This window comes from Scyliorhinus torazame, chromosome 1, assembly GCF_047496885.1.
Source record: "Scyliorhinus torazame isolate Kashiwa2021f chromosome 1, sScyTor2.1, whole genome shotgun sequence".
Lineage (NCBI taxonomy): Eukaryota > Metazoa > Chordata > Chondrichthyes > Carcharhiniformes > Scyliorhinidae > Scyliorhinus > Scyliorhinus torazame.
Genome location: NC_092707.1, coordinates 136,212,178 through 136,284,266, shown reverse-complemented (window position 1 = coordinate 136,284,266; position 72,089 = coordinate 136,212,178).

Genomic DNA, 72,089 nt, shown 5'->3' with positions numbered 1-72,089 from the left:
ATGACCAGACCTCACTATTTAAAATGATGAAAGGTGATCACCATTATCCATTTTTAATAATGCCATTTTTAACGTTGCTGGTTGTAGTGTTGTAAAGGCTCAGTTTTATTTTGGTGGAGACAGGTGACTTTATCACCAGAAATCCATAATGTCAAAGGTCGATTCATCGAGAATTTTTCAGCTTTAATGCCAAATAAAAACATTATACTTCACGGCGTCGAGGTCCCAGGTTCGATCCCGGCTCTGGGTCACTGTACGTGTGGAGTTTGCACATTCTCCCCATGTTTGCGTGGGTTTCACCCCCACACCCCAAAGATGTGCCAGATAGGTGGATTGGCCATGCTAAATTGCCCCTTAATTGGAAAAAATTAATTGGGTACTCTAAATTTATATTAAAAATAAATAAATAAATAAAAACGTTAAATTTCAAACTTTTAAAAATAAAACTTCTTTTTAAACAAGTCGCAATAAATCTTCTAACCCAGAAATGCAATCAGCAATTCCCACACCAGTTACTACCATGGTATTTGATGATTCCTTGTGGAAGCTGACATTAAACATCTTCTTTGATCTTAATTTCATGTCACAAACATGAGTTATGATGTAATTTATACCACTGGTGCTGTACGGAGTTAAATAATTTTTCTTAAAACATGCACCAAAAATCTTTTTACAGTTCTGAATAGAAATGTTCTGATTTATTCCAGCCAAAATAGTTGTGATGCTCTTGTCTAATGTACTGTTAGGGTAAGCAATCACTTGTATTTATTAATCAAGGAATTCTGACAATTTCAAGATGATGAATGAAAGAATACTTTTCTCAGTTGCAAGGACTTCCAGTGTTTGACAGTTTTGGTTGTAGTACCTACACTAATAGAGCACAATAACTGTTATAATGACCATCGCTTAGTGGACAAATTGCATTCATGTGAACACCCCCATTATAAATGGGGTGGAATGTACCAGGAATGCATTTCAGAAATGCAGTGGATGTTTACAGTGGACTTGTTGTTTTGCTCAATACCAAAAACAATTTGAGTGCAGTCAAACAAGGCATCTTCTGTGAAACTAAATTTAATGAGTACCTACATGCCGGGTTAGAGGTGGGCATCCTTAATGCCGCGTTTGGGGGTGTGTTCTCCTCCATGCCGGGTTAGAGGTGGGCATCCTTAATGCCGCGTTTGGGGGTGGGTTCTCCTCCATGCCGGGTTAGAGGTGGGCATCCTTAATGCCGCGTTTGGGGGTGGGTTCTCCTCCATGCCGGGTTAGAGGTGGGCATCCTTAATGCCGCGTTTGGGGATGGGTTATCCTCCATGCCGGGTTCGAGGTGGGCATCTTTAATTGTACATTTAGGGGTGGGTTCTCCTCCATGCCGGGTTAGTGGTGGGCATCCTTAATGCCGCGTTTGGGGGTGGGTTCTCCTCCATGCTGGGTTAGAGGTGGACATCTTTAATTCTGCATTTGGGGGTGGGTTCTCCTCCATGCCGGGTTAGAGGTGGGCATCCTTAATGCCGCGTTTGGGGGTGGGTTCTCCTACATGCTGGGTTAGTGGTGGGCATCCTTAATGCCGCGTTTGGGGATGGGTTCTCCTCCATGCCGGGTTCGAGGTGGGCATCTTTAATTGTACATTTAGGGGTGGGTTCTCCTCCATGCTGGGTTAGAGGTGGACATCTTTAATTCTGCATTTGGGGGTGGGTTCTCCTCCATGCCGGGTTAGAGGTGGGCATCCTTAATTCTGCATTTGGGGGTGGGTTCTCCTCCATGCCGGGTTAGAGGTGGGCATCCTTAATGCCGCGTTTGGGGTAAGTTATCCTCCATGACGCGTTTGGGGGTGGGATATCCTTAATGCTGGATTTGGGGGGGGGGGATGTGATGTCCTCCATACTGGGTTTGGGGGTGGCTGGTGGGGTATTTAATCGGGTGGGAGGGTGCTAGGTGGAACCCCCGCTGCAACAAATACCATCTTGGCAGGCAGAAAGCCCTGAGATTCCTTTCTGCTTGAAATAATTAAATCATCAAAACCATTCAGGAAGCCACAAGCCTGACCTCTGGAAGATTCTAAATTGTAAATCAGAGACTCAGATAATTGTTCTCTGTAAATGTGGACCATATTTATCGGTGTCCACCGGAGTGTGTGTGTGTGCATATCAGTGTACATGTTTGTGGTATGCATGTGTGTGTCAACAGGTCACAGTGCATGACATTGCGTTACTTTGGGGTACATATGTGAAAATAAATAACCCTTTTCATTTGAAACTCACAAAAACATGCTCCTGAATTATAGAGTTTGAATACACACTGCAGGGGAAAGAAAAGCCTCTTTCCATACAAAGCAAACTTTTTTAAATTTTAAATTAAATTTAGAGTGCCCAAATCTTTTTTGTTCCAATAAAGGAGCAATTTAGCACGGCCAATTCACTTACCAGGCACATCTTTGGGATGTGGGGGTGAGACCCATGCAGACACAGGGAGAATGTGCAAACTTCACACAGTCAGTGACCCGATCCGGGGTCAAACCCTGGTCCTCAGCATTGTGAGGCAGCAGTGCTAACCATTGTGCCACCATGCTGCCCCCATACAAAGCATGCTGATTATGAATACTATGAGAATACATATCCAACAACAGCTTGCATTTATACAGCACCTATAAATGGTCCCAATCCATCAGACATTGAGAAAGAACGAGCTTACATTTATAAGGTCCCCGGGGTGGGGGTTGGGGATGGTCCAAGGTTGGAGGAGGACGTCAAGGTGGGGAGGTCAGGTTGGCTCCACTCTGGGGGTTGGGTTGGTTCAGGTTAGGCTCATTTCTGGGAGTGCGGCGAGGCATGGGACAGGTCGGGATCAGTGTGAGGGGGTCAGGTCATGTCCGCTTTGGGGGATAGAGAGTGGTTGGGCGCTAAGTGGATGTGGAGTTGGATGAGGCAGGAATGGGGGTGGGAGGGGCATGTGCAATTGCGCAGGTGCCAGAGTTGTGTCTGCTCCCAACTTAAGGGGGGGGGGGGGTCCAGTTGCATTGCTGGTGGGGGGTGTTCTGGGTCTACTCAAGAAAGGGGGATAATTTAGAGTCAGGCTGGGGACATCAGTGCTGATGGGGGTCATGGATTGGAGGGATTCCCATGGGGGGACGCTTGGGAATATCCTGCTGGTTGGTTAGTCGGGTGGGTGGTTGGATCCGGAGTGTGGTTGGTGCCCCATGCCGGGCTCATTCTGGGTGTTTAGAAGCTGAAGTTAGAATTGGCTTGATTCCATCTCGCTCTATCAAAGTAACTATTGGTATGATACTGGCAGAACCATATAGAGTTAGTGATTTAAATCGCTTTGTCGGATGTTTTCCAGCCCTGCAAAATTGGCCAGGGGAAATGAGCCCTTCTGGATAACTGCCTTACCTGGGAACATCCAAGGGGGAATTTCCCAGTGCAACTTTGGTGCACATCCCAAATGTGACACTGGGGAGCCAGGGCCTTTCCAGCTGCAAAGTGAACACTAGAGGGCAGTGCTGCAGCGTAGCAATGCGCAGCACCTCACAGCACAACGAGCCACTGAACATCGGAATAACACACCTCGAGAGGGCCCTTTATTAAAAGCCTCCGAGTGGAGTAGAAAGAAAAGGTCCACCTTGGTTCCAACATATAATGAGATTTGCACGTGAACTCATTAAAAGACAAAAAACTGCAAAAGAATAATAAAGCTCATAAAGTTTACAACATCTTAACTCCTGAAATTCTCAGTGGGACAAAAGGAAGGGTCTGAAATGTAATTGTGGGATATTCATAACAGATTCAGTATAGAGGAAGCCAGATAAGTGATAGGGATGCAGAGAGGGAGGAGGCTCGTATGGAGGAGCATTAACACCGTAACAGATCAGTTGGTCCTCTGCTGTGGATTTTATGTAATTTCATCTAATCTGTTCTAATGAATTCCTTTACCCATTGATTTAACCTGTCTAAAGGGAATGGGTTAATCCCTTCATTAAGATGGCAGACATAGGAATGCCATGCTCCTGATTAAATTACTGTACAAAGGAGTATAAAATGAAACAGAAACTATTTTGCAGGTGATGAAAAAAAACTCAAAATAGAGAATTCGGTCACAAAGGTAAAAAGAACAACAACAACAACTTGCATTTATAGAGTGCCTTTATCAGAGCAAAGCATCCAAAAGTGCTTCACAGACATATTGCCAAGAATAATTGAGCACTGAGCCGCAGAGAGAGTTATCAGTCAGGTGGCCAAATGTTTGGTCAAAGATGTAAGTTTTAAGGAACATTTTAAAGTATTAGAGAGAGAGAGGTGTGAGGAGACTTTTGTAAGGAATTCCGAAGTTCAGAGCCAAGGCAGCTTGAAAAAACAGCCGGCAATGTTGGAGTGATTAATATCACGGATGTGTAAGAGTTTAGAATTGAAAGGATGCAGATATCTCAGAGGTTTGTAAGAGGTTACAGAGAAGGCAGGGCGGAGCAAGGGATTGGGGGAGGGAATGTGGGGTCGGTGCAGGGTGGTGGCAGGGGGGAGGTGAGGGAAGTACAGTGAGTGACCAACTCCATGAGGGATTTGAGGACATGGGTGAGTCTGTAACAATTGATATTTTGTCGAACTGGAAGCTAGTTTAGGTCAGTAAGCTCAAGGGGTTGGGTGGACTGGGCGTGAGATGAGGTAAGATACAAGCCCCAGAGTTTGGTTGAGCACATCTGTATGTAGAGAGGAAGATGGGAGGCTGCTCGGCTGCTCATTGGAATAGCCAAATCTAAAGGTAGCAGCAGCCTGGGAGAGCCTCAGAAGCAGATGGGCTGAGGCAGGGTTAGAATAAAAATTTATGGAGATGGAAATAAGTGATTTTGGTGATGGGGTAGATTCCTTTTCAGGAGTTAAAGTTGGACTAAAACACGGCACCAAGTTTGCAAATGGATTACCTCAGCTTCAGACAGATTCCAGGGAGCGGAATGGAAAAGTAAGCAGCGAACAACTTTATGAAGTGATCAAAAACAATAGTTTTTTCGTCATTCTGGATGAGGTGTCATTGACTTGGCCATTGCCCATCCCCAATTGCCCTTGAGAGAGTGGTGGTGAACTTCCTTCTTGATCCTCTGCAGTCCCTGTGATGTAGGTACATTCACTGTGCTATTAGAAAGGGAGTTCCATGAGTTTGACCCAATGATTGTGAAGGAATGGCGATATATTTCCAAATCAGGATGGCGTGTGGCTTGGAGGGGAAATTCCAGGCGTGGTGCTTCCATGTGCTTCTAGGTGGTTGTTGTCATGAGTTTGAAAGGTGCTGTCTATGGAGCCTTGGTGAGTTTGTGCAGTACATCGTGTAGATGGTACACATGGCTGATAATGTGTGTCAGTGGTGGAGGGAATGAATGTTTGTGGAAAGGATGCCAATCAAGTGGACTGCTTTTGGAGCGACACGGTCGCACAGTAGTTAGCACTGCTGCCTCACAGCAACAGGGACCCTGGTTCGATTCCGACCTCGGGTGACTGTCTGTGTGGAGTTGCACATGTTTCCCTTGTCTGCGTGGGTTTCCTCCAAGTGCCCCGGTTTCCTCCCACAGTCCAAAGGTGTGTAAGTTAAGTGGATTGGGCCTAGGTAGGGTCGGTGCAGACCAGATGGGCCGAATGGCCTCCTTCTGCACTGTAGGTATTCTCTGATTTGTACTGGATGGTGTCCCGCATCTTGAATATAGTTTCCCAATATTTAGCTGGAGGAAATTCCTGCTCATCCAAGGCTGGGTGTCAGAAAAGCAGTGTGACAATCAGAGATAGTGGGGGATTCAAGAGAAGTATGCTAAGATCGAGTTTTAAAGTCCTTCCTTTTGATTTCCCTTTGTTCCCATTTCTTTTGTTTATTTCATTATTTCTTTTTAAAAATAATTTAGAGTACCCAATTCATTTTTTCAATGAATGGCAATTTAGCGTGGCCAATCCACCTACCCTGCACATCTTTTGCGTTGTTGGGGTGAAAATGACGCAAACATAGGGCGAATGTGCAAACTCCACACGGACAGTGACCCAGAGCCGGGATCGAACCTGGGACCTTGGCGCCATGAGGCAGCAGTGCTAACCACTGCGTCACCGTGCTGCCCTTATTTCATTATTTTTGGTCCGTGGACTCAAAATCAGAATGCGTTTGAAGCAGTGGACTTAAGCTGAGGCAGCCTGCTAGTCAGTACAGTGTGTTGGAGAGGAGAATACAGACTCGTCTGCCCTGAGGGAATCTTAAGAACCAGCTTTGGAGAAATTAGGTTTGATTGGTTGGCCATAAACTTGTGGGTTCGCCAGGAACGGTGTTCTGGCTGACAACAGTCAGTGATTGGTCCCTGCTGGATGCTTCTGAGGGAGCTGGTCAGATGTGATTAGACCCTGACGGGGGTAAGAGCTCTCTCTCTCCCTCTCTCTCTCTCCCTCTCTCTCCCTCTTTGCTGCAGTAAAAGACTTCTTCATTGTTCTAAAACCATTGAGTACCTGGCACATCTTTACTATATAGTTGAAATGATCTTGAATCTACAAAGAAAGTAGACAGCCTGGCCAGAGAAAACCCTCGCAAGCTTAGAAGTATGACGCATCGAAGAAAAAGCTTGAACTCCTGAAAGACTTTAACTGAAACCACCATAGTGCGTCAGAGATCTTTTATCCTATTTACTCGATCATAATTTTTTATTCCCTCTCCACCACCCTTTCCGTCTATGTTCTCAGTGTGTGTGTGCAGAGTGGTAGGAGTTGGAAACGGGTGGGTTGGGAAAGGGGTATTAGGTAGTGAGTTACATTTTTGTCAGTTTAATTATATTAATGTTAAACAATAAAAGGTTCTTGTATTCAATTTAAAAACCTTTTTTTTGAATGTATTTTATTCCAAGCTTATATAAAAGGTAACAAAACATAAACAATTTGGGGCGCAAACTCCCCGATACACAAGTATGCAATTGGTACAAAGTTTTTTTCTTTTTCACCCACCTCCCCCCTCCCCTCTCCTGCAATGAACAGCTCCTCAAACATGGGCACAAACATTCCCCACCTTGCCTCGAAGCCCTCCGCTGTACCCCTTAATTCGTACTTGACCTTTTCCAGCCGAAGAAAGGCCAATAAGTCCCCAGCCAGGCGGCCACCCCGCTGGCGTTGTTGACCGCCACAGAATTTTTCGTTGGGCAGTCAGAGAGGCGAAGGCCACAACGTCGGCATTCCTCCCCTCCATCTGCTCCAGCTTCTCCAATATCCCAAATATCGCCACCAAAGGGTCCGGCTTAACCTCCTCCCCCACTATCCTTGCTAGCGCTGCGAACTCTCCCGCCCAAAATGTCTCCAACTTTGCGTAGCCCCAGAACAAAGTGCGAGATTCATTGGTCCCCGCCTACACTTCTCACACTTATTTGTCAATCCCTGGAAGAACCCATTCATTCTTATCCAAGTCATATGTACCCTGTGAATGTCCTTGAACTATATCAGGCTCATCCTTGGGCATGTGGAGGTCGCATTTACCCGTCACAGTATCTCACTCCATATTCCCCAGTTTATCTCCCCTCCTAGCTCCCATTCCCACTTATTCTTAATTTTCACCACCGACTCACTTCCCTGCTCTCCCAGCCACCCATATATAAAGAACAAAAGAACAAAGAAATGTACAGCACAGGAACAGGCCCTTCGGCCCTCCAAGCCCGTGCCGACCATACTGCCCGACTAAACTACAATCTTCTACACTTCCTGGGTCCGTATCCTTCTATTCCCATCCTATTCATATATTTGTCAAGATGCCCCTTAAATGTCCCTATCGTCCCTGCTTCCACTACCTCCTCCGGGAGCGAGTTCCAGGCACCCACTACCCTCTGCGTAAAAAACTTGCCTCGTACATCTACTCTAAACCTTGCCCCTCTCACCTTAAACCTATGCCCCCTAGTAATTGACCCCTCTACCCTGGGGAAAAGCCTCTGACTATCCACTCTGTCTATGCCCCTCATAATTTTGTATACCTCTATCAGGTCGCCCCTCAACCTCCTTCGTTCCAGTGAGAACAAACCGAGTTTATTCAATCGCTCCTCATAGCTTATGCCCTCCATACCAGGCAACATTCTGGTAAATCTCTTCTGCACCCTCTCTAAAGCCTCCACATCCTTCTGGTAGTGTGGCGACCAGAATTGAACACTATACTCCAAGTGTGGCCTAACTAAGGTTCTATACAGCTGCAACATGACTTGCCAATTCTTATACTCAATGCCCCGGCCAATGAAGGCAAGCATGCCGTATGCCTTCTTGACTACCTTCTCCACCTGTGTTGCCCCTTTCAATGACCTGTGGACCTGTACTCCTAGATCTCTTTGACTTTCAATACTCTTGAGGGTTCTACCATTCACTGTATATTCCCTACCTGCATTAGCCCTTCCAAAATGCATTACCTCACATTTGTCCGGATTAAACTCCATCTGCCATCTCTCCGCCCAAGTCTCCAGACAATCTAAATCCTGCTGTATCCTCAGAGAGTCCTCATCGCTATCCGCAATTCCACCAACCTTTGTGTCGTCTGCAAACTTACTAATCAGACCAGTTACATTTTCCTCCAAATCATTTATATATACTACAAACAGCAAAGGTCCCAACACTGATCCCTGTGGAACACCACTGGTCACAGCCCTCCAATTAGAAAAGCATCCCTCCATTGCTACCCTCTGCCTTCTATGGCCTAGCCAGTTCTGTATCCACCTTGCCAGTTCACCCCTGATCCCGTGTGACTTCACCTTTTGTACTAGTCTACCATGAGGGACCTTGTCAAAGGCCTTACTGAAGTCCATATAGACAACATCCACTGCCCTACCTGCATCAATCATCTTAGTGACCTCCTCGAAAAACTCTATCAAGTTAGTGAGACACGACCTCCCCTTCACAAAACCGTGCTGCCTCTCACTAATACGTCCATTTGCTTCCAAATGGGAGTAGATCCTGTCTCGAAGAATTCTCTCCAGTAATTTCTCTACCACTGAAGTAAGGCTCACCGGCCTGTAGTTCCCGGGATTATCCTTGCTACCCTTCTTAAACAGAGGAACAACATTGACTATTCTCCAGTCCTCCGAGACATCCCCTGAAGACAGCGAGGATCCAAAGATTTCTGTCAAGGCCTCAGCAATTTCCTCTCCAGCCTCCTTCAGTATTCTGGGGTAGATCCCATCAGGCCCTGGGGACTTATCTACCTTAATATTTTTTAAGACACCCAACACCTCGTCTTTTTGGATCACAATGTGACCCAGGCTATCTACACCCCCTTCTCCAGACTCAACATCTACCAATTCCTTCTCTTTGGTGAATACTGATGCAAAGTATTCATTTAGTACCTCGCCCATTTCCTCTGGCTCCGCACATAGATTCCCTTGCCTATCCTTCAGTGGGCCAACCCTTTCCCTGGCTACCCTCTTGCTTTTTATGTACGTCTCCGATATGTCTCCGATCCTGTCCTTCCCTTCCACATCCAGAAGCAGCAGTCATTCCAACAGGGTGTATCTCAGCAACCTGGGGTACTCTTTCCAAACCGTCCTCGTGAAGTCCCTTACCTGCATGTACTTAAACTCACTTCCTCTCGGGAGCTCTACCCTCTCTTTCAGTTCCTCCATACTGGCAAACCCCTCTTCCAGGTACAGATCCCTCACCGTAAACAGCCTCACTCTCTCCACTTCCTATACATGCCATCTGTTCCCCACAGTTCAAAACCGTGGTTTCCGCACAATGGCGCCAGCACCAACATCCCTTCGATCCTAAAATGCCTCCTCAGCTGGTTCCAGACCTTTACTTTGGACTGCATCACCGGGCTGTCCGCATATTTCCTTGGCGCCATTGGCATGCCACTGTCACCACAGCCCTCAAGTTGGACGCCCTAAAGAATTCTTGCTCCATCCTAACTCATTCTGCCCTCCCCTCCTTCCCACCACCGCTTCACCTTCTCCACATTCACTGCACAGTAATAGTGTAGCAGGTTCGGCAATGCCAACCCTCCCTTCTGTCTCTGCAAGAGGGTCCTCTTAATCTTTGGCACCTTCCCTGCCCATACAAAGTCTGAGATACCAGCTTTAAACAGAGTTTTCTCAGGCTCTACTTGCAGCTGTAGTTTGTTAATTAGTTAATTGGATTAGGCCAGTTTTCAGAGGCTAGAATCAGACAGCATCAAGATGAGCCATCTTACAGTGCTGATTTTGTTTGCACTGAGTGCTGAATTTGGGTGCATTTGAGTGTTATAGTGAGAGTTTGGTGACTGAGGGAGTTAGCTGAGGAGGGAGCAAGGTGCTCCTTTCATTCATTTCCTACATTTCCGCAAAGAGCGTGAAGGGAGCTGGGAGTTTACAGAGATTGCAGCTGACTGGGAGCAGAGTCGGAGGGCGGAGTTCCAGTTGGTGCACAGGGCAGCTACATTCTGTAAGGTAAGAGTCGGGTTTTTTTTGTATTTTGGGGGCAGCAAGCTATCTTTGTATCATGTAGCAGATTCACCAATTTCACTTGAGAGAGTAGCAGCTGTATAAATATATATATATATTTTAAGGACCTATTGGGTGTATAATCTTTTTTTTTTCTTTTAAATCTATTTGGGAATTTAGATCAGATGGGATGGCAGCTAGGGCAGTTGCATGCTCCTCCTGCAGGATGTGGGGGATGAGGGACACCGCTGGTGTCCCCACTGACTACTCCTGCGGGAAGTGCACCCAACTCCTCCGAGACCGCGTTCGGGAACTGTAGCTGGAGCTGGATGAACTTCGGATCATCCGGGAGGCAGAGGGGGTGATAGAGAGGAGTTACACCCAAGGTGCAGGACAAGAGTAGTTGGGTTACAGTCAGGGGATGGAAAAGAAATGGGCAGACAGTGCAGGGATCCCCGGTGGCCATTCCCCTTCAAAACAAGTATCCCGTTTTGGATGCTATTGGGGGGATGACCTACTGGGGGAATGCTCTAGCGACCAGGTCTCTGGCACTGAGCCTGGTGCACATAGGCACCAAACGACATGGCTATAAAGAGAGATGTGGGTCTAAAAGGTGATTTTAGGGAGTTAGGTTGGAAGCTAAAGAGCAACACAAGCTGAGTAGTAATCTCAGGATTGCTACTGGTGTCACGGGCAAGTGAGGCAAGGAACAGGGAGCGAGTGCAACTGAACACGTGGCTACAGGGCTGGTGCAGGAGGGAAGGCTTCAGATATGTGGATCATTGGGATACCTTCTGGGGAAGGTGTGACCTGTACATGAAAGATGTATTGCACCTAAACTGGAGGGGCACCAACATCCTGGGTGAGAGGTTTGCTAGAGCTCTTTGGGAGGATTTAAACAGGTTTGGCAAGGGGATGGGAACCAGAGCTATGGATCAGAGGCTAGGGCAGCGGTTGAACAAGCAGAAATAGTATGCAGTAGGTCTGTGATGAAGGATAGACAGTTGATAGGACAAAGTTGCACTCAGTGGAATGGGTTAAAGGGTGTCTGTTTCAATGCAAGGAGTGTCAGGAATAAGGGAGATGAACTGAAAGCTTGGATCAGAACTTGGTGCTATGATGTTGTGGCCATTACGGAGACATGGATTTCACAGGGGCAGGACTGGTTGTTAGATGTTCCGGGGTTTAGATGTTTTAAGAAGAATAGGGAGGGAGGTAAAAGAGGAGGGGGAGTGGCACTGTTAATTAGGGAGTGCATCACAGCTGCAGAAAAGGAGGTTATCGAGGGGATTTTTTCTCCTGAGTCAATGTGGGTGGAAGTCAGAAACAAGAAAGGAGCAGTCATTTTATCGGGTGTTTTCTATCGATCCCCCAATAGCAGCAGAGAGACAAAGGAACAGATTGGGCGGCAGATCTTGGAAAGGTGCAAAAGCAACTGAGTTGTTGTCATGAGTGACTTCAACTTCCCAAATATTGACTGGAACCTCCTTAGTGCAAATGGTTTGGATGGAGCAGATTTTGTCAGGTGTATACAGGAAGGATTCCTGACTCAATATGTAGATAGGCTGACCGGGGGGGGGGGGGGGGGGGGGGCGGGGGCATATTGGATTTGGTGCTTGGCAACGGATTTGGTGCTTGGCAATGAACCAGGCCAGGTGTCAGATGTCTCGGTGGGAAAACATTTTGGTGACAGTGATCACAACTCCTTGACCTTGACCATAGTAATGGAGAGGGATAGGAACAGACAGAATGGGAAAGTATTTAATTGGGGCAGGGCAAATTATACTGCTATTAGACAGGAGCTGAGGAGCATAAATTAGGAACAGTTGTTCTCGGGGAAATGCACAACAGTAATGTGGGGGTCGTTTAAGGAGCACTTGCTGCGAGTGCTTGATAGTTTTGTCCCACTGAGACGAGGTGGGAATGCTAAGGTGAAGGAGCCTTGGATGACAAGAGAAGTGGAGCTTCTAGTCAAGAGGAAGAAGGAAGCTGAAATAAGGTTGAGGAAGCAAGGATCTGGCACGGCTCTAGATGGTTACAAGGTAGCCAGGAAGGAACTCACAAATGGACTTAGCAGAGCATGAAGGGTGCATGAAAAAGCCCTGGGGGGAGAAGGATTAGGGAAAACCCCAAGGCGTTCTACACTTTGAGAGTAATAAGAGGATGATCAGAGTGAGAGAAGGGCCGACCAGGGATAGTGGAGGGAACTTGTGCCTAAATCTGAGGAGATAGGGGAGGTCCTGAATGAATATTTTACTTCAGTATTCACGAGAGAGAGGACTTTGTTGCTCATGAGAACAGCGTGAACCAGGTTAATAGACTCAAACAGGTTGTCTCGAACAGGTTGATATTAAGAAGGAGGATGTGCTGGAACATTTGAAAAGCATCAGGATAGATAAGTCCCCTGGGCCTGATGGGATATACCCAAGATTACTACCGGAAGCGAGGGAAGACATTGCTGCGCAGTTGGCGATGATCTTTGCGTCCTCACTCTCCACTGGGATAGTACCGGATGATTGGAGGGAGGCGAATGTTGTTCCCCTTTCAAGAATGGGAATAGGGAAATCCCTGGGATTACAGACCAGTCTGTGGTGAGCAAAATATCGGAAAGGTTCTGAGAGATAGGATTTATGATTATTTAGAAAAACATAGTTTGATTAAAGATATTCGGCATGGCCTTGTGAGGGGCAGGTCATGCCTCTCAAGCCTCATTGAATTCTTTGAGGATGTGGCAAGGCACATTGATGAAGGTCGAGCAATGAATGTGGTGTATATGGATTTCAGTGAGGCATTTGATAAGGTTCTCCATGGTAGGCTCATTCAGTTAAGGGGCATGGGATACAGGGAAATTTGGCTGTCTGGATACAGAATTGGCTGGCCAAAAGAAGACAGCGAGTGGTAGTGGATTGAAAGTATTCCGCCTGGATGTCGGTGACCAGCGGTGTCCCGCAGGGATCTGTTCGGGGACCTCTGCTCTTTGTGGTTTTTATAAATGACTGATTAATTTTGGAAGGTCGAATTTGAATGCTGAATACAGGATTAAAGGCAAGATTCTTGGTGGTGGAACAGAGGGATCTTGGGGTCCACGTACATAGATCCCTCAAAGTTGCCACCCAGGTTGATAGGGTTGTTAAGACAACGTATGTGTATTGGCTTTCATTAACAGGGGGATTGAGTTTAAGAGCTGCAAGGTTTTGCTGCAGTTTTATAAAACCCCGGTTTGACCACACTTGGAATATTGTGTCCAGTTCTGGTCGCCTCATTATAGAAAGTATGTGGGTGCTTTGGAGAGGGTGCAGAGGAGATTTACCAGAATGCTGCCTGGACTGGAGGGCATGTCTTATGAAGAAAGGTTGAGGGAGCTAGGGCTTTTCTCACTGGAGCGAAGAAGGAAGAGAGGTGACTTGATAGAGGTGTACAAGGTGATGACAGGCATGGCATAGAGTGGATAGCCAGAGATTTTTCCCCAGGGCAGAAATGGTTGTCACGAGGGGACATAGATTTTAAGGTGATTGGAGGAAGGTATAGGGGAGATGTCAGGGGTAGGTTCTTTACACAGAGAGTGGCGGGTGCGTGATGCACTGCCAGCGGAGGTGGTAGAGTCAGAGTCATTAGAGACATTTAAGCGACTCTTAGACAGGCATATGGACAGCAGTAAATTGAAGGTTGGTTAGGTTGATCTTAGATTAGGCTAAATGGTCGGCTGAACATCGTGGGCCAAAGGGCCTGTACTGTTCTATATTCTATGTTATATCCAGTTTTCGACAGAAGGCCTTTGAGACAAAGATCGGAAGTGTCTGGAATATGAACAGGAACCTCGGCAGAATGTTCATCTTATCCGCTTGGACCCTCCCTGCCAGAGCGTGTCCAACCTCTTGAGATCCTCCCTAACCTCCTCCATCAGCTTAGTTAGATTCCATTTATGTAGCATCGCCCATTCCCTCGCCACCTGAATCCACAGGTGTCTAAACATGTCTCTGGCCACTTTGAATGGCATCCCCCCTAGGTTGGCTCGCCGACCCAACTCGTTCACTGGGAACACTTCACTTTTCCCAACATTTAGTTGATATCCCGAGAATGCCCCAAATTTCCCCAACAGGCCCATGATCCTCTCCATGCTCTCCAGTGAGTCCTAAACATACAATAGTTGGTCATTGGCATAGAGCGACACCCGATGCTCCCTTCGTCCCCTCGTAATCCCTTGCCACTCTGCCGACCCCCTAAGAGCCATTGCCAGAGGCTCTATAGCCAGCGCAAACAACAGCGGCGACAGCGGGCACCCATGCCTCGTAACCCTGTGTAAATCGAAGCTTTGTGAGCCCATGTTGTTGGTCCGCATACTCTCCTTCAGTGCCACGTATAACAGGCGCACCCATGCTACAAACTTTGGCCCAAACAAACCTTCCCAGGACCTCTCACAGGTACCACCAGTCCACCTGGCCAAATGCTTTTGCCTCGCCCGTGAACACCACTACCTGTCTGGTCCTCCGCAACCACCCCCGGGACAAATCCTTCCATCCTTCCCGCCAATCAACTGAGTCAGCACTTTCACATCCGTATTTAACAACGATATGGGCCTATACGATCAACATTCCAACGGTTCCTCCCCATTCTTTGGTATTAATGTGATCGTTGCTGCGTTATTATCTCTGGCAGCTCCCCTTTTCTCCAACGCCTCATTAAACGCCCCCAAGAGGCATGGCGCCTCTTGGTGATGGAGTAGATTCGTGGTCAGGAGTTAACGTTGGACTCAAACACAGCACCATGTTTGAAAATGGTTTACCTCCGCTTCAGACAGATGCCAGGGAGCAGAATGGCAAGAGTGGGCAGCCTTTATGAATTGATCAAAAGCAAAAGGTTTTTTGATTCATTCTGGATGTAGGGATCTTTGACCTGGCCGCCCATCCCCAATTGCCTTGAGAATTTTATCATAGAATTATCATAGAATTTATCGGCGGAAGGAGACCATTCGGCCCATCGAGTCTGCACCGGCTCTTGGAAAGAACACCCTACTCAAGGCCCACACCTCCACCCTATCCCCATAACCGAGTAACCCCACCCAACACTAAGGGCAATTTTGGACACTAAGGGCAATTTAGCATGGCCAATCCACCCAACCTGCACATCCCTGGACCGTGCGAGGAAACTGGAGCACCCGGAGGAAACCCACGCACACACGGGGAGAACGTGCAGACTCCGCACAGACAGCGACCCAAGCCGGGAATCGAACCTGGGACCCTGGAGCTGCGAAGCAATTGTGCTATCCACAATGCTACCGTGCTGCCCAAGTAGTGGACTTCTTCATCCTCCCCAATTTTGCTTCCATGAGGCTACAGCTCTTTCTACCAGAAGATAGGAGGAATCCAGGAAACCTTCCCACCAGACATGCTGTTCGTGAGTAGATACACAAAATCTGGCTCCCTTGAGATCTCTTCCGCACACGACTTTAGCTTTAGAATTTCCCACTTCTCAATCCATCTACTGTGCACCACCAGAGTCCCCTTGGCAAAAATTCAGAAATAAAAGCCACTAACCAAAATAAACAAGTGCAACTTTATCAAATAACAATTCCAATAACACATACAAAACTTGAGTATTGATGAAGAAAGAGACATGGGCTGGGATTTTCTGGCCTTGTGGCAGGACCCCAATTGGAGTTTCAGTGGCCCAGCAAAAAGTCCATTAACTTTCAGTGGGACAAGATGATCTTGGTGCTAGGCGGAGCCACAAAATCCTGTCCATGCTGTTGAAACTTTTCATCTTGTACTCATCAGATTGGAATTCACAATTTATACTGCATAAGAGAGTCCTGATCGATTGCCAAGTAGGCTCTGAAATCTCTGACTGGTATAATCATTGCCATGGAGAATGCACCAGGGACAAATTAACTGCCAAGCTTTTGTTTAAATTCAAACTAGGCAGGTCAGATCTGATTGGTCAAGGCATTGCCATAAGGAATAAATCAGGAAATGGCTATCACCCAGGGTTTTGTTAAGTTGAAAAAAGCCTAATGTGTTGACATGCTCCTTCTGCCTGCAAAGGTCAGGGTCCTGTTTGTGAATATATGTAGCTTCCAGCACATGTAAGTGAGTCACACTGTGAGCCCAACTGATGATCTTAATTTGATTGTCAGTATAATTCTTAGCACAATAATAATAATCCTTATTAGTGTCACAAGTAGACTTACATTAACACTGCAATGAAATTACTGTGTAAATCCCCTCGTTGCCACACTCCGGCGCCCGTTCGGGTACACTGGAAAATCAGGATTGTTAACCACGGCTTCAAACAGGTAGATGGGTAACCGCCAGGAGAGGCAGGCAGGTAAGGCAGGAACCTCTTGTGGCTATTCCCCTCTTAAACAGGTATACCATTTTGGATACTGTTAGGGGGGAATTGCCTCTCAGGGCAAGATACCAGCAGCAGCCAGGCCTATGGCACCACAACTGGTTCTGCTGTAGAGCAGGGTCGGGCTAAGTCCAAGCGAGTGATAGTAGTAGGAGACTCGATAGACAGGGGCACAGACAGGCAATTCTGTGGCCGCAAACAGAACTCTAGGATGGTGTGTTGCCTCCCTGGTGCTAGGGTCCTGGATGTCTTCGAAGGGCTACCGGGCATCCTGAAACAGGAGTGTAAACAGACAGATATCATTGTCCACATTGGTACTCATGACATAGGCAGGAAAAGGGAAGAGGTCCTGCACGGATAATTCAGGGAGTTAGGTCTAGAGTTAAAAAGCAGGACCCCCAGGGTAATAATTTCAGGATTACTCCCTGTGCAACGTGCTAGTGAGGCTTGGAACAGAGAGATAGTACAGTTGAACATGTGGTTAAAGAGCTAGTTTAGGAGCGAGGCTTTAGATATGTGGATCACTGGGATGTCTTCTGGGGAAGGTGGGATCTGTACAAGAAGGACGGGTTGCACCTGAACTGGAGGGGCACCAATATCCTGGGCGGGAGGTTTGCTAGTGCTGTTCGGGAGGGTTTAAACTAGCGTGGCATGGGGGTGGGAACCGAAACAGCAGGCCAGTAAGTGTAGAGACTGGAAAAAAAGTGAGACTGAGATAAATATAACGCAGAGTAAGAGCAGGCAGAGGGAAGACGCAGGGCTCAGCGGGACTGTAGGTCTTGAGTGCGTTTGCTTCAATGCAAGAAGAATAATAAGTAAGACAGATGACCTGAGAGCCTGGATTACTGCATTGAACTATGGTGTGATTGCAATTACGGAGACATGGTTAAAGGAGGGACAGGACTGGCAGCTTAACATTCCGAGATATCATTGTTTTAGACTGGACAGAAGGGGAAACAAAAGAGGTGGTGGAGTTGCATTGCTGTTTCGGGAGCAGATCGCAGCAGTGTTGAGGGAGGACACATTGGAGGGATCTTGTAGTGAGGCATTATGGGTGGAGCACAGGAATAAGAAGGGTGAAATCACAATGTTGAGAGTGTACTATAGACCTCCCAACGGCCCGCAGGAGACAGCGGTGTAGTCAGTTACTGAGAAGGTGTGAAAAAGGCAGGGTAGTTGTGATGGGTGACTTTAACTTCCCCCATATTGACTGGGAATGCCTTACAGCCAGCGGATCGGATGAAGAGCAATTTCTTCGTTGTGTCCAAGATGGCTTTTTGATATAGTATGTTGACAATCCAACCAGGGAGGGGACCATACTAGACATGGTAGTGGGGAATGAGCCAGGCCAGGTGATAGATGTTTCAGTGGGGGAAGCATTTTGGGCTCAGCGACCATAATTCCATGAGATTTTGAGTAGTCATAAGAACAAAGGATAAGAACAAAAGTGGCCCGTGGGTGAGGGTGCTTAATTGGGCGAGGGCCAATTACATCCAAATTAGACAGGAACTGGGGAATGTGGATTGGGAGCGGCTATTTGTGGGCCAATCCACGTCTGACATGGAGAGGTTTTTAAAGACCAGTTGATTAAAGTGCAGGACAGGCATGTCCCCGCTAAAATGAAGGATAGAAATGGCAGGATTCAGGAACCATGGATGACAAAGGAAATTGTAAGCTTAGTCAAAAGGAAAAAGGAAGCATATAAAAGGTCTAGGCATCTAAAAACTGACGAAGCACTTGAGGAGTAAAAGCAGTGAAAGTAGGAAGGAGAACGTTGGTTGAGAACGTGAGACTTACATTAACACTGCAACAAAATTACTGTGTAAATCCCCTCGTTAGGTGAGAAGGGGGTGGTGAGTTGCCTTCTTGAACTGCTGCAGTCCCTGTGGTGTAGGTACACCCACTGTGCTGTTAGAAGGGGAGTTCCAAGAGTTTGACCCAATGACAGTGAAGGAACGGTGATATACTTCGAAGTCAGGATGGCTTGTGCTGTCTAAGGAGCCTTGATGAGTTCCTGCAGCACATCTTGTAGATGGTACACACGGCTGATAATGTGTGTCTGTGGTGGAGGAAATGAATATTTGTGGCAAGGATGCCAATCAAGAGTGCTGCTTTATACTGGATGGTGTCCAGTATAAAGCAGCAGGATTAAGCTGAGGCAGCCTGCTGGTCCGTACAGTGTGTTGGAGAGGAGAATACAGACTCGCCTGGTGGACAAGGTTATGAGGGGCATCGACTGGGTGGATAGGGAGCAGCTGTTCTCCTTAGTTGAAGGGTCAGTTATGAGGGGACACCAGGTGGTGTGAGGGGTGGGAGGTTTAGCGGGGATTTGAAGAAAATCTTTTTTACCCAGAGGGTGGTGACGGTCTGGAATGCACTGCCTGGGAGGGTGGAAGGGGCAGGATGCCCCAAATCCTTTAAAAAGTCCCTGGATGAGTACTTGGCCCATCACAACATTCAAGGCTATGGGCCAAGTGCTGGCAAGTGGGATTAGGTGGGCAGGTCAGGGCCTTTCATGCGTCAGTGCAGACTCGATGGGCTGAAGGGCCTCTTCTGCACTGTAGTATTCTGTGATTCTGAGCTGTAGAGAAGATGTTTTCACTTGTAGACAAAACCAGAACATGGCCCATAATTATCAGAAATTCAATAATATATCCAATCCTGAATTCTGGAGAAACCTCTTTACCCAGTGAGTGGTTAAAATGAGGGGTGGGATTCTCCGTCGGATTATGTCAGAATCAGAAAACGCGACTGGATGGCGAAATCGTGGCGGCCGCCGGCTTCACGCCAAATCGCAGTTCTCCAGTGCCTCGACGGCGGCATCAATGCGTTCCACTCCGCTCATATAGTAAATGCCATTGGAATATCATTAGCGGGCCTGACCCGGTATTCTCCAGGGCTTCCGCAGTTCTCCGCATCTACCTCAGCGAATTCCCAGCGGCAAGATTCACTTGTGCTTTTAAAAGTCGAGAAACAGTTGCCATGGCTGTTGAGGGAGAACGAGGAGGTAGGACACAGAGAGCCACGACCTTGGGCTTCTGGTCCTGACACTGGCCGGGCTGGCTGTGAGGGAGGAGGCCTTGCTGGGGGGGGGGGACAGATGGAAGGGCTGTGTGGCCGGGGTGACTACTCACGAACCACAGCCTGCAAGGCAGCCTTCTTGCTGTGAACCTCACTGACCACCCACCTTGGCGCTTGGTTCTGCAGAGTGACACCGGCCTAATGGGAGACCCCGCCCTGCACCCCACCACCCCGCACCCCACTTTCCACCATATCATCCTACCCCAACCAGCTGCCACCCACTGGCGGGGCATCATGTAACCCACCCAAGGGCATTGCCCGCCCATAGTAGCCCCTACAGGGGGTGCCGGATGGGGGCTGCGGAGCGCACCCCCAGCTGGGGGGGATTTTCATAGATTATCATAGAATTTCATAGAATTTACAGTGCAGAAGGAGGCCATTCGGCCCATCGGGTCTGCACCGGCTCTTGGAAAGAGCATCCAACACCTCCACCCTATCCCCATAACCCAGTAACCCCACCCAACACTAAGGGCAATTTTGGACACTAAGGGCAATTTATCAATCCACCTAACCTGCCCCTCTTTGGACTGTGGGAGGAAACCGGAGCACCCGGAGGAAACCCACGCACACACGGGGAGGATGTGCAGACTCCGCACAGACAGTGACCCAAGCCGGATGCTCCTGAGCCGCAGGCGTTTTCTGCGGAGGACGCGACTGATGACCCATATTCGGAGGCCACAGACCGACTCGGAGACCCGTTATAACGACACACATGCCGTGACCGGAGCAGTGAGCGCCGGCAGAACTGCGATCCCTGAACCAAGCCCATCCCCCAACGTCCACCCATTACACGTACCCCTATGTGGCCAGCCCAGACCAGCACACCCCCTCACACCTTTCTGCCTTCTAGGGAGGTCGGAACATTGCGCACAGGTGTTTAATGTGAAAACATATATACCTTAGCCCCTATCATTAAACTTTGCCCAGTACCCATGCCAACGTAACTGGTGTTTAGTTTTCTGGCCTTACGGGCCCTAACGCTATGTCTAGGTGGTTTCCCAGATGGTACAACAGGAGTGGAGATGGTCTGTTGTAATTCCCACCCTGCGATTTGGTCCCCTTTGGTGGATGTCTTCTGGGGCGACCGGACCTGGATGGGCCTGGCTGCTGCTCAGGTGTGCCAGGTGGCGTGGTGCTGCCCTGTTCTGCCTGCTGCCCACCACCTGCAGCAGGGACAGGAGGGAGGGTGTCCAAGTGCTGCGTTGTTCTCCTGCGGGAGTCACCATCACCTCCTCCTCCCTCAGGGTGCCCATGGTTTCTGCTGTTACGCGGTGCGTGGCCACCAGTCCGGCGGTTCCCCTCCAATCCTATCCCGCTCCCGGCAGTTAGGGGTGTGGGAACCGTAAACCAGTGTTGGACAGTCTGATGCATGCAACCCAGGCGTGGGTAGCTGGTGGCTTCAATGGTCAGGGCACCCGACCATGTTGGCCGGTATGGGTACTGACAAGTAGTGCAGGGTGAGGTTGGTTGCCCTCTGGGTGGGGGGATGTTTATGAGAGTGTGGGATGGGGGTGGTGCCAGGTGCATAGTGTTGCCTACTCACCCTGGCCTCCCTGAGGAGGTCATGCAGTTTCTTCTGGTACTGCTCTCCGGCCTGTAGAGTGTTGCTTGTGGGGCTGACGACCTCTGCCACCTGCGCCCAGGCACGGCGAGCGACAGCAGCTGGCAGCCTCCTTCCTGTGCTGGGATTACCCGCCTCTCCTCCGCGGCATCCATCCTGTTGCAGGACGCGTTGCATCGAAACTGGAGGGGCACCAATATCCAGGCTGGGAGGTTTGCTAGAGTCACTCGGGAGGATTTAAACTAGTATGGCAGGGGGGTGGGAACCAGAGCACTAGCTTAGAAGGTGTAGAAACTGAAGGGGAAATAGAACACAAAAATAAGAGAACAACATTAACCTGTCTGCTCAAATGCAGTGGTTTGAAGTGTATTTGTTTCAATGCCAGAAGTATAGCGGTTCAGGCAGGTGAACTTCGAACACTTATTAGTACTTGGAATTACGATGTTGTGGTTATCACAGAAACATGGTTAAAGGAAGAGCAGGATTGGCAGCTGAACATTGGAGGATATAGATGCTTCAGGACAGATGGAGCGGAATGTAAAAGGGGTGGGAGAGTAGCATTACTGGTTGAGGTGAATAATATCGTCGTTATGCGGGAGGACACCTTGGGAGGGCTCATACAATGAGGCAATCTGGGTAGAGCTCAGGAACAGGAAGGGGGAAGTTACAATGTTGGGCGCTTATTACAGACCCCTCCAAATGCCAGCAAGAGATAGAGGAGCAGATAGAGAGATTTTGGATAGGTGCAAAAGTAACAGGGTTGTTATGGTAGGGGATATTAATTTCCCCTATGTTGACTGGGACACACTTAGTGCTGGGGGTTTGGATGTTGCAGAGTTTGCAAGGTGTATCCAGGAAGCCTTCTTGATGCACTATGTAGATAGACCAACTAGAGAAGGGGAAGCACTGGATCTGGTATTGGGGAATGAGCCTGGACAGGTGGTTGAGATTTCGGTAGGGGAACATTTTGGGAGAAGTGACCACAATTCCGTAATTTTTAGGGTACTTTTGGACAGGGATGAGAGTAACCCTCGCATTAAGGTGCTAAACTGAAGAAAGACAAATTACGATAACGTTAGACAGGAATTGAAGAATTTGGATTATATGCGGCTGTTGGATAGTAAATCAACATTGGACATGTGGAGTCTTTCAAGCGACAGTTGATTAGGATTCAGGAAAGTCACCTTCCTGAGAGAACGAAAGATAAGTATGGGAGGTTTAGGGAGCCTTGGGTAACGAGGGATATTGTGAATCTTGTCAAAAAGAAAAAGGACACTTTTGTAGGGTCTAGAACAGGCATTGTCAAACTCGGGGGCGCGACCCGTGGGTGGGTCGCGGGCGGGTGTCGGGAGGGTCGTGGAACCGTCCGTCGCGGCGCTCCCGATCGCACAAATCTGCGCGCAACAGCCACAGCAGCCGGCTGTTAGGAACACCGCTGCAAGTGGCCTTCAAAATGGCCGTAAACATGTAAAAGAAATGTGGCCGCACTGCACACGCGTGCCAGATCATCGGCGCGCACGCGCAAAACTATGTGCATGCGCGCCGATGATCGGGCACGCATGCGCAGTGCGCCCGCTTTTCTTAAAACGCTTTCAGCTTTTTGTTTTACAAGTTCGGGGGGGTTTATTCAATTTATTCATTTATTTTATTCATTTAATTTTTATTTTTTTCATTTATTTTATTCATATTATTTTTATATTTTTTTACAAGTTCGGGGGGGTTTTATTTGATAAAAGTTTACAGGAAGAAAATGCAGAACTTTGGACATATGGAGACGCCATACTTTCCGACACCGGAAGGCTTCCCCTTCATCCAACAGGTTCCATTGAGGTGCGTGTACGAGGGCCAAAGGGACCCAAAACCATTTGCTCCATTTCTGTCAGCAGCAAACAACATAGAACATAGAACATAGAACAATACAGCGCAGTACAGGCCCTTCGGCCCACGATGTTGCACCGAAACAAAAGCCATCTAACCTACACTATGCCATTATCATCCATATGTTTATCCAATAAACTTTTAAATGCCCTCAATGTTGGCGAGTTCACTACTGTAGCAGGTAGGGCATTCCACGGCCTCACTATTCTTTGCGTAAAGAACCCACCTCTGACCTCTGTCCTATATCTATTACCCCTCAGTTTAAAGTTATGTCCCCTCGTGCCAGCCATATCCATCCGCGGGAGAAGGCTCTCACTGTCCACCCTGTCCAACCCCCTGATCATTTTGTATACCTCTATTAAGTCTCCTCTTAACCTTCTTCTCTCCAACGAAAACAACCTCAAGTCCATCAGCCTTTCCTCATAAGATTTTCCCTCCATACCAGGCAACATCCTGGTAAATCTCCTCTGCACCCGCTCCAAAGCCTCCACGTCCTTCCTATAATGCGGTGACCAGAACTGTACGCAATACTCCAAATGCGGCCGTACCAGAGTTCTGTACAGCTGCAACATGACCTCCCGACTCCGGAACTCAATCCCTCTACCAATAAAGGCCAACACTCCATAGGCCTTCTTCACAACCCTATCAACCTGGGTGGCAACTTTCAGGGATCTATGTACATGGACACCTAGATCCCTCTGCTCATCCACACTTTCAAGAACTTTACCATTAGCCAAATATTCCGCATTCCTGTTATTCCTTCCAAAGTGAATCACCTCACACTTCTCTACATTAAACTCCATTTGCCACCTCTCAGCCCAGCTCTACAGCTTATCTATATCCCTCTGTAACCTGCTACATCCTTCCACACTATCGACAACACCACCGACTTTAGTATCGTCTGCAAATTTACTCACCCACCCTTCTGCGCCTTCCTCTAGGTCATTGATAAAAATGACAAACAGCAACGGCCCCAGAACAGATCCTTGTGGTACTCCACTTGTGACTGTATTCCATTCTGAACATTTCCCATCAACCACCACCCTCTGTCTTCTTTCAGCTAGCCAATTTCTGATCCACATCTCTAAATCACCCTCAATCCCCAGCCTCCGTATTGTTTGCAATAGCCTACCGTGGGGAACCTTATCAAACGCTTTGCTGAAATCCATATACACCACATCAACTGCTCTACCCTCGTCTACCTGTTCAGTCACCTTCTCAAAGAACTCAATAAGGTTTGTGAGGCATGACCTACCCTTCACAAAGCCATGCTGACTATCCCTGATCATATTATTCCTATCTAGATGATTATAAATCTTGTCTCTTATAATCCCCTCCAAGACTTTACCCACTACAGACGTGGGGCTCACCGGTCTATAGTTGCCGGGGTTGTCTCTGCTCCCCTTTTTGAACAAAGGGACCACATTTGCTGTCCTCCAGTCCTCTGGCACTATTCCTGTAGCCAATGATGACATAAAAATCAAAGCCAAAGGTCCAGCAATCTCTTCCCTGGCCTCCCAGAGAATCCTAGGATAAATCCCATCAGGTCCCGGGGATTTATCTATTTTCAGCCTGTCCAGAATTGCCAACACCTCTTCCCTACGTACCTCAATGCCATCTATTCTATTAGCCTGGGGTTCAGCATTCTCCTCCACAACATTATCTTTTTCCTGAGTGAATACTGACGAAAAATATTCATTTAGTATCTCGCCTATCTCTTCAGACTCCACACACAATTTCCCATCCCTGTCCTTGACTGGTCCTACTCTTTCCCTAGTCATTCGCTTATTCCTGACATACCTATAGAAAGCTTTTGGGTTTTCCTTGATCCTTCCTGCCAAATACTTCTCATGTCCCCTCCTTGCTCGTCTTAGCTCTCTCTTTAGATCCTTCCTCGCTACCTTGTAACTATCCATCGCCCCAACCGAAACTTCACACTTCTTCCTCCTTCTTCCTCTTAACAAGAGATTCCACTTCCTTGGTAAACCACGGTTCCCTCGCTCGTCGCCTTCCTCCCTGTCTGACCGGTACATACTTATCAAGAACACGCAGTAGCTGATCCTTGAACAAGCCCCACTTATCCATTGTGCCCAACACTTGCAGCCTACTTCTCCACCTTATCCCCCCCAAGTCACGTCTAATGGCATCATAATTGTCCTTCCCCCAGCTATAACTCTTGCCCTGCGGTGTATACTTATCCCTTTCCATCATTAACGTAAACGTCACCGAATTGTGGTCACTGTCCCCAAAGTGCTCTCCTACCTCCAAATCCAACAGCTGGCCTGGTTCCTTACCCAAAACCAAATCCAACGTGGCCTCGCCTCTTGTTGGCCTGTCAACATATTGTTTCAGGAAACCCTCCTGCACACACTGTACAAAAAACAACCCATCTATTGTACTCGAACTATATCTTTTCCAGTCAATATTTGGAAAGTTAAAGTCTCCCATAATAACTACCCTGTTACTTTCGCTCATATCCAGAATCATCTTCGCCATCCTTTCCTCTACATCCCTAGAACTATTAGGAGGCCTATAAAAAACTCCCAACAGGGTGACCTCTCCTTTCCTGTTTCTAACTTCAGCCCATACTACCTCGGAAGAAGAGTCCCCATCTAGCATCCTCTCCGCCACCGTAATACTGCTCTTGACTAGCAGCGCCACACCTCCCCCTCTTTTTGCCTCCTTCTCTGAGCTTACTAAAACACCTAAACCCCGGAACCTGCAACATCCATTCCTGTCCCTGCTCTATCCATGTCTCCGAAATGGCCACAACATCGAAGTCCCAGGTACCAACCCATGCTGCCAGTTCCCCTACCTTGTTTCGTATACTCCTGGCATTGAAGTAGACACACTTCAAACCACCTACCTGAACACTGGCCCCCTCCTGCGACGTCAAATCTGTGCTCCTGACCTCTATACTCTCATTCTCCCTTACCCTAAAACTACAATCCAGGTTCCCATGCCCCTGCTGCATTAGTTTAAACCCCCCCAAAGAGCACTAACAAATCTCCCCCCCAGGATATTTGTGCCCCTCAGGTTCAGATGTAGACCATCCTGTCTGTAGAGGTCCCACCTTCCCCAGAAAGAGCCCCAGTTATCCAGAAATCTGAATCCCTCCCGCCTGCACCATCCCTGTAGCCACGTGTTTAAATGCTCTCTCTCCCTATTCCTCATCTCACTATCACGTGGCACGGGCAACAACCCAGAGATAACAACTCTGTTTGTTCTAGTTCTGAGCTTCCATCCTAGCTCCCTGAAAGCCTGCCTGACATCCTTGTCCCCTTTCCTACCTATGTCGTTAGTGCCAATGTGGACCACGACTTGGGGCTGCTCCCCCTCCCCCCTAAGGACCCGGAAAACACGATCCGAGACATCACGTACCCTTGCACCTGGGAGGCAACATACCAAACGTGAGTCTCTCACGCTCCCACAAAATCTCCTATCTGTGCCCCTGACTATAGAGTCCCCAATTACTAATGCTCTGCTCCTCTCCCCCCTTCCCTTCTGAGCAACAGGGACAGACTCCGTGCCAGAGGCCCGTACCCCATGGCTTACCCCTGGTAAGTCGTCCCCCCCCACAAGTATCCAAAGCGGTATACTTGTTTCTCAGGGGAACGACCGCAGGGGATCCCTGCACTGACTGCTTTTTCCCAGTCCCTCTTACAGTTACCCACCTATCTCCAATCTTTGGTGTAACTAATTCCCTGAAGCTGCTATCTATGACCCCTTCTGCCTCCCGAATGATCCGAAGTTCTTCCAACTCCAGCTCCAGTTCCCTAACTCGGTCTTGGAGGAGCTGGAGATGGCAGCACTTCCTGCAGGTAAAATCAGCAGGGACACTAACTGCATCCCTCACCTCAAACATCCTGCAGGAGGAACATTGCACTCCCTTCCCTGCCATTCCTCCTACTTTCTACCAAGATCTGGCTAACAACTAAATTAAATTTTTATAAAAAGTACAAGTAAGAGAAAATGGTGTGTCGCGCAGTTCGGCCGGCGTGGGTCGCGAAGGTCGGCCGGCGTGGGTCGCGATGTTCGGCCGGGTTGGGTCCCGAAGGTTGGCCAGTTGGTAAAAATGGGTCCCCAGGAAAAAAGTTTGAAGAACGCTGGTCTAGAAGGGTGGGGACAGTCGAAACCCTTGAGGGGTATAAAGAAAGTAGGAAGGTACTGAAGCGGGAAATTAGGAGGGCTAGGAGGGGGTCATGAAATGTCCTTGGCAAGTAGGATTAAGGTGAATCACAAAGCCTTTTTATTCATATGTAAAAAGCAAGAGGGTGGTCAGGGAAAGGATTGGACCATTTAAGACAGTGGGGGGAATCTATGTGTTGAGCCAGAGGAAAAGGGGGAGGTGCTAAATGAATACTTTGCATCAATGTTTACCAAAGAAAGGGAATTTGTGGAAAATGATTCTTGGGCCGGATGTGTGGACTGTCTGGATCATGTTAACAACGAAAAGGAGGAAGTATTGGGTCTTTAAAAATATATTAAAGTAGATACACCTCCTGGGCCGGATGGGATTTACCCCCAGAATACTGAGGGAAGCAATGGAGGAAATTGCTGGGGCCTTGACTGACATCTTTGTATCCTCATTGGCTACAGGTGAGATCCCGGAGGACTGGAGAATAGCTAATGTGGGGCCATTGTTTATGAAGGGTAGCAGGGATAATCCTGGAAACTATAGACCGGTGAGCCTTACGTCAGTAGTCGGTAAATTATTGGACAGAATTCTCAGGGACAGGATTTATACCCATTTGGAAACAAATGGACTCATTAACAATAGACAGTACGGTTTTGAGAAGGTAGGTCGTGCCTCACTAACTTGATTGAGTTTTTTGAGGAGGTAACAAAGATGATTGATGAAGGGAGGTCGGTGGATGTTGTTTACATGGACTTCAGTAAAGCCTTTGACAAGGTGCCTCATGGCAGATTGGTACAAAAGGTGAAGTCACATGGGATCAGAGGTGAGGTGGTAAGATGGAAACAGAACTGGCTTGGTCACAGAAGGCAAAGGGTAGTGGTAGAAGGGTGTTCTTCTGAATGGAAGGTTGTGACAAGTGGTGTTCCACAGGGATCTGTGCTGGGGCCTCTGTTGTTTGTAGTATACATGAAAGATTTGGAGGAAAATGTAGCCGGTCTGATTAGTAAGTTCGTGGATGACATCAAAGTTTGTGGAAAGGCAGATAGTGTTGAGGATTGTCAGGAGATACAGCAGGACATAGATAGGTTGGAGACTTGGGAAGAGAAATAACAAATGGCGTTTAATCCGGACAAATGTGAGGGAATGTGTTTTGGCACGGCTAACATAGAGGGGAAATATACAGTAAATGGCAAATCTCAAAGGAATATAGAAAGTCAGAGAGGTCTGTGCGTGCATGTCCACAGATCTTTGAAAGTGGCAACACAAGTGGACAAGGTAGTCAAGAAAGCATACGGAATAGGGCAGCATGGTAGCGCAGTGGATAGTATTGCTGCCTCACGGCGCCGAGGTCCCAGGTTCGATCCTGGCTCTGGGTCACTGTCCATGTGGAGTTTCCACATTCTTCCTGTGTTTGCGTGCATTTCGCCCCCACAACCCAAAATAAGATGTGCAGGGTAGGTGGATTGGCCACGCTAAATTGCCCCTTAATTGGAAAAAATGAATTGGATACTCTTAAAAAAAAAACGAGTATAAAAACTGGCAAGTCATGCTACAGTTGTATAGAACCTTGGTAAGGCCGCACTTGGAATATTGCGCACAATTCTGGTCGCCACACTACCAGAAGGATGTGGAGGCTTTGGAAGGTGCAGAGGAGGTTTACCAGGATGTTGCCTGGTCTGGAGGGTGTTAACTATGTGAAGAGGCTGAATTGACTCAGACTGTTTTCATTAGAAAGATGGAGCCTGAGAGGTGACCTGATAGAGGTCTACAAGATTATGAAGCACATGGAGAGAGTAGATGGGCAGGCACTCTTTCCCAGAGTGGAGGGGTCAGTCACCAGGGGCCATAGGTTTCAGGTCCGTGGGGCAAAGCTTAAAGGAGATGTGCGAGGCAGGTCTTTTACGCAGAGGGTGGTGAGTGCCTGGAACGCGTTACCAGGGGTAGTTGTGGATGAAGATAGATTAACGGCGTTCAAAAGGCATCTTGACCAACACATGGATGGGTATAGAGAGATATGGCACAAGGTAGTGCTGAGGGTTTTGGCATCATGACTGGTAAAGGCTTGGAGGGCCGAAGGACTTGTTCCTGTGCTGAATTGTTCTTTCTTCTTGTTCTTTGTTCTTTGTTGGCTGGGATGGATTGTGTGGGGAGTGAAGTGTGTGTATGTGGCTGCAGCTTATCAGCCTCCTGAGTGTCAATCGCGAATCCGGCGAATCCGGCAGGGGATACTGTTGGGCAGTCATGGTGGGTGAATTAGACGGGGAGGAGAGGAATGAAGCAGTTGGGCAGGTGTGGAGGTCTTGATGGGCAGAGGGGAGATTCAGGTGCTCGTGGAAAGGGAGAAATACTGTGAAGGTCGTGGAATGGGTGAATGGTATGGAGCAGTGGGGGTGGTGTGGGGACGGGGGTGAGTGTGGCAGGTGAGCAGGTGTGAAAGGGCAGGGTGTGTGTAGATGTGAACAGGCCTGTGTATTAGTGTAGTTGTGAATTGGCATGGGGGGATTTATAGGTGTGATTGGGAATGGGGGGGTACAGAGGCGTGGATTGGTATGAGGGATGTGCGAGTACATTGGGGAAGAGGACAAATGAGTGTCCTGGGATATGCTCAGGAGATCAGTGATAGGAAGGGATGGTGAAGATTTAAGTGGACAGTGGGATCCGGGAGGTTGGGAGGGTGAGGTTTTGGCAATGGAGGGTGAAGGGGCACTGAGGGTTGTTCGAGGGGATGTGGCGGGAGGTGTGGATGCTGGGGAGTTATCCTAATTAGGGGCGCAAGCATACAGTCCCAGGAAGGTAGGGGTCGTGGACACTCCCCGTAATGGGGAAGGTTGAACAGTAAGCGTAGGAAGGTGAAATGTTGCCCCGGGAGTGGTGTGGAACATGATAATTGTTATGAGGAGGAGGATGTGAGTCTCAGGGGGAGAGTTAAAGATATTGGACTCGACTGTGAAGGTAACAACAGCCATGGCTGCTTCAAAATATGCAGAGGCTGGCGGTGGAGATATGGAGATGCTGCATAGGCATTGGGTCATCAGGGGTGGGTGGAGTAGAAGGTCAGCCCAACTGGACAATTGCAGGGCAACCCCAGCATGTAGTAGTTACAGAGCTTGGGCTCCGGGATAGAGGAGAGTGTGACGGGTAAATGCTCAGTGTGTGTAGGAGACTTCTCACACATGGCTCAAAAGGACCCGGCAACTATCATAACCTAATTCCAGGGATGGCAGACCAAGCCCGGCATGTCGCCCTGAAGATGGTGGTGGTGAGGGGGGAGGTAGAGGGCAGCTCACTCAGGCTTCAGGGGTAGATTGCTAATAAATCACATCAGACCTCATCAAAATGGAAGTGGACCATATTTACAAAGATTTATAAAATCATTGTGCACAGATGCACTCCCATGTGAAATCAAAACTTCTTAATCTGACATTCCCTCCCACTTCTTCCAGGTGCCCCCGATTGCTGCATCAAGGTTGGAGACAGCCTGCCCATCCGTTTGCCTTGTTGTCTTGGATGACCTTGGCAGAGGTCAAGATGTCTGCAGGTTTGTGGGTTATTTTAGCTGTCCTGCTGTGAGGAAGGTGCTCCTTCTGTGGTCACAGAAGACGAAGCTGAAGGGGTCACGGACAAAGCGCGTTTCCAAAGGCTGGACACCACCAGTAAGTCCTGAGTGGGGGGTCGCAGGATAGTTCAACAGCCGCTCCAACTCCCTTTGGGTGCCTGTGGGCCCCTGTCTCACTACTCGAGGGGATGGACACCTGGAAGGATGTCTAGGTGCCCAGTACCACTCTCGGGTAGCCACAGCAAATCTTACCCATGGCTACAGTGATGGAGTGCAGCTCCGACAGAAACTGCATTCTGCTGGGCGAGGTTCTCCATCATGTTTGCATCCTCCCCATGGAGACCTCAATGTGTGCACAGATCAGAACCGCTTAATCAGAGAGCAGGTGGACAGACTCCTCCATCTCACGTGTCACTCTGCTGAGGCCCTTTTGACATCTCTGCCTAATGCCCCCCTCCCCAATCCCTCCAGCTCTGCCGTGTCGGTCTGGATCTTCCCCAACCAACTGGTCTGTCTGCTCCTTGAAGTCAGTGAGGTTCCTGAGGTCAGGCAGGCCTCCTCCCGTCTCCTCTCTCTCTCTCTCTCTCTCCCTCTCTCCCTCTCTCTCTCTCTCTTCTCTGGAGTGCCTCACACTGTTGCTGTGTACAGGAAGACATACTTTCATTAGTTTTTGGCTGGTGCATTCAACGCCTAACCCCTTTCCCACCACCCTCATGACAGCATCTATGCTCTGTGCAAGTGTCAGGGACCCACAGTGTCCTTTCCACCTATTGGATAGATGGACTGCAGTGGGGCTATGAGGCATCACAGTGGGCGTTAGTTACCCAGTCGGAGCAGATGAGGTTATTTATACATTTGCGGCAATGCAGGGCAGCCCTCTGGTGGAGTCCATGGGCACTGATCTACCTTTGGACTTCCTCCCATGCAGGGTTTGTGTGACGGCTCAGCCTCCTCCTCCCATCCTCAGGATAGAGGATGTCCCTCCTGACCTCCACTACATTCAGAAAGCACATCGAGGGATGTGTCACTGAATCTGGGGGATGGAGGTCCCTGTGATCAGAGGACAATCTCTTCCTTTTATAGTGGGTTATTGTTGTTGTGTTGGGTGTTCTGGTTTACAAACAAGCCAACAATGCTGGAAGTGGTGTAACGCTATTTTATTAACTGTTCAACTGTGTTAACATACTGTAAACGTGGGTATAAGCAATACCAGCTTAACTGTGGACCCTTTCCTATCACTAGCTATGGTGAGGCACTCAGCACATGGTGAATGTCTGTGACGCAGGCTGTGAGCTCTGTGCTCTGAGCTGGCTGCTGCTAGAATGAGCGGGAACTCTCCTGTCCCCTGTCTTAATCGTGCTTGTGCTCTCACTGGTGATTGGCTGCGGTGTTATGTATGCTGGTTGGTCCTACTGCATGTCCATCAGTGTGTGTATGTGATTGCACCATAATGTACTGATGTATATTATGACATCCCTCTTTTTTACAAAGAACATGTGCTTCTGTGAGAATAAATAACGTGTAATGAGTGTATCTGACCATGTGTGTGCAGTATTTACATAACTATGTACATGAGGGTAGTCTATATACACGGGAAGGTGCCTGGTGCAGAGAAAAGAAAAGCAAGGTGTTACACCAACAACAAAACTAATAACGAATGCTGTAAACAAACTAGTGAAATGCTGAAACAGGATGAAAGAACAAAGCATTGAGTCCAACATTGTAAGGCTCATAAATCAAGTCTCTGAGGTGGGCGACGAATTCGGGTTGACCGCCAGGGTGGCACACCACTCGTCGTCCGGATCAATGCTGTGCACCAACAGCGGCTGGTGCTTCCGATTCAGGGACAGCCTGTTCTTGGTTATGACAGCGACTCGAAAAGGCTCCCTGTGCTCGGTGTCACTGGTCTGCATGAAGTCAGGATCGGACTCGGTGAAGGTGGGTTGGATTGCCCGAACATTCCTGCGAGGCTGGTTAAATCGTTGCGAGTTGGCAGGCTGGGCTGCTCGACAGCAGGCAGCATATTGGCCAAGCCTGCCACAGCGTAGGCACTGTCGCGATTTTGCAGGGCATTGCTGCTTTAAGTGGGCGGAGCCACAGTTGCCGCATGTCGTGACGTCAGTGCGTTCATTATTCCACCGTGCATGCGCGGTACTGCGTGGTGCGGGCCTGCGCATTGCATTCCTCCACGTCACTGTCCCCTGGTTTGGCGCGTACAAGCGCGGGAGGCCTCAGAAAGCGCGCAAAATGGCCGCCCTCCTTCAGACTGTGGCCCGGGAGTTGTTCGATCGTTTGGACCCGTTCCGCCTCATGGGGCCCTTGCCGCGCTGTTTCAGCTGCCTGTATGTAGGAGTACCGGCTGGTGGCATTCTCATGCAGGACACAGGTCTCGATGGCAGTCGCTAGGGTTAGTTGCTTAACTTTAAGGAGCTGCTGACGCAGGGTGTCCGACATGACCCCAAAAACAATCTGGTTGCGTATCATGGAGTCGGAGGTGGGTGAGCCCGTAGCCGTAGGATTGCGTGAGGATGAGGAGGTGTGTTAAATAGGATTGGAAAGGCTCGACCTTACCCTGCAAGCACTGCTGGAACGGGTACCTTTCGAAGCTTTTGTTGACTTCAACACTGAAGTGTGTGTCGAATTTGAGGAGCACAGTCATGTACTTGGTCTTGTCCTCGTCGCCCGCGAATGTCACGGAGTTAAAGATGTGGATGGCATGTTGCCCAGCCATGGAGAGAAGAAGGGCTATCTTCCTGGTGTCTGATGCATTCTCCCTGTCCGTGGCCTCGAGGAAGAGCTGGAAGCGCTGTTTAAATATCTTCCAATTTGCAGGTAGGTCACACAACTGCTAGATTGCGGCAACTCCTTGTACCATGTCATGTTGGGTGTTCTGGTTCACAAACAAGCCAACAATGCTGGAAGTGGTGTAACGCTATTTTGTTAACTGTTCAACTATGCTAACATACTGTAAACATGGGTATAAGCAATACTAGCTTAACTGTGGACCCTTTCCTATCACTAGCTATGGTGAGGCACTCAGCACATGGTGAATGTCTGTGACGCAGGCTATGAGCTCTGTGCTCTGAGCTGGCTGCTGCTAGAATGAGCGGGAACTCACCTGTCCCCTGTCTTTATAGTGCTTGTGCTCTCACTGGTAACTGGCTGCGGTGTTGTGTATGCTGATTGGTCCCACTGCATGTCCATCAGTGTGTGTGTGATTGCACCATAATGTACTTGATGTATATTATGACAATTGTCATGTCCGTGCGCTATTTAAATATGGTGCCCGGATATAACGAGAGGGAACACCCCATCCATTCAAAGAAACACATTTAAATTTAAATTATAATCCAGCTTTTTACTCCCCTTCCTTCACAATACTTTTCTTCAGTAGCTAGTCTTCTCTATAATGTAAAGAGTGGAAAAAGAGCTTTGAAATGGCAAAGATAAAGTTAAACACACTTGGCACAAAAGTTCTCTTGTTCATTACACTTTCCCTCCCACAATAAATTGCTTAGTCTTGACATTTCACATCTTGTTATTACCATCTTAACACTAGACTCTGATCCACTAATGGATTTGACTGTACAGTTAAAAAAGAGCTGGTTATTGGAATGTGGCTGCTGTTTTGTCCAAATCATCATCTCCCAGTCCCTCAAATGTGTGAAACTGTTTCACAGTCATTCCCAGCTCTCCAGAACGTGATTTTTTAACATCTGAACTTAAACTGCAAGTGTTGATTCGGTATTTTACTGGTGAGGGACGTGGACGTTGAAGAGAGCGGGACTGCTGGCCAGGTCTAATCCATTACTATCCAATGTTCATACACTGTCCTGCATAATTCCAGTTAAACGGCCTGCAGAGTTTTACATTTTTGAAAGATTTTGACCAAAGTCAGGCAGTTTGAATCAGCTGCTCACATTTTGTTACAATCCAATAACTTTGGCACATGCATTCAGAATCTAGTCACTAACAATTAGCACAAGTAATGTTGTGAGACTTTGTTTTTGGTAAGCATATTGTATGGTTATTTATTTTGGTGGGACTGCACACAGCATGTTTGCTGTAAACTCTGCAAGCTGGGGAGGCGGTGGCGTAATGGTATTGTAACTGGACAAGTAAACCAGAGACCCAGAGTAATGCTGTGGGGACCCAGGTTCAAATGCAGATGGCGAAATTTGAATTCAATAGAAGTCTGGAATTAAAAGTCTAATGATGGCCATGAAACCATTGTCGATTGTCGTAAAAACCCATCTGGTTCACGAATGTCCTTCAGGGAAGGAAATCTGCCATCTGGTCTACATGTGACTTCAGACCCTGAGCAATGTGGTACACTCTTAACTGTTCCCTCAAGGACAATTAGGGCTGGGCAACAAATGCTGCCACAGCCTGCGACTCCCACGTCCCATGAACGAATAAAAAAGAAGTTCATGGTCTTGATGTTTTATGGACTTTTCTGATAGTTTATGCAATGAAACATACAGTCATTTAAGATGCACCTTAATTTCTCAGAACTGCTCGACTGCACCTAGATTACCCCTGTTATCACCATGAATGGCGGAAATTTAAGTTGGCAGAACCCTGATAGTGAAGGGTGTCACCGTAGTGACGTTTGAATATTCTTTGAAAAAACTGCTTCTACTTAGTTCTAGGTATTGGATGAGCCGTCCCCACCATTTAAAATGATGAAAGGTGATCACCATTATCCATTTGTATCAATGTCATTTTTAATGTTGCTGGTTGTAGTATTTTGAAGGTTCAGTTTTATTTTGCTAGAGGCAGGTGACTTTATCACCAGAAATCCACAGGTTGATTCATCGAGAATGTTTCAGCTTTAATGCCAAACAAAAACATTCAGAGTGAACACTAGAGGGCAGTGCTGCAGCGTAGCAATGCTCAGCACCTCACAGCACAATGAGCCACTGAACATCAGAATAACACACACCTCGGGAGGGCCCTTTATTAAAAGCCTCCGAGTGGAGTAGGAAGAAAAGCTGCACCTTGGTTCCAACACAATGTGATTTAAAAAAATATATATATTTTTATGGAGGCATTTATATATTAACACAATAAACATAATCATAAATGAAACCAACAGGGCTGCAAATAACCAACTCAACAAAATACCCCACCAACCTGTCCCCCCCCCATTGCCCAACTCCCCTGCGACCCCATTTTAACCCCCACTCCCCACTGCTGCCATCTTAACTCTCCTTGAAGAAATCGATAAACGGCTGCCACCTCCGGGCAAACCCTCCACAGACCCTCTCAAGGCGAACTTTATCTTTTCCAGCCTGAGAAATTCCGCCAAGTCACTCACCCACACTCCCAGTTTTGGGGGCTCCGAGTCCCTCAATTCTAACAATATTCATCTCCGGACTCCGGGAAGGCAAAGGCCAAGACATCGGCCTCTCTCGCCCCCTGGACTCCCGGGTCTTCTGACATTCCAAAGATAGCCCCCTTGGACTGGGACCACCTTCACCTTCAAGACCTCCGACACAGCGTCGGCAGATCGCTGCCAGAATCCCCCAAGCTTCGGACAGACCCAGAAATATATGGACATGATTCGCGGGTCCACCAGCACACCGGCCACACCTATCCTCCACCTCTTCAAATACCTGCTCATCCTAGACACAGTCATGTGTGCCCTGTGGACCATCTTAAACTGAATAAGGCTAAGCCTAGCGCACAACGACGTTGCATTCACTCTCCTCAAGGCATCCTCCCACAACCCAGCCTCCTCATCCCTACCCAACTCTTCCTCCCACTTATGCATCACTACCCCGATCAGGGCTCCCTCCCGGTCCATCAGCTCCTTTTAAATGTCCTTCCCCTCCCCTTTCTTGACACCATCTTGTCCTGCAGCCTCTGGGGCGGCAGGTGAGGAAAGGACGGTACCTGCCTCCGAACTAAGTCCCTCACCTGCAAATACCGGAACCCATTCCCGACAGGCAGCTCAAATTCCTCCCCCAACTCCTCCAAGCTCGGAAAGTCGCCGTGTCTGAAATGATCACCAAACCGTTCAATGCCTGCCCGATGCCACCCCCGAAACCCACCATCCAGCCCCCCCCAACCCCCACCCCCGGAACAAACCAGTGATTCCCACAAATCGGTGCACAAGACAAAGCCACCTCCAGCCTCAGATGCTGCCGTCTCTGTCGAGAACGGCAGAGGCTCCGTTAACAGTGTGCCCAATCTTGGGTTTTTACAAGAGGCTGCTCCATCCGCTCCCATCCCGACCCCTCCCCCACGACCCACTCCCGAACCATACCTATATTCGCCGCCCAGTAATAATTCATGAATTTCGGGAGCACCAAACACATCCCCCCCCCGCTCAATCTCGCTCCATCATACATCATATCCCCTCCTGGGCCAGCCTCCAGCTTGCGTCCCGCATCCCCTCAGACCCGCCCTCGGATGTCCACCATCATTGACCCTCCACATACTACATTTCAAAAGCCCCTCCCCTGTCAGCAGTCCCCACTCCCCCCCACAACATAAGTATCCCAACCCCCATCGGCGGTGTAACCACCTGCTCACCCCCCCACTGCGCTTCTGTGAACCAACCTGTCATAATATACACCAGTGTATCATGGTGCAGACACACACACTGATGGACACACAGTGGGACCAATCAACACATACAACACCGCAGCCAATCACCAGTTAGAGCACACTCACTATAAAGACAGGGGCATCAGAGTTCCCGCTCATTCGAGGTGCAGCTTCCTAGTAGGACAGAGCTCATAGCTTGCAGCACAGACATTCACCATGTGCTGAGTGCATCGACTGGTTAGGACAAGGCAAAGGTCTTTAGTTAAAGCTAGTATCGTGTTAACCCACAGTGAGAGTATGTTAAAGTGTTAATGACTCAATAAAATAGTGTTGCACTATTTCAAGTGTTGGTGACCTGTATGTGTTCCACTGATCCAGAACACCCAACACAACATGATACCAGGAGTTGAGGGATATTAGCACTCCTTAGACCTACCTGCAAGTGATCTGCCTTCCGCCAGCATTCCGTCATCCTGCAAAATGGACAACATCTGCCCGCCGCTCCGCATCGCCGGCAACCTAGGGGCCAACTGGAAGATATTCAAACAGCGCTTCCAGCTCTTCCTTGAAGCCACAGACAGGGAGGGTGCCTCGGATACCAGGAAGATTGCTCTCCTCCTATCCACGGCCGGGGACCATGCCTTCCACATTTTCAATTCTCTCACCTTTGCGGATGATGAAGATAAAACAAAGTTCAAGATGGTCCTCCTCAAGTTTGACACTCACTGCAGCGTAGAGGTGAATGAAAGTTTCAAGCGCTACGTGTTCCAACAGCGTTTGCAGGGTAAGGCTGAACCTTTCCAATCCTTTCTCACTCACCTCCGCATCCTTGCGCAGTCTTGCAGCTACAGGCCCACCTCCAACTCCATGATACGCGACCAGATCGTTTTCGGTGTTCAGTCGGACCCCCTATGACAGCAGCTCCTCAAAGTAAAGCAGCTCACCCTAGCGACCGCCATTGAGACCTGTGTCCTACATGAAAACGCCATGAGTCGGTATTCCCACATCCAAGCAGCTGAAACGGCGCGGCAAGGACCCACGAGGCGGAACGGGTCCAAGCAATTGAGCAACTCCAGGGCCTCAGCCTGGATGAGGGCGGCCATTCCGCGTGTTTTTCGCGGACTCCCGCGCTTGTGTGCACCAAACGAGGGGACGGCGATGTCGAAGAACGTAATGCGCAGGCGCGCACCATGCACGACTGCACCGCACATGCGCGGTGGCGCAGTGAACGTGCTGACGCTACGACATGCGGCAACTGTGGCTCTGCCCATTTAAAACGGCAATGCCCTGACAAATCACGACAATGCCTACGATGTGGTAGTCTTGGCCACTATGCTGCCTTATGCTGAGCAGCTCAGTCTGCCAATTCATATCGCTTCAGCCAGCCTCGCACGAATGTCCGGGCAATTCAACCCACGGTCACCGAGTCCGATTCCGACCTCCCACACAGCAGTGACACCGAGGACCCGAAGGCGCCTTTTCGAGTCGGTATCATGACAAAAAACAGGGTGTCCCCGAAGCAAAGACACCAGCCGCTGTCGGTATACAGCATCAATCCAGACGATGAGTGGTGTGCCACCCTGACGGTCAACCGGTCCCAAATACGATTCCGCCTTGACACTGGTGCCTCCGCCAATCTCATTGCACGGTCTGACTTCCAAAGCCTTCGTGTCAAACCAGCCATCCTTCCATCAGCTTGCCAGCTATTTGATTACAATGGCAATGCCATTGATACCAGCGACTCGTGCCAACTTGAAGTGACGCACAGGTCACGCAAAGCCATCCTTCCTTTTGAAATCATGGGCTCCTCAAAAGCCTCCCTGCTTGGAGCACAGGCATGCAAGCTGTTGAACCTAGTTCAGAGAGTTCACTCTCTCTCTCCTGATGACACGTCTGCCTTTCAGGACACCGACTTCAGGACGCAACTCAACGCCATCATCAACCAGCACCACGACGTCTTCGAAGGCATGGGCACGCTCCCATACACCTACAAGACCTTATTGAAACAGAATGCCACACCTGTGGTGCACGCACCTCGCAGGATGCCCGCGCCCCTTAAGGACCGCCTCGAGCAGCAGCTAGCTGCAGGACCTCCAGGGCCAAGGAGTGATTTCCAGAGTCACGGAACCGACCGACTGGGTCAGTTCCATGGGATGTGTGAAAAAGCATTCCAGCGAATTGAGAATTTGCATTGATCCCAAGGATCTAAATCGCAATATCATGAGGGAGCATTATCCAATTCACAAGTGCGAAGAGATCACATGCGAGATGGCTCGCGCCAAGCTCTTCACCAAACTCGACGCCTCAAAAGGATTCTGGCAAATCCAGCTCGACAAATCCAGCAGGAAACTGTGTACATTTAATACTCTCTTTGGCAGATATTGTTACAACAGGATGCCGTTTGGGATCATATCTGCTTCAGAAGTGTTCTATAGGATTATGGAACAAATGATGGAAGGCATTGAAGGTGTTCGCGTCTATGTCGACGACATAATCATTTTGTCCACCACCCCGCAGGAGCATGTCAGTCGCCTCCAGCGCGTATTCAAACGTATACGTGCGCAGGGCCTCCGCCTCAAGAGGGCCAAATGCTCTTTTGGTCAGACGGAACTCAAGTTCCTCGGGGACCACATCTCCCAGTTGGGTGTGCGGACGGATGCGGACAGAGTAGCTGCTATCACAGCTATGAAAACACCAGAGGACAAGAAGGCGGTCCTCCGATTTCTGGGCATGGTCAATTTTTTAGGGACGTTCATCCCTAACCTCGCCTTTCATACCACGGCTCTCAGAAACCTGGTTAGGAAGACGACAGACTTCCAATGGCTCCCTGCCCATGAGCGTGAATGGAGAGAAATCAAAACCAAACTCACCACAGCCCCGGTCTTAGCTTTCTTTGATCCAGCAAAAGAGACCAAAATTTCGACCGATGTCAGCCAATCCGGCATTGGGGCAGTGCTCCTGCAACGCGATGAGGCCTCATCATGGGCCCCCGTTGCATATGCGTCACGCGCCATGACCCCCACGGAGCAGCGCTACATGCAGATAGAAAAGGAGTGCCTGGGCCTTCTGACCGGTGTGGTTAAGTTTCACGATTATGTATACGGACTTCCTCAGTTCACCGTCGAGACCGACCATCGGCCAACATAATACAGAAAGACTTGAACGACATGACGCCTCGCCTCCAGCGTATTCTTCTCATGCTCCGGCGATATGACTTCCAGCTGGTATACACCCCAGGCAAAAACCTCATCATTGCTGACGCTCTCTCCAGGGCAGTCAACATTCCATGTGACCCAGCGGGTTTTGTCTGCCAGGTTGACGCCCATGTGGCCTTCGTGGCCTCCAATCTACCTGCCACGGATGAAAGCCTCGTCCAAATTCGCCGCGTGACGGCGGCTGACCCTTTGCTACAGCATGTCATGCGCCACCTAACAGACGGGTGGTTCAAGGGCCAATGCCCTCAGTTCTATAATGTCAGAGATGATCTAGCGGTAGTAGACAGGGTTCTTCTGAAACTGGACCGCATTGACATCCCGCATAGCATGCGCCAGCTCGTCCTGGAACAGCTACATGAGGGCCATCTTGGCGTGGAAAAGTGCCGCCGACGGGCCCGAGAGGCAGTGTACTGGCCCGGCATTAATGACGACATAGCCAACACAGTGCTCAACTGCCCCACTTGTTAGCGCTTCCAGCCGGCCCAACCACGTGAGACCCTGCAGCCCCATGAGTTAGTCACATCACCATGGACCAAGGTGGGCATCGACCTGTTCCATGTGCTGGGTAGAGACTATGTCCTGATCGTGGACTACTTTTCAAATTACCCGGAGCTGATACGGTTGCACGATATCACATCGTCTGCAGTCATCATTGCCTGTAAGGCCATCTTTGCTCGACACGCATCCCACTGATGGATATGTTGGACAATGGCCCCTGCTTCGCAAGCCAGGAATGGTCCAACTTTTCCAGGCGGTACAATTTTGCCCATGTGACATCCAGTCCCCTGTACCCCCAATCCAACGTCAAAGCGGAGAAGGGAGTCCATATAGTCAAACGGTTCCTCTGCAAGGTTGCCGATGCTGGGTCTGATTTCTACCTTGCCTTGCTGGCCTATCGCTCCGCCCCACTGTCCACTGGCCTGTTGCCAGCCCAATTGCTCATGGGTCGTACCCTGAGGACGACGGTGCCGTCCATTCATGTCCCAGACCTCGACCACATTCCTGTCCTTCGACGGATGCAGCTGTCTCGTGCACAGCACAAGGCGGCTCATGACTCCCGTGCAGCTGATCTCCCTGCTCTGGCTCCAGATGACAACGCCTGCATCCATCTTCTGGATGGTGGCTGGTCTGCAACCGCTGTTGTCCTTCAGCAGGTGGCCCCCCGCTCGTTCCTGGTTCGTCTACCGGATGGCTCCATTCTGCGCCGCAATCGACGCGCCCTTCGTCTCGTTCCACGCTCGCTACATGATCCTCCACTGTCGCCTCGCCCTCCTGCTGACCCTGCCATGGACTATGCAGAGATCCCTGTCACTCTGCATCCTCCTCACTCTGACGCAGTCCAGCCCGCTCCTCAGCCGGCAGCTCCCGACCCACACTTGAGGCGGTCAACCAGAATTCGTCGCCCACCTCAGAGACTTAATTTGTGAGCTTTGTGGACTTATAGACTTTCTGAATTGTTCTGTTCTTCCGTTTGATCGTTTACATGGTTTGTATATAGTGTTCATCTCGTTATTCTTGTTGCATACTGTTTTTCTGCACCAGGCTCCTTCCCATGTAAATAGCGTAGTTCTCATGTACATAGTCCTGTAAATATGTCTTTCGCACACATGTAGTTAGGGACATTCTCACCATACACTATTTATTGCCACACATGTACATTCTTTTATAAAAGGGGGGCTGTCATAATATACACCAGTGTATCATGGTGCAGACACCCACAATGATGGACACACAGTGGGACCAATCAACACACACAACACCGCAGCCAATCACCAGTTAGAGCACACGCACTATAAAGACATTCGAAGTTCACTGCCCTCCCAGGTACATCGACTCGCCTGCTTGACCCACTTCAGGATCAGAGTTCCCGCTCATTCGAGCTGCTTCTTCCTAGTAGGACAGAGCTCACAGCCTGCAGCACAGACATTCACTATGTGCTGAGTGCATTGACTGGTTAGGACAAGGCAAAGGTCTTTAGTTAAAGCTAGTATCATGTTAACCCACAGTGAGAGTATGTTAAACTGTTAATGACTGAATAAAATAGTGTTGCACTATTTCAAGTGTTGGTGACCTGTATGTGTTCCACAGATCCAGCGCGCCCAACACAACACAACCCGCCTAGCCACCCGCCAGTCTCCGCCAATGGCGCTTAGCATTCTACCTCCCACTGTCTCCTCCTCCCTCCCCCACCGTACCCCCCCCCCCCCCCCCCAATTAAACACTATACCAGTGCAAACAGCAACACTAGCATTCAAAACCCAAAAAACAAAGAAAAGAGCAACCACCCATCCCCCACAGCAGGACACAAAAAACAAACCAAAAGTAACAAAAACACACACCTCCTCCAAAGCTCAATGTCCTCCTTCTCCTGCCAGTCCATTGTCCCCTCACAAGCCCCATTACTTCCTCTGCCATCCCAAAATAAAGTTCAGGGCCATTATAAGTCAACCAGAGGCGAGCCAGGTCCAGCTCTGAATTTCACTCCCTTCTTCAAGAGGGCAGCCTTCACCTTGTTGAACCCCGCTCTCCTCCTGGCCAGCTCTTCATCAGGTCCTGGTACATTCAAAGTTCACTGCCCTCCCAAGTACATCGACTCGCCTGCCTGGCCCACCTCAGGATCTGTTCCTTATCCAAAAACCGGTGCAGCCGCACCTCCATCGCCCTCGGTGGCTTGCTCTGCTGCGGCTTCCTCATCAGTGCCCTGTGCGCCTGGTCCACCTCCAAGGGCTGTTCAAAACTTCTCGAACATCCGAGCCAGGTACGAGCCAGCGTCTGCTCGCTCGATGCCCTCCGGCAGCCCCACGATCCTCAGGTTCTGCCTCCCGGACCGGTTCTCCAAATCATCCACCTTCTCCTGCAGGTGCCTTTGAGTATCACGCATCACGACCATCTCGGCCGCCATCGAGGTGAGCTGCTCCTCGTGCTCCCCCACCATCTCCTCCACTCTCTGGAACGTGTGGGTCTGAGCCTCCTGCCTCGTTTTCAGGCGGCCGATCCCCACCTTAATCGGGTCCACCGTCCTTGCCAGGTCCTCCAAAGTCTCCTTCCTCTGCTGGCTGAACTTTTAATTCAAGAAGACAACCAGCTGCTCCATCGACCACTGAGATGTTAGGGCCGGACCCTTACCCTCGGCCGCCTTCCTCTCTGTCGCAGGTACAGCTTCTTGCTCCAACTGCTCCTTTCTTCTCAGGTCCACGAACCCACCCACCTTCTCCTTCCACCACTCCTGCATCTTTTTTCCTCAACATATGATGAAAGAAAGCTCAGACTAGGGATCTCGGTCTCAAAGGGATGGAGCAACAACAACAACAACTTGCATTAAGAGAGTGCCTTTATCAAAGTATCCGAAAGTGCCAAGAATAATTTAGCACTGAGCTACAGGAAGAGTTATCAAGTCAGATGACCAAATGTTTGGTCAAAGATGTTGGTTTTGAGGCACATTTAAAAAAAATTATTTTTATTCAAATTTTTGTCAAAAAACATAATTTTTGCATAACCGTACGCAACAATTAACAGAACATAGAGAAGAAAAAAAATGTTAACCGTATGTACAAAGAAAAGAACAATACAACGTAACGATTCCGTCCCCCTCCCCTTCACCCCCCCCACCCCCCCCCTCACCAGGATGCTGACCTTTACTGCTCTCCTAGAAAGTCGAGGAACGGTTGCCACCTCCGAGTGAACCCCGCCATGGACCCTCTTAAGGCAAACTTTATTTTCTCGAGACTGAGAGACCCAGCCATGTCACTAACCCAGGTCTCTTCACTCGGGGGCTTCGAGTCCCTCCACATTAAAATGATCCGTCTCTGGGCTACCAGGGAGGCAAAGGCCAAGACCTCGGCCTCTTTCGCTTCCTGAACTCCCGGATCGTCTGACACACCAAAGATCGCTATCTCTGGACTTGGCACCACCCGCGTGTCCAAGATCTTGGACATTGCCTTAGCAAATCCCTGCCAGAATCCCTTAAGAGCCAGGCATGCCCAGAACTATGGACATGGTCTGCTGGGCTTCCCGCACACCTCGCACATTTATCCTCAACCCCAAAGAGCTTGCTCATCCTGGTTGTCGTCATGTGTGCCCAGTGGACCACCTTAAACTGGACGAAGCTAAGCCTGGCACATGATGATGAGGAATTAACCCTGTTTATGGCATCCGCCCACAGGCCCACATCCAGCTCCCACCCTAGCTCCTCCTCCCATTTGCCCTTAAGCTCCTCCACTGGGGCCTCCTCCGCCTCCTGAAGTTCCCGGTAAATGTCCGAAACCTTCCCCTCCCCTACCCAGGTGCCGGAGGCCACTCTATCCTGTATCCTGCGTGGGGGTAGCAGCGGAAGTGATACCACCTGCTTTTTCAGAAAGGCGCGTACCTGAAGGTATCTGAAAGCGTTTCCAGGGGACAAACTAAATTTCTCCATCAGCGTTTTCAGGCTGGGGAAGGTCCCGTCTATGAACAGGTCCCCCATCCTTTTAATACCTGCCCTATGCCAGCTTTGAAACCCTCCGTCTATCCTGCCCGGGACAAATCTGTGATTGTTGCATATCGGGATCCAGACTGAGGCTCCCTCCACCCCCCGTGCCTTCTCCACTGACGCCAGATCCTTCATGCCGCAACCACCAGCGGACTAGAGGAGTAGCGGGCTGGCTAGAACGGCAGAGGTGTCGTTGCAAGTGCTGCTAGGCTGGTACCTTTACATGAGGCCGCCTCTAACCACTCTCACATTGACCCCTCCCCCAATACCCATTTCCTAACCATGGCAATGTTAGCCGCCCAATAGTAGCTGCAAAGGTTCGGCAGTGCCACCCCCCCGGACTGCACTCCAGCTACAGTCTCTTTACTCACGGGGTCTTATTTGCCCATACGAATCCCGATATGATCTTGTTCACCCGCTTAACGAAGGACTTAGGGATGAAGATGGGAAGGCACTGGAAGACGAACAGAAATCTGGGGAGGACCGTCATCTTAACGGTCTGCACCCTCCCCGCTAGAGAAAGCGGGAGCATGTCCCACCTTTTGAAGTCCCCCTCCATCTGCTCGACCAGCCGAGATAGATTAAGCTTGTGGAGGGCATCCCACTTTCGAGCCACCTGTATCCCTAGGTTCCGAAAGCTCGTCTCGACTAATTTCAGCGGAAGCTCTCCCAGTCCCTTTTCCTGCCCCTTAGCTTGGATCACATTTTGCTTTTCTTCTCGTTTAGTTTATACCTGAGAAATTGCCAAAGTCCCTCAGAATCTGCATGACCTCCCCCATTCCCTCTAGTGGGTCCGAAATATACAGGAGCAGTTCATCCGCATAAAGCAAGACCCGATGCTCTTCCCCCCCGAACCAACCCCCGCCAGTTCTCTGGAGTCCGCAGCGCTATAGCCAGCGGCTCGATCGCAAGAGTGAATAATAACGGGGAGAGGGGGCACCCCTGCCTTGTCCCCCGTGTCATAATATACACCAGTATATCACGGTGCAGACACACACGCTGATGACACGCAGTGGGACCAATCAACACACACAACACTGCAACCAATCACCAGTTAGAGCACACACACTATAAAGACAGGGGGCATCAGAGTTCCCACTCATTCGGAATGCAGCCTCCTAGTAGGACAGAGCTCACAGCCTGCAGCACAGATCTTCACCATGTGCTAACCATAGACTGGTTAGGACAAGGCATAGGTCTTTAGTTCAATCTAATATCGTGTTAACCCACAGTGAGAGTATGTTAAACAATTTCTGACTTAATAAAATAGTGTTGCACTGTTTTAAGTGTTGGTGGCCTGTATGTGTTCCACGGATCCAGAGCGCCCAACACATCACCCCGGTGGAGCCTAAAGTATTCCGACCTCACCCTGTTCGTGCACACACTTGCCACTGGGGCCTGGTAGAGTAGCTGGACCCAACCTATGACCCCCTCACCGAATCCGAACCTTCTTAGTGCTTCCCACAGGTACTCCCATTCCACCCGGTCAAAGGCTTTCTCCGCATCCATTGCCGCCCCACTTCTGCCTCCCCTCCCTCTGAGGGCATCATGATAATGTTTAGGAGCCTCCGTATGTTGGAGTTCAATTGCCTGTCCTTGATGAAGCCTGTCTGATCCTCCTCTATCACCCCAGGGACACAGTCCTCAATCCTAGCAGCTAAGACCTTGGCCAGCAGTTTGGCATCAACATTCAGGAGCGATATCGGTCTATAAGATCCACACTGTAGCGGATCTTTCTCTCGTTTGAGGATGAGTGAAATCGAAGCCTGTGACATTGTTGGGGGGAGGGTCCCTCTCTCTTTGGCCTCATTGAAGGGCCTTAGCAGGAGTGGGCACATCAGTTCCGAAAATTTATTGTAGAATTCTACAAGGTAGCCGTCCGGCCCCGGGGCTTTGCCCGGCTGTATGTCCCCTAAACTCTTTACCATCTCCTCCAGCTCTATTGGGGCCCCTAGTCCCTCCTCCAGATCCTCTTCCACCTTTGGGAACCTCAGTTGGTCCATGAATTGCTTCATCCCTTCCCCTCCCGACGGGGGTTCTGACTCATACAATTTACCATAAAACACCCTAAAGACTTTGTTCACCCCCTCTGGGTCTATAACCGTGTTGCCATCCTTATCCTGTACTTCCCCAATTTCCCTGGCCGCCTCCCTCTTGCGAAGTTAGTGCGCCAGCATTCTACTCGCTTTCTCCCCGTATTCGTAGACAGCCCCTTTGGCCTTCCTCAGCTGTGCTACCGCCTTCCCAGTGGTCAGCAGGTCGAATTCCGCCTGCAGCCTCCGGCGCGCTTTCAGTAGCCCCGTCTCGGGGGTCTCCGCGTAGCTCCTGTCTACTCTGAGTATCTCCCCAACTAGCCTTTCTCCCTCCGCTCTTTCTTTCTTCTCTCTATGTGACCTGATAGAGATCAACACCCCTCTGATAACTGCCTTCAGGGCCTCCCACACCGTGGACCCCGCCACCTCCCCAGAATCATTAGTTTCCAGGTAAGTCTTGATTTTCCCCCTTATCCGCCCACAAACCTCGTCGCCTGCCAGCAGCCCCACACCTAGCCTCCATAGTGGGGGCTGACCTCTCTCCCCACCAAGACGCAAATCCACCCAGTGTGGAGCATGATCGGAGACTGCAATGGCCGAGTATTCTGTCCCCTCCACCCTGGGGATCAACGCCCTGCTCATCACAAAGAAATCTATGCAGGGAGCGCACACCGGTGTTTATCCTTTCACGAACCTTGAAGTTTAAAAAAAAATTTTAGTCTCTAAGGCACCTTTTTTCTTCCCATGCAGCTATCGTTAATTTATTAATTAAGATAACTCATCCTTGCCTGAGCCACCGGCCAGTAATTAAGGCTGCCGAACACCGCCCCCCCCCCCTTTCAGCTGGGGTCACGCTATGTCACTCTCCATTTCAGCTGAGCGAGTCCTATTTGTAGAGTCCTTTCGGGGTTCATGTCCCGTTAAATTAGGGATACTGCAACGAACACGCCAATTTGTGGTGGAAATTATAATAAAGACAAATTCTTCGAGGTTCGATTTAAGGAAATTTATTTACACAAATATATTTGCGGAGAGAGATGTTCTGGATTTTTAGCCAGTCCACAACACTCTGAGATTTGATTGAAGAAAGCATGGGGCGAGATTCTCCGACCCCCCGCCGGGTCGGAGAATCGCCGGGGGCTGGCGTGAATCCCGCCCCCGTCGGTTGCCGAATTCTCCGGCACTGGATATTTGGTGGGGGCGGGAATGGTGGGGCGGGAACGGTGGGGGCGCGCCGGTTGGTGGGCCCCCCTTCGGATGGGCCGAAGTCCCGCCGCTAAAATGCCTGTCCCGCCGGCGTAGATTAAACCACCTACCTTACCGGCGGGACAAGGCGGCACGGGTGGGCTCCGGGGTCCTGGGGGGTGGGGCGCGGGGCGATCTGTCCCCGGGGGGTGCCTCCACGGTGGCCTGGCCCGCGATTGTGGCCCACCGATCCGCGGGCAGGCCTGTGCCGTGGGGGCACTCTTTCCCTTCCGCCTTCGTCACGGTCTCCACCATGGCGGAGGCGGAAGAGACTCCCTCCACTGCGCATGCACGGGAATGCCGTCAGCGGCCGCTAACGCTCCCGCGCATGCGCCGCCCGGAGATGTAATTTCCGCGCCAGCTGGCGGGGCACCAAAGGCCTTTTCCGCCAGCTGGCGGGGCGGAAATTAGTCCGGCACGGGCCTAGCCCCTTAAGGTTGGGGCTCGGCCCCCCAAGATGCGGAGGATTCCGCACCTTTGGGGCGGTGCGATGCCCGACTGATTTGCGTCGTTTTGGGCGGCAGTCGGCGGACATCGCGCCGATACCGGAGAATTTCGCCCCATATCTTTGTAGTCTGAAATAACAGCTTGAAGTAAACAGCCATGTTTATATTAAATAGAACTTGGAAAGTACATAAGATGAAATACGTAGTGCGTATGTTCTTGCCCTTGGCTAAAAACAACTTGAGTACACATTTTGTTATCTTTCGGAGGACAATGTGTTATCATAATAAGGCCGAGACCAAAATATTAAGCAGTATTTCGTTTCCATTACCTGACTGACTTATTTTCATTCAAAAGCAGTAAACTATAGTCAAGCATTTCCCAGCATCTTTCTAAGTTGGCAACTCATTAATTTCCCTTCCACAGGAGATGAATGTGAAACAACGCATAAATAAAGAACACTAGCGTGCGTGGAGCACACATGATGGGGCAGGTTCCATCAGAAATCGTGTGCCATGCTTATTGGGAGGCGTCCGATTGTCATCATCTGGACACCTTGGAAACGTTGTGCTCCACACGTCTGGCATGGTCCCATGTCCAATAACGAGATTGGGGAGTGTCAGTGGTTGTGAGGCGGTTGCGTTGCGGGTGAGAACTGCTTTGTGCAGGTGTCAATGATAAGCAGTATATCCTTAAATCCATCTCTGCATGGTGGGGGTGGGCCGATGTAATCCACATGAGGCTTTGTCCAGGGATCCTCCACAGGACGGGCGTGTCCGATATGTCCCTTCCTGGCGTAATTGTCGAGAACATTCTGGGCGCAAGTGAGGCAATCCTCAATATAATTCTCATTGGTCCCCGCCACCAACATAATAGTGGTCCGTACTGGTCTGCGTGCTCTGGTGTCAGTCATGGGATTGGTATATGAACTGGTATCGGTCCAGGGTAGGGATCACATCATTCCCGTCCTTTATACAAATCCTTCCTAGATGATCAGCTCGTCTTCCCACATAACATAGGGGGCTGTTGACTGCTGTTCAGAATCTGTTGTAGGGAATCGCCTGTGCGTTGGGACTGAGCTAGATCGGCTATGTTAGTCTGGGAGACATCAACCGCATTCATCGGCTCAATTCCGGGTGCTGCCAGAGATGATCGTTATGAGCACTGGCTCTGGCTAAGGCGTCGGCCTTGCAGTTGCTGGGTGGGGAGGTGCAGTGATGGATCTTTGCCTCAATGATGCCGCAGGTATAGCCTGTGGCTTCTTATAATTTGGCACACATTCCCCGTGCCCTTCTCTCACATCTTCCCACCACCCTGGGGCCTGTCTTGGTGCCTGATCAAAAGTCTGACCACATGTGCCAACCTCGCCCTTTGATATACCCCCTCCCATATGGGACACCTCTCTGCTCCTGTCTTCTGCGCATCTACATCTTTACCTGTTGTCTGAGCTGCCATATTGACGTTCGGAGGTAGAGGGCCGATTGGACAGTGGATACGGCTTGTGGCTGTGTAACGGCCCTAATCCCTCAGAAGCTGCGCGCAAATCTGCCGTGTTGGCCCTATCCTCCCTTGTTAGGTATGCATGCATTTAGTACACACATCCAAAATTTGGTGATTTGTCCAATACGGAGTTTCTACCTGTGGTTTAATTTTTAATTTGTGAATAATCTTCAAGAATAGAGACCTTTATATTCCCTCCGATTTACTTGGAATCCTGGCCGTTACATGGGTCCTTTGCCTTCCTAATTCGGGCTAAGGCGAAATCTCCAAGAATATGAGGTCATGTTGCAGCTGTACAGAACTCTGGTACGGCCGCATTTGGAGTATTGCGTACAGTTCTGGTCACCGCATTATAGGAAGGACGTGGAAGCTTTGGAGCGGGTGCAGAGGAGATTTACCAGGATGTTGCCTGGTATGGAGGGAAAATCTTATGAGGAAAGGCTGATGGACTTGAGGTTGTTTTCGTTAGAGAGAAGAAGGTTAAGAGGAGACTTAATAGAGGCATACAAAATGATCAGAGGGTTAGATAGGGTGGACAGTGAGAGCCTTCTCCCGCGGATGGAAATGGCTGGCACGAGGGGACATAGCCTTAAACTGAGGGGTAATAGATATAGGACAGAGGTAAAGGTAGGTTCTTTACGCAAAGAGTGGTGAGGCCGTGGAATGCCCTACCTGCAACAGTAGTGAACTCGCCAACATTGAGGGCATTTAAAAGTTTATTGGATAAGCATGTGGATGATAATGGCATAGTGTAGGTTAGATGGCTTTTGTTTCGGTGCAACATCGTGGGCCGAAGGGCCTGTACTGCACTGTATCGTTCTATGTTCTATGTTCTAATATATATCCTGTGGGATCTTTCGGAGCAACAATTGCAACTTCCAGTCGAATACCACCAGGGTCGCCAGATTTGTTGTACCGTCTGAACCACAGTGTGTCTCCAGCCCAGATACGATGGACAAATGACCACACAAGTTGTATAAAATAAGAAGGCCCTCGTGTAACTGTTCCAAGACAAACTGGTGCATGCTATGCGAGATGACAATGCGGTCCAGTTCCAGTTTCAGGAGAACACCATCTACTACCGCCAGATCATCTCTGATGTTATAGAACTGCGGGCATTGGCCCTTGAGCCACCCGTCTGTTAGGTGGCACATGACACGTTGTAGCAAATGTTGGAGCGTCGGCAATGATGAGGTCTTTGCCTGGGGCGTATGCCAGCTGGAAGTCGTATCGCCGGAGCTTGAGAAGAATACGCTGGAGGCGAGGCGTCATGTCGTTCAAGTCTTTCTGTATTATATTGACCAGCGGGCGATGGTCGGTCTCGACGATGAATTGAGGAAGGCCGTACACATAATCGTGAAACTTGACGACACCGGTCAGAAGGCCCAGGCACTCCTTTTTTATCTGCACGTAGCCCTGTTCTGTGGTGGTCATGGCGCGTGACGCATATGCAACGGGGGCCCATGATGAGGCCACATCGCGTTGCAGGAGCACTGCCCCAATGCCGGATTGGCTGGCATCGGTCGAAATTTTGGTCTCTTTTGCTGGATCAAAGAAAGCTGAGGCCGGGGCCGTGGTGAGTTTGGTTTTGAGTTATCTTCATTCGTGCTCATGGGCAGGGAGCCATTGGAAGTCTGTCGTCTTCCTAACCAGGTTCCTGAGAGCCGTGGTATGAGAGGCGAGGTTAGGGATGAACTTCCCTAAAAAGTTGACCATGCCCAGAAATCGGAGGACTGCCTTCTTGTCCCCTGGTGTGTGATAGCAGCCACCTTGTCCGCATCCGGTCGTACACCCAACTGGGAGATGTGGTCCCCTAGGAACTTGAGCTCCGTCTGACCAAACGAGCATTTGGTTCTGTTGAGGCGGAGGCCCTGCTCACGTATGCGTTTGAACACGCGCTGGAGGCGACTGACATGCTCCTGCGGGGTGCTGGACCAAATGATTATGTCGTCGACATAGACGCGAACACCTTCAATGCCTTCCATCATTTGTTCCATGATCCTATGGAACACTTCTGAAGCAGATATGATCCCAAATGGCATCCTGTTGTAACAATATCTGCCAAAGGGGGTGTTAAATGTGCACAGCTTCCTGCTGGATTTGTCATGCTGGATTTGCCAGAATCCTTTCGCGGCGTCGAGTTTGGTGAAGAGCTTGGTGCGAGCCATCTCACATGTGATCTCTTCGCGCTTGGGAATTGGATAATGCTCCCTCATGATATTGCGATTCAGATCCTTGGGATCAATGCAAATTCTCAGCTCGCCGGAAGGCTTTTTTACACACACCATGGAACTGACCCAGTCGGTTGGTTTGGTAACTCTGGTGATCACTACTTGGTCCTGGAGGTCCTGCAGCTGCTGCTTGAGGCGGTCCTGAAGGGGTGCTGGGACCCTGTGAGGTGCATGCACCACAGGCGTGGCGTTCTGTTTGAGTAGGATCTTGTGTAAGTATATGGGAGCATGCCCATGCCTTCGAAGATGTCGCGGTGCTGGTCGATGATGGCGTCGAGTTGCGCCCTGAAGTCAACGTCCTGGAAGGCAGACGTGTCAACAGGAGAGAGAGAGTGCACTCTCTGAACGAGGTTCAACAGCTTGCATGCATGTGCACCAAGCAGGGAGTCTTTCGAGGAGCCCAAGATCTCGAAAGGAAGGATGGCTTTGCGTGAGCTGTGCGTCACTTCAAGTTGGCAAGAGTCGCTAGCAGCAATGACGTTGTCATTGTAATCCAATAGCTGGCAGGCTGATGGAAAGATGGCTGGTTTGACACGAAGGCTTTGGAAGTCAGACCACGCCATGAGATTGGCAGAGGCACCAGTGCCCAAGCGGAATCGTATTTGGGACCGGTTGACCATCAGGGTGGCACACCACTCATCGTCTGGATCGATGCTGTATACCGACAGCGGCTGGTGTCTTTGCTTCGGGGACAGCCTGTTTTTCGTTACGACACCGACTCGTAAAGGCGCCTTCGGGTCCTCGGTGTCACTGCTATGTGGAAGGTCCGCATCGGACTCGGTGAACATGGGTTAAATTCCCCGAACATTCCTGCGAGGCTGGCTGAAGCGATATGAAGTGACACGCTGAGCTGCTTGGCAGAAGGCAGCATAGTGGCCAAGTCTGCCACATCGTAGGCATTGTCGAGATTTTGCAAGGCATTGCCGCTTTAAATGGGCGGAGCCACAGTTGCCGCACATCGTGACGTTAGCACTTTCGCTGCGCCACCGCGCATGCGCGGTGCGGTTGTGCGTGGTGCGCGCCTGCGCATTACGTTCCTCCACATCGCCGTACCCTCGTTTGGTGCACACAAGCGCGGGAGTCCGCGAAAAGCACACAAAATTGCCGCCTTCATCCAGGCGGAGGCCCTGGAGGGGCTCAATCACTTGGACCCGTTCCGCCTCGTGGGGACCTTGCCGCGCCGGTTCAGCCGCTTGTATATGGGAAGACCGACTCGTGGCATTTTCATTTAAGACACAGGTCTCGATGGCGGTCGATAGGGTGAGTTGCTTTACTTTGAGGAGCTGGTGACATAGGGGGTCCGACTGAACACCGAAAACGATCTGGTCGCGTATCATGGAGTCGGAGGTGGGCCCGTAGCTGCAAGACTGCGCAAGGATGCGGAGGTGCATGAGAAAGGATTGGAAAGGTTCATCCTGTTTGAAAATCTTCCAGTGGCCCCGAGGTTGCCGGCGATGCGGAGCGGCGGCGGCGGGCTGATGTTGTCCATGTTGCAGGATGACTGAGTGCTGGTGGAAGGCAGATCACTTGCAGGTAGGTCTAAGAAGTGCTAATATCCCTCAATTCCTGGTACCATGACGTGCTGGGTGTTCTGGATCACATACAGGTCACCAACACTTGAAATATTGCAACACTATTTTATTGAATCATTAACTGTTTAAACATACTCAGACTGTGGGTGAATACGATACTAGCTTTAACTAAAGATCTTTGCCTTGTCCTAATCAGTCGATGCACTCAGCACATGGTGAATGTCTGTGTTACAGGCTGTGAGCTATGTCCTCCTAACTAGCTGCAACTCGAATGAGCGGGAACTCTGATGCCCCCTGTCTTTATAGTGCGTGTGCTCTAACTGGTGATTGGCTGCGGTGTTGTGCGTGTTGATTGGTCCCACTGTGTGTCCATCAGTGTGTGTCTGCACCATGATATTCTGGTGTATATTATGACATACAACATCTTAACTCCTGAAATTCTCAGTGGGACAAAATGAAGGGTCTGAAATGATGATTCCTGACATGTTTGAGACTTCCCCGGCTGGGGGGTTAGCTCCTGGGTGACAGGAGTTACCCGCCACGTCGTGACTGGTAATGTTTATCCGGAGGCCACAGACCGATACAACTGCGCCCATACAGTGACCAGGAGCGTGATCGAGCGGTGCTTCGGCCTCCTGAACATGCTCTTCAGGTACCTGGGCCGCTCTGGAGGGGCCCCTCCAGTATGATGCTGAGAGGATCGTCCGCTTTGTGGTGGTCTGTTACATCCTCCACAACATCGCGCAGCAGAGGGGCGATGTGCTGGAGGAGGAGGAAGGGCAGGCCCCATACGACGGGGAGGGTGTGGGGAGGGGGAGGATGGGCAGGACATGGAGTGCAGGCAGGCATGGGAGGTTGCATGATGTGTGCGCCAGAGCCAATACACACGGGATGCTCTGATCCCCTCCAGGTTCACTGACTGGTATCAACCCCCCTACCACCCCCTCACCTGCAACCCCTTCCGTGATACACACCTACCGCACTATGGGGTGTGGGCCCTGGGATGGAGGATGATGAGTGTGGTAGTATGTATTGGGGGTCATGTGGGACTGGAAGCCCTAATGTCATTGGCTGACAGATCCCGGGTCCTGGTTGGCCGTTGACCTCAAGCTCCGCCCTGAAGGCGAAGTATAAGAAGCCGGTGTCTTCCCCCGCGGGCCAGTTTACTATCGAGCTGCTGGGGAACAGACACGCTTAATAAAGCCTCATCGACTTCACTATATTCGTCTCATGGAGTCTTTGTGCGCTACAATTTATTAAGCGTGCCTAAAAAGGACTATGGAGCTCAGGATCATTCCAGAATGCCTGAGGATCAGCCCCCACGCAGTGAATGCGGCAGCAGCCTTCAAACACTGGCAGACTTGCTTCGAGGCCTACGTCAGGACGACCACCGGCCGAGTCTCAGACGAACAAAAACTGCAGGTCCTGCACTCGAGGGTGAGCACGGAGATTTTCACCCTCATTGAAGACACCGACGATTTCCAGACGGCGTTCACAGCACTGAGAAGTCTCTACGTTCGCCCAGTTAACCAAATCTACGCTCGCTACCAGCTCGCGACAAGACGGCAAGCTCCCGGAGAATCGATGGACGAGTTCTACGCCGCGCTGCTGATTTTGGGACGAGCCTGCAGCTGCCCGTCGGTGAATGCAAACGAACACACGGACATGTTAATGCGCGACGCTTTTGTGGCAGGTATGCAATCCTCCCAAATCCGCCAAAGACTTCTAGAAAAAGAGTCGCTAGGACTCTCAGAGGCACGGGCCCTAGCAGCCTCCCTAGACGTGGCCGCGCGTAATACCCGCACCTATGGCCCCGACCGCGCGGCAGGCCATTGGGGCCCGTACGTACCCGTCGCGGCAAACCCCCTACCCCCCCCCCCCCCGGACACCCCACAGGCTTGCGCAGTCCAAACGCCGAGTTGCACCGGGGGCGCCCGCTGTTATTTCTGCGGCCAGGCGAAACACCCCCGACAGCGCTGTCCGGCCCGCGCAGCCATCTGCAAAAGCTGCGGGAAAAAGGGCCATTATGCGGTGGTGTGCCGATCCCGCGAGGTCGCCGCCGTCCCGGGGCCACAGGGAGCCCTACAAGCAGTCTATGCGTCCCAACCCCCCCAGCACGCCATGTGCGACCTGCAGGCGCAGCCGCTCTGGGTCCCGACCACCGCGGTCCCGGGAGAATTGGGAGCCCTGCACGCCGCCTACGCTCCCCAACCCCCCTCCCCGCAGCCCATGTACGACCCGCAGGCGCTACCGCTTTGGGTCCCGGCCAACACTCTCCACGGAGAGGAGGGGTTTTTTTGCGTCCCTAACGCCACCCTCAACCCCGTCCCGCGCCCCACGCCTGACCCGCCGGCGCCACCTACTTGGACCCCGACCACCGCTGCCCCCGGTGAGGGAGCTCCTCGCGCTCCTTGCGCTCGCGGCCCCACGCCTGACCCGCCGGCGCCGCCGACTTGGGCCCCGACCACCGCTGTCCCCGGTGAGGGAGCTCCGCGCGGTCCTAGCGCTCGCGGTCCTAGCGCTCGCGGTGAGGGAGCTCCGCGCGGTCCTAGCGCTCGCGGTCCTAGCGCTCCCAGACCCCCCAGCACACCATGTGCGACCCGCAGACGCCGCCAGTTTGGGTCCCGACCACCACGAGGGGAGGAGGGGCGCCGTTGTGCGACCCGCAGACGCCGCCATTTTGGGTCCCGACCACCACAAGGGGAGGAGGGGCGCCGCCATATTGGACCGCCCCCGACCTGTACGACGCATGGGGGCGGCCATTTTGTCCACCCCCGCCGCCATCTTGTGACCCCCCCAGCCACGTGCGATGTATGGGGGCGGCCATTTTGTCCATCCCCGACGCCATCTTGGACGGCAACAACGGACCCCACCCCACTGCTACAACCACGGCTCGCTTCGGTTACGCTCGATCAGGCTCGGCCCCAGACACTCCAGACGACGACGACAACGGTCCTAATTAACGGCCACGAGACGCCATGCCTAGTCGACTCCGGGAGCACGGAAAGCTTTATACACCCCGACACGGTAAGACGCTGTTCCTTGACCACCTATCCCAGCGCACAAAAGATTTGCCTAGCTGCAGGATCCCACTCCGTACAGATCCAGGGATTCTGCATAGTTACCCTAACGGTGCAGGGGAGGGAGTTCAAAAACTACAAACTTAACGTCCTTCCCCAACTCTGTGCCCCCACCTTGCTGGGATTAGATTTCCAATGTAATCTACAGAGACTTACGTTTAAATTTGGCGGCCCCATACCCCCACTCACTATCTGCGGCCTCGCTACCCTCAAGGTGCAACCCCCGGATTGCAAACCCGTCGCCACTAGGAGCAGACGGTACAGCGCCCAGGGCCGGACCTTCATTCGGTCCGAAGTCCAGCGGCTACTAAAGGAGGGCATAATCCAGGCCAGCAATAGTCCCTGGAGAGCGCAGGTGGTAGTAGTGAAGACAGGGGAGAAACAAAGGATGGTCATTGACTATAGCCAGACCATCAACAGGTACACACAACTAGACGCGTACCCTCTCCCCCGCATATCCGACATGGTCAATCGGATTGCCCAGTATAAAGTCTTCTCCACCGTGGACCTCAAGTCCGCCTACCATCAGCTCCCCATCCGCCCAAGTGACCGCAAGTACACAGCCTTCGAGGCAGACGGGCGATTATACCATTTCCTACGGGTCCCTTTTGGCGTCACAAACGGGGTCTCGGTCTTCCAACGGGAGATGGACCGGATGGTTGATCAACATGGATTACGGGCCACGTTCCCGTATCTCGACAATGTAACCATCTGCGGCCACGATCAGCAGGACCACGACGCCAACCTGCAAAAATTCCTCCAGACCGCCAAAGCCTTGAACCTCACGTACAACGAGGACAAGTGCGTTTTTAGCACCGACCGGCTAGCCATTCTGGGCTACATAGTACGCAATGGGATAATAGGCCCCGACCCCGAACGTATGCGCGCACTCATGGAATTTCCCCTCCCGCACTGCCCAAAAGCCCTGAAACGCTGCCTGGGGTTCTTTTCGTACTACGCCCAATGGGTCCCCCAGTACGCAGACAAGGCCCGCCCCCTAATACAGACCACGACCTTCCCTCTGTCGACAGAGGCTTGCCAGGCCTTCAGCCGAATCAAAGCGGACATCGCAAAGGCCACAATGCGCGCCATCGACGAGTCCTTCCCCTTCCAGGTCGAGAGCGACGCCTCCGACGTAGCTCTAGCCGCCACCCTTAACCAAGCGGGCAGACCCGTGGCCTTTTTCTCCCGAACCCTCCACGCCTCAGAAATCCGCCACTCCTCAGTGGAAAAGGAAGCCCAAGCCATAGTGGAAGCTGTGCGACATTGGAGGCATTACCTGGCCGGCAGGAGATTCACTCTCCTCACTGACCAACGGTCGGTAGCTTTCATGTTCGATAATGCACAGCGGGGCAAAATTAAAAATGACAAGATCTTAAGGTGGAGGATCGAGCTCTCCACCTTCAACTATGAGATCTTGTACCGGCCCGGAAAACTGAACGAGCCGTCCGATGCCCTATCGCACGGCACATGTGCCAATGCACAAATTGACCGCCTCCAAACCCTCCACGAGGACCTCTGCCACCCGGGGGTCACTCGGTTTTACCACTTCATCAAGTCCCGCAATCTCCCATACTCTTTAGAAGAGGTCCGTACAGTCACAAGGGGCTGCCACATCTGCGCGGAATGCAAGCCGCATTTTTTCAGGCCAGATGGAGCGCACCTGATTAAGGCTTCCCGCCCCTTTGAACGCCTCAGTCTCGATTTCAAAGGGCCCCTCCCCTCCACCGACCGCAACGCATATTTTCTTAATGTAGTGGACGAATACTCCCGCTTCCCTTTTGCCATTCCCTGCTCCGACATGACCGCGGCCACAGTCATTAAAGCCCTGAACAGCATCTTCACACTGTTCGGTTACCCCGCATACATCCACAGCGACAGGGGGTCCTCTTTCATGAGTGACGAGCTGCGCCAGTTCCTGCTCAGCAAGGGCATAGCCTGAAGCAGGACGACCAGCTACAACCCCCGGGGGAACGGGCAAGTAGAAAGGGAAAACGGCACGGTCTGGAAGGCCGTCCTACTGGCCCTACGGTCCAGGGATCTCCCAATTTCACGGTGGCAGGAGGTCCTCCCGGACGCTCTCCATTCCATCCGGTCGTTATTATGTACAAGCACTAATCAAACGCCCCACGAGCGTCTCCTTGTCTTCCCTAGGAGGTCCTCCTCTGGAACGTCGCTGCCGACCTGGCTGGCGGCCCCAGGACCCATCCTGCTCCGAAAGCATGTGCGGGCACATAAGGCGGACCCGTTGGTCGAAAGGGTTCACCTCCTCCAGGCAAACCCCCAGTACGCCTACGTGGAGTACCCCGACGGCCGACAGGACACGGTCTCCCTGCGGGATCTGGCGCCCGCCGGCACCACGCACACCCCCCCGACACCATCAACCCAACCGCTCCCCTTCCTGCCACCGCCGCACCCCGCGACCGCCCCCTTCCCAGGAGGATCAGTCCCCCTCCCCTTTGCACCGACAGCTGAAACCGTACGGCTCCTGGAGGCGACAACACTGGTACAAGCACCACCACCACCGCCGGGGCCGAGGCGATCGACATGGACGACCAGACCACCCGACCGACTCTTGGCGTCGATGTAAAACAAAGATGGACTGTTCAAAGAACATTTTGTTTTTTTCCTATACCCTCTGTAAATAGTTGCAACAGGACGAAACTGTCCAATACTGTACTACCATGTGAATGTTCTATCCTCCCAGGACCAGCCCTGTAAACCCTTACCACCATACGAAGCATCACCCTGCCGGGTTCATTTTTGACAAGGGGTGAATGTGGTAGTATGTATTGGGGGTCATGTGGGACTGGAAGCCCTAATGTCATTGGCTGACAGATCCCGGGTCCTGGTTGGCCGTTGACCTCAAGCTCCGCCCTGAAGGCGAAGTATAAGAAGCCGGTGTCTTCCCCCGCAGGCCAGTTTACTATCGAGCTGCTGGGGAACAGACACGCTTAATAAAGCCTCATCGACTTCACTCTATTCGTCTCACGGAGTCTTTGTGCGCTACAATGAGAACCCGCTCTGCGAAGATCTCTGGTGCCCCACATCGTTTGACAATGTCTGACCCCTGCCATTAGTAGTCGGATCCACCGTCCACCTGGGTGATCCATGTATGCAAGCTGGCCATTCCGTCACATGGTCCCTTCGAATCAAATCCCTGGGGTGACGGTAGTGGGGACGGTCAGGGGAGTGGTGTGAGCCCAGGCTACCCAAACGTTCCACCCAATCCACCTCCAACATCCACCTGTTCCCCCCACCCCCGACCAGCCCATTCCTCACAGCCATCTGACAGGGCACCGAGGCAGGTTGTAACAGTGTGACCAGGTGTTTAATGTGACAACATATATACAGACTTACGCCCAAGCCCCTATAACTAAACTGTGCCCTGCACCTGTGCCAACTTAACGGGTGTCTAACTTTATGGTCTTGCGGGCCCCAATGCTACATCCAGGTGGATCCCCAGATGGTGCAGCAGGAGTGCAGGCAGCCTGTTGTGATTCCCGCCCTGCAACCTGGGTCCCCGTTGGCAGGCGTCTTCTGGGGTGACGGGCCTGGATAGGCCCGGCTGCTGCTCGGCTGTTCCTGGTGGCGTGGTGCCGCCCTGTTGTGCCTGCTGCCCACCAGATCGGCCAGAGACAGGACGGGGGGGGGCGGGGCGGAGGGAGTCAGAGGTGCTGCGGTGTTCCGGCACCTCCCTTGTGGGAGTAACCGGTATAGGCCCCATCACCTCCTCCTCCCTCGGGGTGCCCGATGGCCCCCGGGCTACTCCATGGGATGGGGGAATGGGGATGTGAGCATAGCTAACCCCTGAGGCTCCCCCGCCACTTGGCGCTGCCAGTCGTGGAGGCCCGTCTGGTCTCAACCAAGGTCTGCATGCTCATGGCCATGGAGCACAGGGAGTGGACCATCTCCGTTTGGGACTGCGCCACATCACCCAGTGACTGTGCCATCTCCCTCTGGGACTGGACAACTTCCCTCTGTGTCTGTGCCATGTCGGCTGACATTCCCAGACATGGCCCGCTGTGACTGGGCCACGCTGAAAAGTGCCACTGTGATTTCCAGGTGGCTCTGGCACATGGCTGCCTGGGAGGCAGCAACCCTGTCCTAGGCCTCAGCCAGCGCCTGCACAGAATGCCCCAGGCCTTGGACATGCTGATCCATAGCCAAAACCGTCACCTCAATTGCCTCCACTGCAGACACCACCTGTGCGGTGTTGGCCTGGGTGACAGCATGGTCTGCATCACCTCCTGCTCCTGCACATGGTTGGACTCCTCCACCTGCGCCTGCAGCTGCTGGATGCTCACCGACAACCCCCCATGGAGTCCCCGGCTCTGTGACTGCATCTCCACAAACAATGTCCATTCCAGAAGCCCAAAACCCATCTGGACGGCAGCTCGTTCCTGGATTTGACCTGCCCTCCGATCATCCGCCCCCTCGGCAGTTCCTACCTCCACCTGCTGTACCGGAGCAGCTGTGTGGTGCGCTCCAGATATTGTCCCAGGAGCCTCTTTACTAAAGTGCCAAACAAAGTGAATGTGTCTGGGATGGTGGAGGGTGTTGGAGACAGCTGTGACGGGAAATCCGTGTCATCCTCCGACTCGAGCTACAGAGTGTCCTGCGTCTCGGGTGGAGGGCTGGCGTCTCATTCTGCTCTCATCGTCGGTACTCGGCTCACGGGGGAGGGCTCCGGCTGTGGCACTGTCAGGGGGCGGGGGACGCCAGATGTGCCCGACACATCTCCAGCCGGTCCTGCAAGACACAAGACAAGACACGTGATTAGATTGGTGGTGGATGTGGTTGGGGGTGGTGGGGGTGAGCATCTGGGTGGGTTAGGGGGTGGTGTCGGGTGATGGTGGGGTTGAGGTCGGTGTGGGGTTGAGGTCGGTGTGGGGTTGAGGTCGGTGTGGGATTGAGGTCGGTGTGGGGTTGAGGTCGGTGTGGGGTTGAGGTCGGTGTGGGATTGAGGTCGGTGTGGGGTTGAGGTCGGTGTGGGATTGAGGTCGGTGTGGGGTTGAGGTCGGTGTGGGATTGAGGTCGGTGTGGGATTGAGGTCGGTGTGGGATTGAGGTCGTTGTGGGGTTGAGGTCGTTGTGGGGTTGAGGGTGGTGAGGTTGCGGGTGGTGTCGGGTGATGGTGGGGTTGAGGTCGGTGCGGGGTTGAGGTCGGTGTGGGGTTGAGGGTGGTGAGGTTGGGGGTGGTGTCGGGTGATGGTGGGGTTGAGGTCGGTGTGGGGTTGAGGTCGGTGTGGGGTTGAGGTCGGTGTGGGGTTGAGGGTGGTGAGGTTGGGGGTGGTGTAGGGTGATGGTGGGGTTGAGGTCGGTGCGGGGTTGAGGGTGGTGAGGTTGGGGGTGGTGTCGGGTGATGGTGGGGTTGAGGTCGGTGTGGGGTTGAGGTCGGTGCGGGGTTGAGGGTGGTGAGGTTGGGGGTGGTGTCGGGCGATGGTGGGGTTGAGGTCGGTGTGGGGTTGAGGGTGGTGAGGTTGGGGGTGGTGTAGGGTAATGGTGGGGTTGAGGTCGGTGTGGGGTTGAGGGTGGTGAGGTTGGGGGTGGTGTAGGGTGATGGTGGGGTTGAGGTCGGTGTGGGGTCGAGGGTGGTGAGGTTGGGGGTGGTGTCGGGTGATGGTGGGGTTGAGGTCGGTGTGGGGTTGAGGTCGGTGTGGGGTCGAGGGTGGTGAGGTTGGGGGTGGTGTCGGGTGATGGTGGGGTTGAGGTCGGTGTGTGGTTGAGGTCGGTGTGGGGTTGAGGTCGGTGTGGGGTTGAGGTCGGTGTGGGGTCGAGGGTGGTGAGGTTGGGGGTGGTGTCGGGTGATGGTGGGGTTGAGGCCGGTGTGGGGTTGAGGTCGGTGTGTGGTTGAGGTCGGTGTGGGGTTGTGGGTGGTGAGGTTGGGGGTGGTGTAGGGTGATGGTGGGGTTGAGGTCGGTGTGGGTGTGAGGGTGGTGGTGGGGGGGGGGGGGGCGGGGTTGACACACATTTCACAGGGAACTGCAACTCCGCAGGGTCTCACTTCGACGCCTGCTGCCAAAATCCACCCCGGTGACATTACTTTCCTCAGGGCCGCTGACCACATACAGGGCCCTCTGCGCTGCCATGGTGAGGGGCCACACATCTGGCGGTCCCCCTCCTGTTTTCTCCCACTACCGGCGGTTATGGGTGGGCTTCTCCTGGGGGGGTGGGGACAAACAGAAGACGACGGTGTTTGACAGTTTGATGCATTCAGCCCAGGGGGTGGGTTTCTGGTGGCCTCAGTTGCCAGGGCACCTGCTCATGGCGGCCGGTATGGACACCGGCATGTGGTGCAGGGTGGGGGTTCGGCTGCCCTCCGGGTTGGGGTGTGTTGGACGGGGTTGGTGCCAGAGGCACAGTGCTGCCTACTCACCTTGGCCTCCCTGAGGAGGTTATGAGGTTTATTTCCGGCACTGCTGGCCGGTCTGGATGGTGTTACCCATGGTGCTCACTGCCTCTGCCTCCTTTTTCTTTTATTTGTTCATGGGATGTGGCTGTCACAGGCTGTGCCAGCATTTATTGCCCATCCCTTGAGGGGGCAGTTACGAATCAACCACATTTCTGTGGGTTTGGAGTCACATGTAGGGCAGACCAGGTAAGGATAGCAGAATTACTCCCCTAAAGGACATTAGTAAACCAGATGGGTTTTTACGACAATCGATACTGGTTTCATGGTCATCATTTGAATTTTATAAATTCCACATTTTTATTGAATTCAGTTTCACCATCTGCAGTGGCAGGATTTGAACCCGGGTCTCCAGAGCATTACTCTGGGTCACTGGTTTACTAGTCCAGTGACAATACCACTACACCACCGCCCACCCAGACACGGCGAACAGCGATGGTTAGCAGCCTCCTTCATGGGCCGGAGTACATGGTCATCCACCTCTTCTCCCACCGCGTCCAGGAGGGTGAAGCGTGGGTGTTATGTTATGTACTCTGGGATAACAGGCTGCAACACGATGCAGCTTTGACCAAAAAATACTCCAGACTTTGAAGCAAGTTCAATGTGATTTATTGAACCATTAGCACAGTTCTCCATGAGTTTGACTCTCCTGCAAATCTTGCTATAGTAACTCAGTCTAACTAACCAGTCTGCTCTAAGCCACGTGGTGTTTGTGACGCTTCTGATCTGCCCCTGTTCTACTCTAAGTGTTGGTGGAAAGAGACAGAGCATGTGTGCCCTGTCCTTATATATGGGTTGTGTAATGCCCCCTTGTGGTAATGTCACCTCTGGGTGTCTTGACTGCCCATTGGTCATGTCCTATTCTATGTGTTCATTAGCTGTATGTCTGCATGTCATCACGTCTCTGGTGCTCCCTCTCGTGTTTACTTGGTCGTAGTGTATTTACATTAACCCCTTGTGTATTTACAGTGATACAGATCACCACATCACCCCTTTTTTCATGTTACATATTTTCTGTGCAGTGCTAAAGAAAAAAATGAACAAAAACAGGTAAATAAATGATGACATGTACAAGTTATGATGACTTTGATCACGAAACAAGATCAAAGAATAGTTATGATGACATTGAGAATTCTACAATACCAAATAATAGTTATGAGTCCAAAGTTCATGAATTTACATGGTCGAGTGGCTTTCTTGTGCTGTTATGGAAGTTTAATGTTGATGTTGTCATTCCCTTGTGAACGGCGTCAGTGTCCTGGTGTTTACGTAACCAAGAAGTCATCAGGAGGTGTTCAAATGATCAAATCACTTCATTGTCTGAGGTGGACTCTTTTTTTTATGCTTGTGGTAGCAATTCTTGATGACATCTTTCCTGAAAGCTGGTTTGCTTGTCCATAGTGTAGCAAACGTGAATTGCTAAGATGCGTTGACATGCCATGGTATGTTTGCACTCTCACCATTGTTCTGAGCTGAGCAGTAACATTGTCCTTCATGGGCAGAGTTGTACCATGTCGTACCAGTTGTTGTTCTATTGTTGTTGCCACTGTTGTTATTGACGTGCTTGTTGTTTTGTTTGTTGCGCTCAATGACCACATCGAGTGGAGAATTTGAGTCCTTCACAAAGTTACTTGTGTCACCACAGCGTGGAGCTGCTCTCCTCCCTGCCATCTTGTTGGCTGGGATGGTGTGTGTGGGGAGTGCAGTGTACAGATGCAGCTGCAGTTTATCAGCCTCCTGAGTGTCAATCGTGAAACCAGCGAATCCCGCACCATTTCCCATTGGAATCTATTGTGTTCCACGTGGCGTCGGTGCTAGTCCCTGAAAAGTAGCAGAGTTGGTCCAGGTGCGGCGCCAGTTTTGCTGTCATGGAACTCCACAAATTCTGCGCCAGTGTCAACACCTCGTCTCCGGAACGGAGACTCCAGCTCAATGGGTCTTTGGGGAATCACATTATGCATTCCATATCAAGCTGAAGTCTGAATGGGAGCATATGACTCAGGTACCCTATGACTCAGGTACCCTATGACTCAGGCATCCCTTTAAGTTCGGTCTCACAGCATTTTCCTTCAATCTGTTTGAACCTTTAAATTGTCTGCTTCAATTTTGGAACCCATTTCTGAACTCATATTTCTAATATCTCCCTGTCATGAAAGTGGGTGAAGCATTAACCATGTGGATGTTCAAGCAGCAGATTTCTCCAGGAGGTTGGTCTCCAAGCCACTGATGGGAGGCTGCAGGGGATACTATTGGGCACTGATGGTCTGTGCAGGGGAGTGGATTAGATGAGGGAGCGAGGAATGAAGAGGTGGGCAGCTCTGGAGATCTAGAGGGGAAGAGGGGCGTTTCAGGGTGGTAGGGGAAAGAGAAAGATGCTATGGGCATCATAAGAACATAAGAACTAGGAGCAGGAGTAGGCCATCTGGCCCTTCGAGCCTGCTCCACCATTCAAGGAGATCATGGCTGATCTTTTGTGGACTCAGCTCCACTTTCCAGCCTGAACACCATAACCCTTTATTTCTTTATTCTTTGAAAAACTATCTATCTTTATCTTGAAAACATTTAATGAAGGAGCCTCAACTACTTCACCGGGTGGGGAATTCCATAGATTCACAACCCTTTGGGTGAAGAACTTCATCCTAAACCCAGTCCCAAATCTACTTTCCCTTATTTTGAGGCTATGCCCCCTAGTTCTGCTTTCACCCGCCAGTGGAAACAACCTGCCCGCATCTATCCTATCTATTCCCTTCATAATTTTATATGTTTCTACAAGGGCCCCCCCACATCCTTCTAAATTCTAACGAGTACAGTCCCAGTCTAGTCAACCTCTCCTCATAATCAAACACCCTCAACTCTGGGATTAACCTAGTGAATCTCCTCTGCACACCCTCCAGCGCCAGTACGTCCTTTCTCCAGTAAGGAGACCAAAACTGAACAATACTCCAGGTGTGGCCTCACTAACACATTGTACAGTTGCAGAATAATCTTCCTCATATTAAATTCCATCCCATCCCTCTAGCAATGAAGGACAAAACTCCATTTGCCTTCTTAATCACCTGTTGCACCTGTAAACCAACTTATTTGCGACTCATGCACTAGGACAGCCAGGTCCCTCTGCACAGCAACATATTTTAATATTTTATCATTTAAATAATAATCCCTTTTGCTGTTATTCCTATCAAAATGTATAACCTCACATTTGTCAACATTGTATTCCATCTGCCAGACCCTAGCCCATTCACTTAAACAATCTAAATCCCTCTGCAAACTTCCAGTATCCTCTGCACTTTTTGCTTTACCACTCATCTTAGTGTCGTCTGCAAACTTGGACACATTACACTTGGTCCCCAACTCCAAATCACCTATGTAAATTGTGAACAATTGTGGGCCCAACACTGATCCCTGAGAGACACCACTAGCTAATGATTGCCAACCAGAGAAGCACCCATTAATCCCCACTCTTTGCTTTCTATTAATTAACCAATCCTATATCCATGCTACTACTTTACCCTTAACGCCATGCATCTTTATCTCAGGCAGCAACCTTTTGTGTGGCATCTTGTTAAAAGCTTTCTGGAAATCCAGATATACCATCTCCATTGGCTCCGCGTTGTCTACCACACTGGTAATTTCCTCAAAGAATTCCACTAAATTAGTTAGGCACGACCTGCCCTTTATGAACCCATGCTGCATCTGTCCAATGGGACAATTTCCATCCAGATCGCTTGCTATTTCTTCCTTGATGATAGACTCCAACATCTTCCCTACTACCGAAGTTAAGCTAACTGGCCTATAATTACCTGCTGTCTGCCTACCTCCTTTTTTAAACAGTGGTGTTACGTTTGCTAATTTCCAATCCTCCAGGACCATCCCAGAGTCTAGTGAATTATCACTAGTGCATTTGCAATTTCCCTAGCCATCGCTTTTAGCACTCTGGGATGCATTCCATCAGGGCCAGGAGACTTGTCTACCTTTAGCCCCATTAGCTTGCCCATCACTACCTCCTTAGTGATAACATTGGTCTCAAGGTCCTCACCGTCACAGCCTCATTTCCATCAGTCACTGGCATGTCAGTTGTGTTTTCCACTGTGAAGACCGATCCAAAAAACATGTTCAGTTCCTCAGCCATTTCCTCATCTCCCATTATTAAATCTCCCTTCTCATCCTCTAAAAGACCAATATTTACCTGAGCCACTCTTTTTTGTTTTGTATATTTGTAGAAACTTTTACTCTCTGTTTTTATATTCTGAGAAAGTTTACTGTCATAATCTATCTTACTCTTCTTTACAGCTTTTTTAGTAGCTTTCTGTTGCCCCCTAAAGATTTCCCAATCCTCTAGTCTATGGGGCTGGTTTAGCAGTGTTACAGCTGGATTGTAATGCCGAACATGGCCAGCAGCACGGGTTATATTCCCATACCAGCCACCCCGAACAGGCGGCAGAATGTGGTGACTAGGGGCTTTTCACAGTAACTTCAGTGAAACCTACTTGTGGCAATAAGCGATTATTATTATTATTAGTCTCCCACTCCTCTTTTCCACTATGTATGCTTTTTCCTTTAATTTGACACTCTCTCTTATTTCCTTAGATATCCACGGTCAATTTTCCCTCTTTCTACCGTCCCTCCTTTTTGTTGGGATAAACTTTTGCTGAGCACTGTGAAAAATTGCTTGGATGGTTCGCCACTGTTCCTCAACTGTTTAACCATGAAGTCTTTGCTCCCAGTCTACCTTAGCCAGCTCTTCTCTCATCCCATTGTGATCTCCTTTGTTGAGACACAAAACACTAGTGTTTGATTTTACCTTCTCACCCTCCATCTGTATTTTAAATTCCACTATATTGTGATCGCTCCTTCTGAGAGGATCCCTAACTATGTGATCATTAATCAATCCTGTCTCAATACACAGGCCCAGATCTAGGACAGCTTGTTTCCTCGTAGGTTCCATTACATACTGTTCTAGGAAACTATCGCGGATACATTCTATAAACCCCTCCTCAAGGCTGCCTTGATCGACCTGGTTGAACCAATTGACATGCAGATTAAAATCCCCCATGATAACTGCTGTATCATTTCTATATGTATCAGTTATTTCTACTATTTGGTGGCCTATAGACTACTCCTATCAGTGGCTTTTTCGCCTTACTATTCCTGATTTCCCCCAAATGGATTCAACCTTATCCTCCATAACACCAATGCCATCCCTCACTACTGCCCGGATGTCACCTCCCTTACCATCCACTCTGTCCTTATGAATAATTTGATACCCTTGGATATTTAATTCCCAGTCGTGACCATCCTTTAACCATGTTTCAGTAATGGCCAATCAATCATAGTCATTCATGATGATTTGCACCATCAGCTCATTTACCTTATTCCGAATACTACGAGCATTCAGCTAAAGTACCCTTATGTTGGCTTTTATATCTCCGTTTTGAATCTTAACACCTCTATCAGTAACCTCTCCTAAGTTATTTTTCCTTTTAACTTTTCTCTTAATTTTCCTTATCGTAGGACCCATATCTTCATGGAATAACCTGCTGCGTCGCTTTCCATTTATGTTTTTACTTCCCGTTTTATTCCTTTTAGTATGACTGGGCCTATTCACTGAGCTGTCCTCAGTCACTGTACCCTGTACTGTGACCCTTTTTGATTTTTGACGATGGCTTCTCTACCTTACACTTTCCCCCTTACTGCCTTTCATTTCTGTCCCCTTTTTACTTCCCTCCCACTTCCTGCACCGGTTCCCACCTCACTGTCACATTAGTTTAAACCGTCCCTAACAGCACCAGCAAACCCCCCCCCCCCCCCCAATCCCCATCCCCCCCAGGACATCGGTTCCTGTCCTGCCCAGGTGCAGACCGTCTGGTTTGTACTGGTCCCACCTCCCCCAAAACTGGTTCCAATGTCCCAGGAATTTGAATCCCTCTGTCTTGCACCATCCCTCGAGCCACGCATTCATCCTATCTATCCTGAGGCTGTTCACCCTCCTCCCCAGAATGTCCTGCAGCCGCTCCAAGACATCCTTGACCCTTGCACTAGGGAGTAAACATACCATCCTGCAGTCTCGATTGCGTCCGCAGAACCGCCTGTCTATTCCCCTTACGATTGAGTCCTCTATCACTATAGTCCTGCCATTCTTCTTCCTGCCTTCCTGCGCAGCAGAGCCAGCCACAGTGCCATGAACCTGGCTGCTGCTGCTTTCCCTTGGTGAGCCATCTCCCTCAACAGTATCCAAATTGGTATATCTGTTTTGCAAGGAGATGACCGCAGGGGACATCTGCATTGTCTTCCTACTCTTGCTCACCCATTTTCTGTCTCCCTCAGTAAAATGCGGTGTGACCAACTCAGCAAACGTGCTAGCCACGACATCCTCAGCATCGCGGATGCTCCAAAGTGAGTCCATCCGTAGCTCCAGAGCCGTCAAACGGTCTAACAGGAGCTGCAGCTGGACACACTTCTTGCACGTGAAGAAACCAGGGTCAGTGGACATGTCCCTGAGCTCCCACATCGCACACGAGGAGCATGACACGGGTCTGGGATCTCCTGCCATATTTTAAATCAAAGGTTAACTTGTACAACTACAATGCCAAAAAACAATACAGAGAAAAAAACAAAAAAAATAGGCAAATGAAAATAAAAACTACTTACCCAGTCACTTACCAGGGATAAAAATCATCTCCTCCCCACCTGGCTTCGAATTCCCACCGAGCTTCAAATTCCCAAACCCAAACTCACTATTCGATGTGCCTCACTCTGGTTGTGTCTTCTCTGACTCACTGAGAGAACTTACTGGGAGTGAGTTACAAGTTGCTCTTTTAAATTGACCTGAGATGACTCCCCGCACCTGCTAAAGTTAAATACAAAGTAGCTCCAATCAGTGCCTTTAGGTGACTGACAGTTAACTGCCAATCAGTTATGTGAGTGGGTGGGGCATGGAATGGGTGAACTGCTATGGAACAGTGGGAGTGGGTGTGGCGATGAAGGGGGCAGTGGGGGTTGGGGGCCGAGTTGGAAAGTGGGCAGGGGTCGTGGGCAGGGGGGTGTGCAGGTGTGAACGGGTTTGGGGAGGCGTGTAGTTTTGAATTGCCATGGGGCGGTCTGTAGGTGAATGTGCAGAGGGGATACATGGGTATGAGGGGTGTGCAAGTGTGAAAGTGCATTGGGGAAGGGGAAAAATGGTCTCCGAGGGAGGGTCTGTGCAGACCAAGCCCGGCATGCCGGCCTGAAGATGGTGGTGGTGAGGGGGGAGGTAGAGGGCAGCTCACTCAGGCTTCAGGGGTAGATTGCTAATAAATCACATCAGACCTCATTAAAATGCAATTGGACCATATTTACAAAGGTTTATAAAATCATTGTGCACAGATGCACTCACATGTGAAATCAAAACTTCTTAATCTGACATTCCCTCCCCCTTCTTCCAGGTGCCCCCGACTGCTGCATCAAGGTTGGAGACAGCCTGCCCATCAGTTTGCCCTGTTGTCTTGGATGGCCTTGGCAGAGCCCATGTCTGCAGGTTTGTGGGTTACTTTAGCTGTCCTGCTGTGAGGAAGGTGCTCGCTCTGTGGTCACAGTGGACAAAGCTGAAGGGGTCACAGGCAAAGAGGGATTCCAAAAGGCTGGACATCACTAGTGTGTCCTGAGTGGGGGTCGCAGGAAAGTTCAATAGCCGCTCACACTCCCTTTGGGTGCCTGTGGGTCCCTGTCTCACTACTCGAGGGGAAGGGACACCTGGAAGGGACATCTAGGTGCCCAGTACCACTCTCGGGTAGCCACAGCAAATCTTACCCATGGCTACAGTGATGGAGTGCAGCTCCGACAGAAACTGCATTCTGCTGGGCGAGGTTCTCCATCATGTTTGCATCCTCCCCATGGAGACCTCAATGTGTGCACAGATCAGAACCGCTTAATCAGAGAGCAGGTGGACAGACTCCTCCGTCTCACGTGTCACTCTGCTGAGGCCCTTTTGACACCTTTGCCAACCCCCCCTGCCCCGCACCGCCTTTTATAACTTGAACGTTGCAGATGCCTCTTTCCCAGCACTCCTAGTGCCGTTGAGCATCTATGCTCTGTGCAAGTGGCAGGGACCCACAGTGTCCTTTCCACCTGCAGGATAGATGGACTGCAGTGGTGCTATGAGGGATCACAGCGCACGTTGAGTAGCTCTTTCATGTATAAGCCGCACAGGTGGTGCCCTTACCACTGAAGCCCATGTGCCCTCGACCATTCAGTGAGGTGAGTGTGAGCAGTTGAGAGGTTACTTTATATGTTATATGAAATATTGTATGAAGGTTTATTTACCCAGTCGGAGAAGATGAGGTTAATTATGCATTTGCGGCAATGCAGGGCAGCCCTCTGGTGGAGGCCGTGGGCACTGACCTACCTGTAGGCTTCCTCCCATGAAGGGTTTGTGTGATGGCTCGGCCTCC